The following is a 53,335-nucleotide window of genomic DNA, read 5'->3' on the forward strand; positions in this document are numbered from 1 at the left end:
GATCGTTACATAAACATTCCAACTGATATACATATAAAATTAATTAATTCATCTGGTGGTGAGCGCAAATTTCCAAACATGTTTTTCCGTAGTATAAGCTTTAAAATAGCTTAACAGACAATTTACATCCAAAGTCTTGCACTTCGTGCTGAAAGAGTGACACACATAACATGTATGAACTTGACGAGCTTTTTTTAAAATGTATCCACAAACGTAAATGAATGAATTCTGAGTACATACATCTTCATATTTACAATCATAATCCGGAAGGGCAAGGGCTGGAGAAAAGTGATTCTCGTCTGATATAAATATATAATTTACGTTTGTGGATTGTATACTGATTAATAAATCATCTAAATCATTCTCACATTCTTACAATTCATATGATTCGAATGAAAATAATTTTGGCAAAACAACTTCCGAAATGCCCTTTGAAATTGTATGGGGGTCGGATTAACATTATTTCCGCATTGTTGTCTTACAGCACCAAAAAAATTTTCAAGACAATCTGAATTGAGTCGTCTCGTTTTCAAATATTTATAATTTAATTTGGAAAGCTTATCCCATATTTTAATTACACTATTCATGGAAATAATCCAACATTTTCTAAATCTGACTCGATTTGTGACATTTTTGTCCTCTGAATTGAAAATTTCAAGATTTTTCAAAAACGTTAGAACCTCTTCAAAAAAATCTAATTGGAATTTCGAACCTTCAAAACCGTTTTTGTATTTATAGGGATGTCGTAAAGAACACGAATTCAACAAATCAAAAAGGTTATTGAATGTCTATATTACTTGTATTGTACCAAAAGAAGAAGCAGGAAGTAAGTTCATTGCCTCAAATGCATTCATTCCACTGGCAACTGTCCGGCTCAGAACTTGTGTTGCTAGACTCACTTTCATTTTTTCAAAATTGTTTGCATTGATTTGTGATTTGGTGCGAATCTATAAAATTGCCCTATGTCCTGCTCATAAAAAAAAGACATATGACATTATATATTGACGTTAGCTGTCAAGTTGACAAGTCATTAATTTTTCGCTGCTCAAATTTCGAAGAAATTTTCCACAAAAACGATTATTTCTGGTTGATGATCAGCCAAAAAACCAATGATTATCTCTCGTGATAGTGTAGTGCGTTTGGTTATTGTGAGCAAGTACCCTCCGGACTTCTGGTGAGTACATTCCAATTTATCATTTTGTGAGACTGTTCATCATATCGATCGCCCTTGGAATTATACAGGGAGTGAGTTTTTAGTAGCAGTATGGAGGAACTGCTTGACAGCCTGATGGCCAGGGACAGGGGTGAAGTAATTACCCTTATGGGTTTATTACTTGATCGCCTGGGCCTGAGCCCATCAGAGTTGTTAAAGAGCAGACCGGGGCGGTAGTTCTGACGCCCTCTGACCCCCCAACAGGGGTCAAAGAGCTTCTTGAGCCCCCGCCACGGAGAGTATCCCTCACAGATACTTCTGACTGTGCCATTCTCTCTGCACAGCCTGTTTCAATACTTGTAGAGGAAAATAAGCCGCAAGAACCGGCAAACAAAAAGAGGCGACTTCCAGAAGAGTTTCCTCCCCTCCCGACTAAACCAGCCGTCCCGGCTAATAAAAACACCGGCACGAAACCCAAAAGGGTAGTGAGAAAATCAAAGCTTCGAGATGGAGCCACAAACAGTACTTCAGAGTCGGAACTTTCCACAACTGAATCCTATGTAGACGGAGAAGGTGAAATGTTTGTCGATGAAATCGAGAGTAAATCAGACATTACAGTGACGACTATACAGGGTGGCTCCAGACAGCAACACCATAGTTCAAATCAGGTTGAAAATCTAAACACACAGGAAAATGTTTCTCTCATCCCTCCGCGATCTGAGGCGCCACGAAACGCCAAAAAATCACGCGTCCCCCCGATTGTCGTTCGTCAGAAGGACAAGTGGGTCAAATTCACGAAATTAGCTACATTACATAAAAATAGCTACACAAAAGCGGTGAACCTGGCTGACGGTATTAAGGTCCAGCCTTCCACTATCGAGGACTTCAGGAACATGTCCAAACTCCTGGTGGGGGAAAAATCCCCCACCACACGTACACCCTCCCTGAGGACAGACAAATTAGAGCTGTCTTCAGAGGAATACCCGAACATTTGGAAACCGCTGACATCGAGGATGCCTTGATGGAAAAGGGTTTTCAGCCAACATCTGTCTCCAGGATGATGCGCGGGAATCGCCCACTTCCTCTGGTTTTGGTTCAAGTGAGCCAAAACCAGAAACACATATACGACGAACGTGAGCTACTTAACGTCAAAGTTAAGGTTGAGCCCAAACATCAGAGGACACTGGTCGGGCAGTGTCACCGATGTCAGCGGTTTGGACATTGTCAGAGGAACTGCTTAGCCATCCCCATTTGTGTTAAGTGCGCCGGCAGACACCTTTCAGGTGAATGCAAAAAACCAAGAGCCGAACCTCCGAAATGCAATAATTGCAACAGCGTGCATACTGCGAACTACCGAGGTTGTCCTGAGTTCCCCAAGGTTCGCAGGAGGACCAAGGTGGCCGCAAATGCCCCCAAAAATGCACCCACACCTGGGAGACGCCCTGCTGGGGCATCTAACACGCGCCCAGGGATGAGCTATGCAGGAGCGGCAAAGAGCGGCAACACCTCCGCCAAGCCGACTGCAACACCCAACAGTCCTAGTTCGTCGAAAGTTAATGACATCTGCTCCGCTCTGGACCAGATGAAGAAACTCTTCATTCAATTCCCCGTACTCGAGAAAATGTTTACGGTGAACACCAGCGTGATAACTGAAACCTGTTAATGGCTAGACAACCAACATTGCCTAGCTCTCTTAAGGTTGTATTTTGGAATGCCAATAACATCACAACTAAAAAGCTTGATTTTATAAACTTCTTAACAGAACAGAACATCGATGTTGCACTTGTGCAGGAAACCCACCTGCGCAATGAGCACTTTGGTATACCAAACTACCGTTTCTACCATAGAGAACGAGTTGGACGTGCTGGAGGAGGAGTTGGCATTTTTGTCAAACGTAATCTTCCTCACGTACAATTCGGCATTGACTCGGATCGGTTACACGGCACGGAAGCCGTGGGCGTTGAACTCCAACTGAGAAGAGGTCGTCATAGACTAATCTCAGTTTAAAACCCACCGCGGAATCGTCTACTCCCAGAATCACTGGATGAACTGCTGTTGTCGACAGATACCCCCACAATTGCTGCTGGTGACTTCAACGCCAAGCACAATCTGTGGAGCAGAATCACCAACACGAACGGCCGAGCGCTCCATGCGCATGCTGACAGGCATGAGTATCGAGTGATGGGTCCAGATGAGCCTACGTTCTACCGTGGGGATAACAGACCTGACGTGCTTGATATCGCACTACTCAGGAACGTCTCCATGTCCTGCGAAGTGTACACTTTGTCGGAATTAGACTCAGATCATAATCCAGTCATCCTGATGCTGGGTGATGATCCCCCTCCTCAGGAATATCGCATGAGATCATCCACGGATTGGGAAGCCTTCAAGGCTCATCTAGTGGAGACACCTACAGACCGCGAGGCACTTCAAACTCGCAATGGTCTCGACGCGGCAGTGGCAGATTTCGAACTGTCTGTGAACAACGCTTTCAGCGCAGCCACAACTAGGACGAAGTGTCCTCTGCGAAACTATAATGAGTTTCCTCCTAGGATAAAAAACCTTATCAGGGAGAGGAATCGACTCAGACGAGTTTATCAGCGGACCCTCTATCCTGGGGACAAGACTTCTGCTAACAGGATGGCCAACGAAGTCAAAAGGGCCATCATTGACTACAGAAACGAGAGGTGGAGTGAGTGTTTGGAATCTCTTGAACCTGGGGATGATGAGCTATGGCGAGTCACCCGCAGGCCCGAGAAGAGGAAAACTGCTCCCTCCCCTCTTCACGGACAGCGCGGTATCTGCTACTCCCCCGCCGAGAAGGCGTTGGCCTTTGCAGATACAATGGAAAACCAGTTCCAACTTAACGTTGATCCGGACGATGATATTGATATTGATATCCGGCTGGAACAACGAGTTCAGCATATCCTCAGGGAAAATGACGACGATGTGATCCGTCCAGCTTCGGAGGAAGAACTGAAGGGATACATCAGAGCCTCCAAGCCCAAAAAGGCTCCGGGAATTGATTCAATCAACAATAGGTTGTTGAAGCAGCTCCCGGAGAACTTTATCAGATACTTGCTGGATATCATAAACAGCTCAATCGCCCTCAGATACTTCCCTCGAAGATGGAAGCACGCCGTAGTCGTCATGATTCCGAAACAGGGCCAGAACCCGTTGTTTCCCCAGAATCACCGTCCAATTAGTCTGCTTTGCTCAGCGGCTAAGCTGGCTGAACGTGTTGTGCTGCAATGGCTAACTGAAGAAGTTGAAGACCGAAATGTTCTGCCTGACGAACAAGTCGGTTTCAGGAGGGCACACTCCACCGAGTTGCAGGCCCTGAGACTGGTCGAAAACTCCATCTCAGAGCTAAATAACAGAAAGACAGTCCATCTTGTCCTCCTGGATATTTCAAAAGCCTTCGACCGAGTATGGCACGAAGGCTTACTTCATAAAATGCTCGATTTCGACCTGCTTCGGGGCCTGATCCGGTGGATTAGGTCCTTTCTGAAAGACAGATCATTTCAGGTCCAAGTTGAAGGAGCCCTGTCTCCGGTCAGGGAAATCCAAGCTGGAGTGCCTCAAGGAGCTGTGCTGTCTCCACTATTATACAGCCTTTACGTGAGCGACCTTCCGAGGTTCGATCACGTGAAGACTTCCCTATACGCCGATAATACGGCTCTCCTCGCTTCTTCCATGGGTCGAGGGTTGGCGGTCGTCTACATGCAACGTTCATTGGACGACCTCGAACGCTGGTACCTACAGTGGAAGATTCGGGTGAACCCAGATAAAACTCAGGCGATAGATTTGGGGAGGCGCAACGTTTCTCCAGACACAAGAGTCACGATCTCAGGCAGGGAGATCGAATGGCAAACGCGAGTCAAATATCTAGGTCTTTGGGTAGACCGCCGACTCACCTGGGCAAATCACATTGAGTACATCAAAGACAAGATACAGATGAGGATAGCTAAACTCTATCCTCTGATAAACCGCAAGTCAAAATGAAATCTTAAGAACAAGATTTTAATATACAATACGATGTTCAAGCCTGTCATTATGTATGCTTCAGGCGCTTGGGGACAAACCGCTCCGACAAATCTCTCCATTCTGGAGAGATTGCAAAACAAACTCATTAGGATGCTGGTGAATGCTCCATGGTTCGTCCGGAATGAAGCCATCCGCAGAGATTTGAAGCTGTTAACAATACAGCAATCCATTCAGTTGAGGAATCAGAGAGTTTTCGAGTCAGCGGAAACTCATGATAACCCACTAATTAGGGAAGCTGTAGATTACACTATAGACGACCCCACTCGATTCAGAAGGCCCCGTCGCTCAGTTGAGTGAAGGCTCCACGACGTCTGTTAAAATGAACAGTTTGTTCATCAATAACCCAGTCAGGAAGGGGTACACAAGGCCAGAGCGGCATAGATGTCATTGACCTCTATGCCGTTAACAAATAACACCGCTTAGTTATGAACCACTCGTCCTCATGGCGAGAGACAGTTAAAAGGGTACGGGAAGAGATTTTCAACCTGATCAAAATCAAGATGGATTACATCATAAAAAGAGCGCACAAAAGTCCAAGATGTATTTTTGCCTTCAAAATGAAATAATGTTTTAAAAAATTGTTTCTAGTGGCTTTTATCAAATGACTTAGATCAAAAATATAAACAAGTTTTTTACCACCGAGTTCAAATTCAGATTCTTGTAAAGTGACCCCTAATAACTTTGACAATTCTTAAAAGTTAGAGCCCATGTCACTCACAATGCCATCAACATGCAGACCTATATTGGAAAACACAATAGTAACGAGGCATTTCGATTTTCACTTCTTATACATACACACAAAATCTAGTTTTATGTTGATATTAGTTTAACTTGTAGAATTTCACTCGAAGATTTTCAGTAGTGTCAATTCAAAAACACACAACTACTGTTTCTCTCACGATGGATTCTTCAAAGCTAATTATCTCCTGAAAACTCTTGTCTAAATAGCATTATTTTAATGCATACCGAGTTAGGTAGGTACCTTTTGTAACTACCTACCTACCTCATTATGTTTGCTCAATGCTCACAGATTAATGGAGACAACTAAGCCCGAGAATGACGTGGAGACAACTAAGCCCGAGAATGACGTGGAGACAACCAAGTCGACGCATGCGTCTACGAAAAAGGGACACAAAATGGTCGTCTTTGTCGCTTCTCTGTGGTAGGTATTCTCGGGTCCTGCACCTGTTGTCACAGATTAAAACACATCACGCAACTACGGTAGACTGAGGTGTTGGAGCATTCAATGATGAATACCTCATTTTTCGACTTCAGCTCACTCGATCAGAGAAAAGCTAAGGTCAGGTGCTAAGTCGAGATGATAAGCCGAGGTCTTTAATATTGTTAAAGAAGCTCCCATACATTCACTTATTTTTGTTTAGCCGCAGCAGTGAAGTGATTTCAGTGCTGTGATATGAGGCCTTTGCTGAACGGGTTCCAACTTGGTCACAGTGTTGTTATCGAAAACTAAACTGAAATTAGTTTGCATTCTGTCATCCTGAAGACTTTTGAATCCGTTTTATTTCATTCAACTCTCAAAATTAGTTATCTAGAATAATCTAGATAAATAACTTATCCACTGATTGGACAAATGCGGCAAGAATACTTAGAGAGAAATTTCACAAACTACACCTAACGATGTGATCTTCACAAACTGCTCTAGGTAGTTATGATCGAGTAAGTATCTGAGTAGGTAGTTCTCATTGGTAATTACGTTGGGTATATATAAATTAGATTGAAGAATGAACTTTCAGTATGTTATTTACTACGATAGGGCATCATGTGATATCTTTGAAAATGAAGTTTGTGAAGATTGAATCGTTAGATGTAGTTCGTGAAATTGCTATGGAGTTTCATCAAGTAACAGCCGAGTCAATCAGAAAACTAGAGAGAGAGAAAACTTCTCCATGCACTTGAGGTAATCTATTTGAGATGATATGCGAATCGATTACCTTCAATATATAAATCCACAATCTTTTCAATCATTCTAATAAAATTGTTTGAAACAAAAAGAGATATACCACAACTTCAATATGAGCAATTTTTTAACATTAGTTTTTCCAATTCTGTGTATAGTCGTTCATCTTACGATTGGATCAGAAGATTTACCAGAAGTGAGTAGTCTTCAAATATATTTAATTTTTGGTTGTTCAATAACGTCAATTGAAAATATTATAAAACTAAGGATAGATCGCGGATATACCAATGCTTCTGCTGAGAAAAAATCATGGAAATGTATAATATGATTATGTTTTGGACCATTTTATTCATTTTATTTTTGAAATATAAGGGTCTTGGAGAAATAAAATAGGATAAATCATTAAATTTTGTTTCAATGCCCATGTTCAATGACAATTACTACAATTCTAAAAACGTTATACATTTCAGAAAAACGTGAATCGAATTTCATTTAGTTGATTATGGAAATAGTAAAGATGTAACCATTTCCGAATTCTAATACATTGAGCAGTGAATAGTGTAATGAGTAGATTATTACGAATCTGAAGTGTTCACTCGTTACTAAAACTCTAGAATGATTTATTTTATTCAGGACTGTGAACGAACCCAATTATTTCTCATAAAAAAATCACAATAAATATTAATAAAACATAAACCATATTTACTGTAGTCCGAGTCTCCAATTCGAAACCAAAAAAAACTGGGGAGTAGTCATTAATTTTTATCAGGGCAGTAAAGTATTTGAAATGGGAGACAAATTCTACTGTAAAATATTTTTCAGTTACCAAAACTATCAGCTGCAATTCGAATTATATTCCCGAACATATTGGCAATAATTTTAATTGGATTTTGAAGTAGACGATGTTGTGTTCTATAAAACCTTATTGATAATTCAATTGTAGGTAATATTGAAAAGTAAATTATATTTCAGTCAGGTATGTTTTAAAACATACTCAATTATTCATCATGGTGAACTACAAAAAGCATATTTTTTGGAAATATAGCACAATGGAAGTATACTATAAAAATAATAGAAATACAATCATATTGGGCTGGCGTATTCTGTGCTTGGTCCACTAACCCACTTTGCGATACACAAATATGTTTGTATTACTAGAGTATTACTCTCATAAGGTTAGCATGTTGCATAGAACAAACGAATTATTGTCATTGCCTACTACTATTACGAGGTCTGTTCAAAAAATAAGGTGAATGGTCAAATTTCGCAGCTTACATATATTCGATTAGTGATTATCTTTTATGTTAGTACACTCATTTCGAACATAATTTCACTGTTTCATCTGTTTAGCATGTTCAGTATGTTGGTGAGAGGCATGAAAGTTAGAAGTGTTTTGCGTGTTCGGCGATTTTCTGCTATCAAAAAAAATGGATAAAAGAATTTGCATCAAATTTCGTGTAAAAATGGAATTGAGTGCTCAAAAACACTCGAAATGTTGACAGTGGCATATGGTGATTATACTTTGAGTCAGAAAAATGTTTACAAATGGTACAAGCTCTTCACAGAAGTTCGAGAAGATATATCAGTAATATCAATACTACTACCGAAGGTTCCAAACAGTGCATCACAAGTACATAATTACTTCCAGATATTATCCTTATGGTCAATTGTATCTGTTCACCCTGAGTTTAGAGTTATTCTATCTTGGTTTTTGGTAAATGATGGGCCAGCTGCACGTGTTTCTAAATATATCAGTAAATTTACCCTAGATTAGGATGATCAAATCATTTGCAGATTACAATCCATTGATTCTGAAGACTGACAATCCAAGAACAGTGGTAAAAATATTTTCATTTTTTGAGGGTTCAATCTGCATATCACCAAATCATACTTTTTCGTTTTTTTTTAGGTTTCTGAATGGAGTTGGCTTTATGTTTGCGATCTGGATATATCGTGACCTAAAGACTGACAAAAAAACACGTTTTTTGTTCGGCGGCGTGCATGTTTGACGGTGAATTTGATGGTTGATTGATGAATTAATTGGGTGGTTTATGGTATCATGTTCGACTTGAGCTACATTGATTATTGATCTGGACGATATGTTTGCTGATGGTGGGGCACTGGCCTTGGTTTGGGATATAATGGTTTTCCATGCAGCTGAGAGGTAGTGTGTGTACCCCTCCTATCATTCTGGGTTTCTGGTGGTATATACTGACGATATGTTTGCAGCTTTCGAAATTAATGTATCAAGGTGGTGTTTGTGGCAAAGTGAGAGTTTGTTTCCCTCTACGCCCACGTATTCGGCTGACTTATTCTCTGCTGCAAACTCCACAACGTACCAATAAATGAAGCTCTAGACCAGATAGCTATAGGACCTACCAGCTCATAATATCGAACTTGCAGACGACTGCTTGAAAAATACAAATTTCAGCTTAAATAACAATATGTATAATATATGCTTTAAAGCGGTCCGTTTTATCACCTGTCATCTCCAAGCTTTTTATGGGCTATTTCGAAACCAAGCCTTTAAACAACGACCTGGTGAAATCCAAATTATTTCTGAGATATGTTGAGGTCATCTTAATCATTTGGCCTCATGGAGATCAGGAGCTTGGCTGTTTCGTAGCATACGTAAAGTTAGTCCACAAGAAAATCCAGTTCCATACAGAGATAGACATTAAGAACGAGTTACATTTTTTCTCTACCAGTTAGAAGAATACCCAACGAAGGAATTCAGCACACAGTATACAGAATACCAACGCATACTAACAGATACCTGAACGTGAAGTCACATCATCATCCAGCACAAATAAAAGCTGTAGCTAACACCCTCATTTCCAGATCTGAACGCCTAGCAAATTAAGACACTAAGAAACAAGAAATGAAAGACATGAAAAAAGCTATGTAGCAGAGTAGATATGAAAATGATAAGATTTACAAAGAAGAACACCAAAGTGAGAAGCAAAACAAAAAAGAAGCAAAAATAAAAGAAATTAAATCCATCCAGCCCTACATCAGAGGAGTTACTGATGAAGTAGAAAGAATTCTAGAACAACAGAATATGAAAACAACAAATACACCAACGTGAACCATCAGAAATTTCTTAAACAATTGAGAAAAAAATGTAAACCTAGAAAACCAAGGCATATATAAGATAGCATGTGGAAATTGCAGCAGAGAATATGTCGGCGCCATACAAATAGGTCAATATCAATCAGATCAGAGAAATAAAAACTCCCACTTCACATAAACAAATAACCTCAGCCCTATGCAAACGCCGACATGATACAGGGCATCACATTGACCAGATTTATGAGGAAGGCAATCGAAATTGAGTTGAAACAAAAGAGATGACGTACACTACCTATCAGCTACGTGGAAAACCATCATATCTATAACCATGGCAAGTGCACCACTAACAGCAAACACATCATCCAGAACAATAATCAATGTGTCTAAAGTCGAGTGTGATACATCACACTAACCAATTACCCCACCAATCAACCAGACCGCTTTCCGTCAAGCATGAGTATGGCAAGTGTGATATTACCGAAATGTGATAATGTCAAAGATGAACGCATGTACGCCCGGGATATAGCATGTGACATTTTCCATGATTCCGGTGTTAGATTTGTGATTTCCAACACGGAGAAGTTCTCTTGAAGTTTCGTCTACTTCTTACTGTTTGTTTTTAGGTTCCTTCGACTATGTCTTGTAGAGTTTAGTATATCGGGTCTGTTCAATTTTCTTGCAATATATCTTCTCTTCGATTACCACCAGGCTTCGTTATATCTAGGTAGGATCATTTTTCGTTGGTCAGTATTTTTCAAAAGATTTTCTAGTTGGTAAATATTCCTTTCTGATGACTAACTATAATTTCTGATGGCCGTATTTCAAACACATCCACCCAGTTAACCTCCAAGCTTATCTGGCATTTTTCACATTTGGTATTGTACATATGAGTGATATTGTATTATTTTTCAGGTTACAGTCATCAATAGTAATGTCCCAAATGAAAATTACAAAGTCGATGCAAAAGAAGCATATTTGAAATCTTGGAATCTTTATGCCAATGAAACCAATAAACGCATTGAAACTTTTTCAAGTCTTTATCAGCTGAAATATCCTGTTAATGGAGGATGGAGTGTCGCAGAGGGATGTATTACTAGGTACACACCTGGGGACACATACAGTTTTGTAACGTTGAGCTCAGTTTACAATAACGTTACAACTGTTGTCGATATATTCTGTTTTTTTATTCAGATATAGTATATATTGAATAAATAAATAGTGAACTATTATATTTTTTATTTTTTCTATAACTTAGACACATATATCGAAAGATTTTCAAAAGCATATGAGGAGGCAAAAGAGATTCTGACGAAATTATTTAAGGTCAACTTTAACCAAATACCTCCACGATTTTTGCAACTGTGACATATTTATCACCATTTTCTTTCTGTTGCTAGTAGCGACATCAAATTGAGCACATCAAATTGGGACGAAAATTTCAAATATTGATTTGATCCAAAGAATTGTTTTGAATAGAACTTTTAACGCTCGAATCGAAAATATTATTGTTAGAATAATTTCCAATAAAATCACATTCACCCGCACAATGGCCGCTAAAATGATATGAGATCTGAAAACTACTCATGAAATGAACATAATTTCAAAGATTGTTCGTAACTTTAGATGAATTCCAAAAATATTGTGCAGAACAACTTTGATAAAGTCCGAGTAAATCCTAAAGTACTTTATTTTTTATTCGATGTCAAAGGTGACTCTTATGTTACAATATCTCAGGCATTATCCAGTATATAGTCTGGATGATGGAACTTTTATCTGTAATGAACGACAGATATCCAAAAAAGTGCTTTTTAAAACTATTCGAATTTGGTCAAGGTGACACTCGATATGATTTGGTGAATAAAATGAAACAATGGTTCGACTATATCGATTGTCCTGAAATGTTAACCCGACAAAATCACCACCTGCTATCTGCTATATTAAAACAGACATAAACATAAACAAGAATTTTCACACGAATGGTCACAGCTGAGATCTAGCCAAATTCCCTACCGCCATGTAGTTTTCCAGTTAAAGCACCTCCTTAATTCTACCCAACGTTTAGGACAGCTATTCATGATATTCAGTTACTATCCCAGATTAATATGAGATACAAAAATATCCTGAAGATATCAATCACTGTTTCATTCCTGCTCTGCTCACGCATGTTCTCTTTATTACATACATATGTGTCATTTTCTATTTATTTTCATCTCATAAAGATGTAACAAAAATACTTTGACAATATAATTGTCTGATATCAAATATTTCATTTTAGTTTACCAGCAGTTTATCTTATATTCCTGCATTCTTTTCTATTTTTTATACCTCTGTTGATTTTTCTTTATTTCTTTCCAAAAATGTTATAATCAAATCTTATCATTTGTATTGAATGAGGAGGTATTTTTTTAGCAGAATAATATTTGAGAAAGAAGCTTTTCAACTTTCTATTTCTCCATATTTATATAAAAAAGCGGAAAACTTCCGCTGAAAGAATGCAATTAAGTTCGAAATACCTTTTTACATTGATGTGTAGGTCTCACATAAAAGTTACTTTCATACACAAAGTGGAAGAAGAAACCATCCCGTACCAACTGTTTTCACACAAGCAATAAATTACATTAAAAAAAAAGGACTTTTGAAATGACTACTTTCATACGAACATTGAATTATACGAAAATCACTTTTTCATATTCAGTTTGTACTTTGAATATTCGTCATGGAATGGAATCAGATATCATTCATAGAAATGCTACACGTTACGATAGTTACGATATAAAATATCATTTACATCAGTCTATATACGAAGTTCTTGAAAAGCCATAACTGCTTCCACATTAACATTGAATTATACGAAAATTACTTCTTTCTATTCAGTTTATACTGAAAGTAACTTCTATCTTTGAAACTGCATAAAGAATTTATTTCGAGCTAAATCACTTTCTTTCTTCCTTTTATCACTTTTCTCTTTTATCATTTATATTCCAGATACGAGTAGAAATGAATAAAAATAATTCAAATATACAAATTCTCTTTCAACTACCTGCATCGTAGGTTCTGGTAAATGCCTGCAGGAAAACAACTACTTCCTCGGCTAATACCACGATGGATATTTGATTATATCCGACAGACATTTATGCAAGATACCTCACAGAGGTTAGTCTCGCAGATGTTTCTCGTTCACTCATAACAGGACCATGCTGAAATTGAGAACGTCACCTGCAGACCGGTTTCGAGGTATTACCTCTCATCAGTGCAGAAAAAATCCGAGCCAAACAGCAAAGTGCCCTGGACTCGAATAATTTCAACGCGGTTTGCCGGCTCCCGAAATATTGTCAACTAGTTATTACTAGCTCCATCTTGTGCACAAAGAGCCAAGCGGGTAAAAAACATCCCATGTACCAATACTCTAACAGATATTAAAACGTATCTGAAGACTTTATCAAGGAGAGATACATATGTGTAAGAAAATATTTCGAAACAAAATCTCTTTCAACTACCAACACAGTAGGTTCTGGTAAATGTCTGCCAGATAACAACTACTTCCCGGCTAATACCACGTTGAATATTGAATTACATCCGACAGATATTTATGCAAGATACCTCATAGAGGTAAGTTTCGCACATGTTCCTCGAATGTTTGTCAACTATAATACAATATCTAGCGTGTTATTAGCCGTGAAACTAAAAATTCAACAGAACCTACTGTGTAGGTAGTTGGTAGAAATGAATATTTCGAGATTCTATTTCGAAATATTTATTTTCTTATACGTGTACGTATGTATCCCTCCTCGTTACAGTCTTCAGATACAAAATATGTTAAGAAGAGCTACATTTCCAACTTGAAAGAGATATACTCAGATGAGATATACTCATCTAGGACTCTAGCTTCACACATATACTTTATCAGATATGTATTTTTATGTGTCAAGTAAATGATGAATTTAAATAATAGAAACAATCAGATTTTGATGGAATTTATTTTACAATGTAATAATTATATCTATTTCATTGGAAACGGTTTTATATTTTACTCTTAATCAGTTTACATTCGCTTTGAAGTATTGTACAAATAATGATGTTATCATTATCAATTAAGTAGTGTTTCTTTTGAGTCTGTCAGCCCAAGCTATTGATAATGCAATCAATACCATTCAATTTAAATTCTGTTAAAAATACTCCTTAGAACTTGACAAACTCAAAACTGACGTTGATTCAAATCTCAATTTTTATCGTTGTGATAAGATTTGATCAAATTTTTCTCCTAATAAAATACAACGTGATAGTTAGCAATTTATTTATTCCATGAGCCGCTCATTTATTAGCAAAATTTCTTTCATTTCAACTCCGCCCAACGATTTATTATACAATTTGAAGGAATAGATACATTTAGGACTGAACCAGTTATTCTAGAATTTGTTTCACTCAAAAATTCATAGCCATTATCGCCCCTTTACGCAGCCCAATTCTGATTTCACCTGTAAATAGGAACCATCACACATCCCCACTGTCTCAAAAGCCATTCGTTGTGATTTCGTGCCCATTGTAAGCGGATAGCTCTGTGTTGTGGAAATAGAGTAGATGCCCCTAAAGGCCTTCTTGCTCGAAGATGTGCCCAATTCAGTCTTCTTCTAACTGTAGATGTAAATATAACACGGCGAAATGTACGTTGAATTCTACGTACGTTGATTCCTAAGGGCTGGAGCTGGGATTCTTTTCAAAGCAGGAATTTCACGCACTTGTAATATTTTGGAAGAAAAGTGTCAATTTACAGTGCTAAATATTCGGTGCCAATATTACAAAAAAATTGTAACAAATCAGTAATATGTTATCCATTAATATCATTGGTCCTGATTGTTTAACAGATAGTAGATTAATGGGGGTCCAAGACTTTTGATGTGTGTATAATTGTATCATCAATGAGTTTCATACCCTCCACAATGGAATCTGCATTACCTAATTAATTATCTATATAGTAATGTTCAATAATTTCTTCCGTCGCTGCTAGAAATTTCTTGATAATTCTGGAGTATTTCGATTCTTTGCTTCCTGCGTTAGGCATGGGCCATTTGATAATCCAAAGAAAACTAAATTGATTTCATATTCTTCGGGTTCTCTATTTCTGTCAAGTCCACGCCATATAAACCTTCGAGCTGGACAATCTTCGTGGCGAACTTTCACTTGTAAAAACATTTCCTCAATATTACTGGTGAAAGTCTGTCTCTCAATCCTTAAATTCATCAAAATTGTATGAAACGATGTATATAAATCGGAACCTGTCATTAAGCAATCATTTGCCATTTGATTAAGCATCGAATACAATTCTGAATTTATTCGGTTTATTTGGGTTAATAATACCAAAATGTGAAAGATATCAAATCTTTGAAGATTGAATTTGATACCATACTCGAGACTTTTGTTTATTTTCCTTTTCATACATGCTAACCTACCTATTCAACGCATTATTTCTGCTTTCTGGGAGAACTAAATTCTCATTTCTTCACACATCTACAAGAGTCCAATTTCCCATCTGTCTCCAATATTCCTCATAGTCTTCTCAATGGTTTGTACCCACTTGTCCTCTTTTGACATGGATTTCTCAATTTTATCTGTTCCAGAAATGTCAATATTCCAATATTCCATCTCTTCATTTTCCATGAGTATAACAAGCAAATTCATTTTTTTAAATTGTATTTGGTCTAGAACAAACATTTTCAAGTTTGACTCAACCCAGTAATGTCTCACTTACTGCTGAACCAGTAATAATTTTTATGTTAACCAATAACGGCCAATTGTCTTGACCACTTATGATTCTAGGTTTGGTATTGATCATTGGTGCAATTTTCTTATTTATACAAGGATATTTCATGATAATCCCCCCTGTTTCCACAGTTTGTTTAGGTATTGATAAGCCTTTCATTGTTTTTGCATGTCTTACTTGAAATTCCGCACTACTTTCTTCTGACTGTATTGTGACTTGACTTGACTTGATTGTTAAGGTCCTTTGAGAGTGCATAGGTTTCGACATTTATGATGGTAACAGGTAGAATTTTGAGTAAAACATGTTTTTGTACTGTCAGTAAAAGTGACGTTTTTAGTGGTTATCAGGACTATTAAAAGATGATGTTTACAAAGTAGTGTGTTAAAAATATTTTTAACAATTCTGTTAAAAGTATTTTTAACACGATTTTTTTCTACCAAATAGCAATAAAAAAAACATAATTATTCAATTTTTGAGAAAATTTAATTATGAACAATAGATATAGATACAATTAGACTCTGTTACAAATGTAATATATACATTAATTACATCATTATTATTATTTATGAAAAGTAAAACTAGAACAACTGCTGATATTAATACTTTGCGATGTTGAAGAGTCTGGTAATATATTTAAACTATCTGAGTTGACAATTTCATGGGCATTAACATTTAATTCTTGTGGATGATGCTGTAACGCTGGAGCTAGCTGTTGGGATTACTCTTTCAGTAATTTCAGAAATATTGAATTTATATGAAAACATGACAGTTGTACAAAAGGCTTTTTTGATATTTATGTTAAAAGTGAGTTTTATTTTGTTCGTGAAATTGTTCAACTTGCTACGCTCGTTTCGCAAACAATTTCGGTCACTAAATAAACCCTTATTTTCAACACTCATAATAAATAACTATTGTTTGTAGAGATATGACAATTGCCTCAAACATCATTGACATTTTCACTGGAAATCGAGGTGGCTTCCAAAATTGTAATTTAATTTTTCATTATCTGATGGGTGTAAAATATGATATTTTTTGCAGTTATTAATATTGCAAATATTATTTTTTACAGACAAGACAGCACAAGACAGAAAAAATTAAATTTTATCTTTCTTGAACTGAGAGGGATTCGAATGTACAACACAAGCTCAAACGATGTAAGTCGTTTTTAGAACATATACACTTCTTTTTATCATCTGTAGTCAAAGTATTATTTTTTCTACCAGAACTACGCCCTCTATACCTCTGGGTTTCTGTCAAAAGACGTTTGGTGATATTTTGGCATTTCGATCTGTCAAGCTGCCAACGACTTTTGATTGAGCCAGTGACAGAATTCAACCAATTTGAATTCATACGAATTTTCTTTCGAAATATATTCAATTCATATTATTTTGTATGAATTGGGAAGTTTATTAATTTATTTATTCATTCGGAGAATTGTATCAATAGGTCGTATCTTTTCTCTTTCACGATAGGAAAACATTAGACTTTTTTTAGAAGCATAAAGATTTGTTGAGGTTGTCCAAATCTACTTTCTAGAATGTTTATTATTTTGTCTACAATGTTAGGCATAATTAGTAGACTGAACGCTTTTCAATGCATTGCGTTTTAGGAACTTTTGTAATCTACAGTAATAATTTTGATGCTAACTCAATATCAAGCATTTCTTCTTTCTTCAGAAGCAGCTTCTATTCAATCTTTTTCTTTTCAAAGGCAAATTGAAGTTCCGCTTGCTGACGTTTTGATTCACTGTTCTTTGTTTTTGACATATTATGACTTCTGCTACGTTTGGAACTTCGAGAATTCGAAGGTACCGGATTAGACATTTCAAAAGGTTTGCTCACATTCGTCGTCGGCAATCTGGTTTCACTTCTTTCAGTTATGGATCTATGAGATTTCAGAAGCACCTGAAAAGACTCAACTCGAGAAGCTAGTTTCTTACTTTCAGACTTTTCCTTGAGCCTTTGTCTTCGACATAACGGAAATTGGTAAATATTCGTTATGAGGGCACCCGGCGATTTCGAGTGTACTTACGTATTTTGATGTCTAGATTACGAATCCGAAAGAAAAAAGCGGCGCTCTCCATCATCTTCAAAGTTACGGCTCTTCAAAGTTCAGAAAAGGGCAATTTTTCAGCCTTTTTTTCACAAGATAACTATTTAAAAATACAATAATTTATTCACTTAGTCACCTTTTTACACCGTATTCCTCCTTCCTTGACGCTTTTCACTTCAACAATCAACATTTTTCCAATAAAAATATTAAAAAATGTACGGAGCTGCTTTTTGGTTATATATCTCTGTATTTTACGTTTTTAAGGTTAATGACATAGTTGGTACGACTGATGCTGTCAATATTCCTAGAGTAATTCAAATGTTTTTTGCCTTCATTTATTGTGTTTTTCTAATCACTCACGTCAAACTAATAAATCCAAATCTACGAATTTGAAATATCTAGTAGGCGGCGGCAAATACCAACCACTTTTTTCTGAATTGTCACTAGTAACTAACCTAGAAATAGAAGAATGTCACCAGAAGAAGCATTAGTTTTTAAATTTAGTTTTTTATAAGAAAAATGTTGATTGGGAAATTGAAAAGTGTCAATTAAGGAGGAATAAGGTGTAAAGGTGACCAAATGAATAATGCTTGTGTTTTTAAATAGTTTACCTTCCGGAAACGAAGGCTGAAAAGTTGCCCTTTTCTGAATTTTGAAAGGCCGTTACTTTGTAAATAAGGGAGAGCGCCGCTTTATTCTTTCGGAATCGTAGTCTACGCATCAAAATACGTAAGTACACTCAAACATTTTTTCAAAATAGCCAGGTGTCCTCAAAACGAATATTTACCCGGAAAATTTTCGGACATATAACCACAGATTCGTTCTGTTAGCAGCGAAGGACCATTTGTTGACTGATAATCTTACCTGAATTGTATAAGATTTCTTTATATTAGGCCGAATGTCATTTGTTAATCATTAATCTCCCCTAAAATGTATGAGATTTTTTTTAAATCAGGCCAAATGATCAATTTATGACAATTTTTGAAATTCGGCTTTCAGAACGTCAAAACAAAACTTTATTCTTTATTTTATCTCAGAAACTAATTCAAATCAACGTCAATATGAATTAGTTCATTGATTGAAAGAGTAACAAAAATATCAAAACGAGACGCAAAAAATGTATGGAAACTATAGCTCGTTTTCATTTTCCAAGTCCATCTATTTATTCTGGTTTTTCGTAAAAATCATATATTCCAGAAAGAACTGTCAGTTTAGTGATTAATTAAATAAATTCTGAAGAGTTTAAAACCTTGATTGAAAATAATTCAAACAAAACCGGATAACTGTTATCCTCCGAAGACGATTGTGAATACTAACAATCGAAACGTCGTGAGTAGCTTGACTTAAAATTTCTTCATTTTTATATTTTATTTCATTTTAATTGTTCAGTGCTGTATATACCTTTTCAAGTTTCTGAAACATTCAAAGGAAACTTCCGCGCAAGCAAAATATACATTAATCGAAAGAGGCAAAGAGAGACGGAGATTATTAACTTTTTCCAATATGACTCAACCGAATTCAGTGTCAAGAGCAACATGATTATCCACTCTACTAGCCATAACATTTGCTCTCAGAGTGGAAACGAATATGTCAGCTCACAAACTCATATCCACGGGCTGTGAAATATTGAACAGAGAATCTGCCAACCCTAAACTTTTCAATTTCTTGAATTTATTTTTCGAAATAACGACAACGGATATATTTGAACAAATGTTTGGTAGGCGAACAGAGTCCAAGGTAAAACTGGGGTGTGGTGTATTTATTAGCTTCATAGTACAGGACATTTTTTCACAAGATTGAGAATTGATATTTCTATGAATTGAAAGATTCAAAGGTGAAGATTCAAGACCTGAACGATTTGCATCATCGAGAATGGCTTTAGCAATTAGATATTGGCCACTTTCAGCCAATACCTCGACAAGGGTAGTGTAGAGCAAAACTGTAGTACTTGCATGAGTAAGGAAATTAATGGAAGATTGTTCCAATGAGAAATAGGGTAAACAGACATCGTTTGCAGAAATTTGATTCTGTTGGGTCTATCAAAGTCCCATGTTCAATTTCAAATTGAGTAGTAGTAGCATTATCCAACCTGTCAACTAACATGTTAAATAATATGAAATCCCGGGCTTTTACATCAAATCCGGGGTTTTCCAAAAATGATAAATTCAAAGAAAATGTATCGAGTAGATTACGTAATGCAATTGGATTATCTGAAAAATTAAACCTTTTTGTTTGTTCTATTGAATGTCAATAAGAACTGGCTTCACGGTTTAGAGATAGAAATGGGGATAGATGAAAGCGCTCGAATGACTTATAAATAGTCACCACTCGGAGAAATAGTCCATTCATCACCCGAAGACGATTGTGGATACTAAAAATCGAAATGTTAAGTAACTTGGTTCGAAATCTTTTTTAATTTTTGATTTTTTGCTGAGACTCATTTTTTCATTTTTATTTCTTTTTATTCTGGTGTCATTTTCATTTTGTAGGTATCTTGATTATTTCATTCTTCTTTACCTATTCATTTATTCTTTCATAGATTTCGAATCATAGTAGAATCATATTAGACAATGGAAGTCCGAACTAACGAAATTCACCATGAATCATTGTCAACCACTTTCAAACAAATGAATCTATATCATGTAATAATGAAATACACATATGCGTATATGTGTTTATATCTCCTCCAAATTTAGGGTAGCATTATTATTTTTTCAAACAGAACCTGCCATGGTACTATTTATAGTACCATGCCAGGTACTGTATAGAAGTACAGGTACTGTATAGTAGTAAAGTTTCATATAAATTGCCTGCATATGAAACAGATCCGTTTGAAAATCGGTAAAAATCTTATCATGGGTATCCAAATCAGCATTCTCTTGAGTGAAAACCAGATTCATCACAATATTATGAAACCTTTCAAATGATTCCTGTACCCTTTTAATATTTTGCCTAGATTTATCAGTGAAAGCTCTGTCAGCTACTTTCTTTAACTCATTGATTTCAATCCTTTCAGTTCCACGATAGTAATATTTTGATTCAATTTTTCGAAACTTTCAGCCATCATGTCGACATAATGGCCATTATGGCTGATAGTTTCAAAACAAATCAAATGTATAGATAATATCTATACAGTTTTAGCCAAAATTAACTATTTAGTACAGCAATTTACGAGTAGAGAGTATTTACTTCATAAAATTATTCAGTATCAAAGAGAAAAGAAATTTATGAGAGAGAGTATCACATATAATATTTGGAAAAAAACTAATCAATACAGTGTATTGTATGATTTTCACTATAAAAGGGTTTTACAAAAACCACGACACGTGTTTCGCTATACAATAGCTTCATTAAACTATTATGTTTATGCTTGAGAAAGCTATTATACAGTGTGTCTCACTTCTCATGGAAACACCCCCGTATCTTCCGTAATATTCGAGGTAGAACGATGAAACTCTCAGGACTGATGGAAATGCTCAAAATGCACCTACCACCTGAATGGGGTTGACCAAAGTGATATACACTGTCCGCCACTCGCGATGGAACACCCCATTTTACGGTAAAACATATAAGGGGGCAAAATGGGCTCAAAATTCCTTCAGATTCGTAATCAGGACTATGAACTTACTACGATTACACTTTTTTCCTGAAAAAAGTTCAGTCCTGAAAAATACGAATTTGTCTCACTTCTTATGGAAACACCCCGGTACTTTCGTAATATTCGAAGTGGAACGATGAAACTCTCAGGACTGATGGAAATGCTCGAATTGCACCACTGAATGGGGTTGGCCAAAGTGATGTACACTGTCCGCCACTCGCGATGGAACACCCCATTTTTAGGTAAAACATATTACGGCGCAAAATAGTTCGCTTCCAATACCTGAACCCCTTCATTCTATCTGAAGATTATTGTCAGGTATGAAAGATACAGATGCTGTGAGATGCTATCATCCATTTTGGGCCTATCTGAGGAAAATGTCACAGCACCACATTCTCAGATTATCGAGATAGTGTGAATCAGTGTATGAAAAATTATCGATGGCGGCATCTATTATAACTGAAGAAGATTATTCGTAAAACTAATTCTGGTTGCTGAACATCCAAATTCTATCCCAACCAGAAGTGAGAGCTCTCGATTGACGAGCAAAAACTGCAAAAAATGGAAAAAATCTATATTCAAAGGTTCACATCTCGAAAACTGTACAATTCTGAGCTTTGGCTGTGGACACTTTCAATCAGCACATCAAGAACTACAACATATCAAAATTTCGGCAAAATTCAAGGCAAGCCATTTCTCATAAGAAATGTGCGGGGTCCTTTATCAAAATATTGAGGAAACATTTTACCATCCGAAACAAAATTATTCTTCATACTCATTGCAACACCGAAACAATTGTTAATTTTTAAAGAAAAAATCGCACTCGGTGAACAGGTAGAATTTAGATCATTTTACCTACTTGCTGAATTGTTGTCTGAAATCATTTGAAGGGATTGAATTACATCAGTTTCATTGAATCATGCGGTGCCCTGAAATCACCATGGAAAACAGTTGCTCAGTGATATTTACTGTCAACCTGACAATATTGTTGAAAGATCTTGTTGTATTAACCCCCAGACCAGTTTTCATTGCATTTGTTGTTTCTAGTATTGTTGTTCTTTGAATCACCGTTGTTCCTGTTGTTTCTGTCGTGTTTTTATTCCCATTGTGTTTATTGTTCCTGTATTTGTGTTGGATATTGTTCCTGTGTTCCAGTTGTTTTCTGTTCGTGAGTTCCTGTTCATATTTTAATATTTCTGAAGTTCCCATTTTAACTGATATCAGCTCACTTTGATTGACAAAGTTCAACATGGCACGTCTGTTACTTGAAGTAAAAATTGAAATTGTTTTAATTGTTGGTGAAGGGGTGAGGTCTTATCGTGAAGCGGCCGCTGAATTTAATAGAAAACACCCGCTAGAGGTAGCTGTACACCCTGGAACTGTACATAAAATATATAATCTATTCGTGAGCACCGGCCAAGTAACAAAGGACAGAAAAGTTGTAAAACATCATATTGATAATGATACGATATTGGCGGCTCATCAAGCTGATCCTAGAATTAGTTTGAGAAACTTATCGCTTCAACTCAATATGAGACGCAGTAAAATATGAAGGTGTTTAAAGAGGCTAAAATGAATGCGTTCAAACCCAAATTTTTACATACTTTGCACGAAGGAGATGAAATCCGCCGTATGGAGTATTGTTTATGGATGCAGGGAAATTATCTCAATGACAGGAATTTTTTAAAGTATATCTTATGCAGTGATGAGGCTACCTTTACCACGAATGGTGTTGTATCTTCCCAAAACCTCATTTTGGGCTGAACAAAATCCAATTTGAGTGGTGAATTGTAGAGACCAAATATCTCAGAAAGTTAATATGTGGTGTAGTATCCTGAACGAAAATATTATCGGGCCATTTTTTTTCGACCAAAATTTAAACGGACGACTATTCGATGATTTCCTCGAAAATGCATTTTCCGATGTGTTGGAAGAACTACCTTCGGATGTGAGACACAGCATGATTTTTCAGTTAGATGGTTCACCAGTTCACAATAGTGGTATAACAAGGGTTTGGTTGAATAGGAATCTACCTATGAAATGGATAGGACCCAATAGCCCCCTCGTAGTATGGCCACCACGATCCCCAGATTTAGCTCCACTGGATTTTTATTTATGAGGAAATTCGAAAAATTAAGTTTATAAGGATACGCCAACAAATAAGGAAGATCTCCGTGCAAGAATTATACAAGTGTGTAGAGAAATCACATCCCGAGAACTGAGAAGAGTTGGAGAAGATAATAGAAGGCGCATAGAAAAATGTGTTCGATTGGAGGGAAATTTCATAGAAGGCACGATGATATAAACTTTACAGTTAAATCATTTGAAATTGATTGTTTTTTAATTGAAAATGTGATTTTGAAAGTAGTATTTCGAAAGAATTTTGAAGTACATAACATTTTCCGCCACAAAATATCCCTGTTTTTTTTAAATAATGGGAAAATGAGAATATGAACTAACATTAACCATCCTAAAACCTCATTGATCACATGTTTCCGTTCATCTTACAAAATTACCATTTTCTCTCATTGAGAAGGAATAACTTTCCTGACAACAAAATAAAAAATAAATTATTTATGTGAAAACAAAAGTCGAGTTTCTCTTAAACAATTTCGTTCATGTTTTGATGTCAAAACCAAAAAATATCTACTTCAATTATTACGGAAGATACGGAGGTATCCTAATCAGGATTATGAAGGAATTTTGAGCCTATTTTGCCCCCTAATATGTTTTACCGTATAAATGGGGTGTTCCATCGCGAGTGGCGAACAGTGTATATCACTTTGGCCAACCCCATTCAGGTTGTAGGTGCATTTTGAGCATTTCCATCCGTCCAGAGAGTTTCATCGTTCTACCTCGAATATTACGGAATATACGGGGGTGTTTTCATGAGAAGTGAGACACGCTGTATAGCGAAACACGTGTCACGGTTTTTGTGAAACCCTTTTATAGTGAAAATTTTACAATAAACTGTATTGATTAGTTCTAATATGGATGTTCATCAAGTATCAGCCAGTTCTATTCAATTATAATATTAGGCATAAGAAATAATTATGTTTTGACCAGTTAATTAGCAAGACTGTTTCATGACTCCTTGATGGTTCCTCTACGAATCTGTCTATAATTCACACGAAAACATTCAAATAACCTGAAAAATACATGATAACTCTGCATTAACAAAATTAGGACTTCTTATTCATGACTACAGTGCTACCTACCAAATGTTTCGTGAGGCCTGTCGATCTGGATAGAATTAAAATAATTCAGAACACCCTTTAATGACGCAGTGTTGTATAATTCAACTCATATACAATCTATCAAATTATGCACAAAGTTGGGTAAATCTTCAAAATCGAATTGATACATAAACCATAGTTTCTATGCATCTTAGTTTATATACTTTTTATTGAAAAGTGTCTACGTTTCAATTACCTTATATTACACAAATAGTAAACTGTTGAGATTTCATATTTCACAGTTAGTAAATTAGTAAATCATAATTACAAATTGGGAATGTCCAATGTCCACTGTCCAATGTTCCGCATTTTGGAATTTTCAAATTATCAGATATCAGAGTTGGAAAACAGAATATAAAATGTTTTTACCGAATAAGTACCTGCGAATTTTATGGAATTGACCCAAAATTCTTCATTGAAAAGTTAAGTACCTAGTTCGGAATATTGTTTCGTTTTCATTAAAACAGATTGACTGCCGACCATATTTTTGAGGTACTCTCGGATGCCGTTATGTTTTATTTGTTTTTTTTGCCTTCCTTTATGTCATTTATCATCTAAATAATAGTGTTATTATGTTTGTCATTCTGTTTCTATTTTTAAAATTAAGATAAAAAGACTCCGATCGGAGTGGTTAGCGTCAAACATTAATATTTTCATCGGATACCGAACACTCCAATCGGAAAGGTTTGGCATACACAACACTCCGATCGGAGTGGGTGGCATCGTCGATTGGTGCCTGTATACTCCGATCGGAGTAGTTGGCAGTCAACCTGTTAATTAGTCGCCTTATATCGGATACACAAATTGCTGAAGCATGTGTATTCTTTCGTCGATCCAACTACAAATTTTATGTGTTTGTCGTTTCGTTGATGAAACCATCGTTTTCATCCTTTTTGTATTGATTTTCATGTTTATCTTTTTGGTGCTGTATTTATTATATTCAAATTGTAAGTTTTTTCAGAACCTGCTACAATGGCCATTCCATCGGCAAACAATAGTTTCGATGATTCAACTTTTTCATTCTCCAATTTCCTATTGTATATTTCTCATCAATATAGTGAATAAGGCTGTTAAAGTAGCTAAACCAATTATGAAAATTTCAAAATATAATCTTCAAATTGAAAATATTATCGGTCGAAATGTATACAAATTTTACTCTTGATAGTCGTTACAGTTTCTATTAAAGTTTCATGAACCTCAATAATACACTTAAATACAACAATAAATCAAAATAAAAAATATTCATCTTCTTTAACGAATTAAATGGGGCAAGTTTTTGAATAGATGGGAGGCGGCTTCAAATTGAAATGACGCATAAAATACCAGACCGATACTGATATTATTCATATTAATCTTAATCATTTCGTGATTCGATTGGGCTAATCATAGTAGAGTATAATGTGTACTTGAAACTCGAATGTATTTCAGTGGAGGTACATATCATGATAAAATTCAAGATATAAGTATAAATTGATCTACATGAACCTATCAACTTCTCAAAATATTTCCCGTTGTTGAAACGGTGATTCTCTACTGCTTCAATATGAAAAACCTATTTGTTTTTACTTTTTCAATAATTTGTGCAGTACTAGGATTCACAAGTGCGGTCCATATCGAATTACCAGATGTAAGTATTTGTATTTTGTTGTATTTTGTGATTTTAATGGAGAAATATTTTTCACAATGTATGTACTATTTGGTGTAGTAGATGTATAAGGTTATCTAACTATTTACTAGAGATGTCTAGGTAATTCTAACTGGTATGTTGAGAATTAGATTCCACAAAAAGGCTTGGGCCCAGTAAGCTACCAGAGGAGCGATTTGATTATCCTTGAGATTAGAAACTACTCTGATCAACATATTAAAAAAATTTGGAAATTCCTTTCGACTCGAAACACACTGTTGAATTAAGTGAAATTGAAATATTGTTCAAATATTTTTTTTTTTACAAAGGCCGACTCACACTCAAATTACTGTTATGATCGTATGTTTTGTAGGTAAAAATCAAAGACAGCCATGTGCCGAACAGTAATTACGAACTTCATGCAGTAATAAACTATTTGGAGGCTTGGGCCCTTTATCCTGATCCTGAAGCAACCTTACGCCGTGTCGAAACTTTTTCCAATCTTTATCAATTGAGGCATCCTGTTAATGGTGGATGGAGTGTTGCTGAAGGTTGTTCTAATATCTACACACCGGGTGGTGCCTATAATTATGTAACTTTGGACGTAGATTACAGAGATATAAATGGTACTGTTGTTATATTTTGTATTGCTGAATAACAATGAATGTTTTAATAAACGAGTCTAATTGAATATCTCAAAAGGGTCTTAATATTTTAATGAAAAAGGCACCAGAAGTTGTGAATGCTTCGTTGAAAGACAGAAAGGGTAACTAACATATGAGACAAAATTTATATAAGGTCTTATTGTATAATGTCCTGTGCCCCTCTCAACTAGCAAATTGTCTGGTTCACAAGTTGAAATTTGTGTTCAACAGAGATGAAGCTATCTATATCTAAATGAGCAATACCTCATTGAATTCAGAATGAGGTATAGAAAAATGTATTTCAATGATTCCAAAGCATATAAACTGCAATTGTAATTAACAAATTGGGAAGAACAAAAGAAGGCACTTGGTTTTTGTTAATATTCCAAGAAATAGCAATAATTGGAAAAGCAAATAAAATATTCTGAAAGAAGAGGAAATTCAAAATAAAAAAGTCTCACCTCGCGGAACTTTATCTGCACTATATATATTTTAAATTTAATGCCGTATATATATATATATATATATATATATATATATATATATATATATATATATATATATATATATATATATATATATATATATAAATAGATAAGTACTCTTTGATCATTCCGATATTGATTTCAATTTAAGAGCCACCGGTATACAGCTGTTTCAGCCTATTGGGCATCGTCAGTACCGGGCAGGCGGTCCTCGATTGAAGACAAAATGAGAAAAAACCAAGAAAGTACTTGATAAAAATAGCTGCGTAAACGTAAGCGAAACATAAGTGGAACCACCTATTGGTGTGACACCCAAGTCAACTTGCCAAGTTTTTTATGTCAGTGTTGGTGGTTTGACCAATCAACCGACAACTGCGGTAGCAGAAATTTGGGAAGCTAACCTGAAATGCCATATATATGGCATGTATGGGAATGTATAGATGGGGTCAAAATATCACCAGTACTTCATATAACTTTTTTTCCTAAAATCCTTCGTTACCAAGTAACGGGCCCTCGAAGTTACAAAATGAAAAATGTTTTTCTTTGATAACTTTTCAAGTGAATATTCAAAATCATCCAAATTTTGGTAATTGACTAAAAAAATGAATTCCTTCGATGAGCTTTCATGCAGGAGTCAGTTGTTTTGCTACAAAGTCAGGAACGGACTACCCCCGATGGTCCACACCCCAAAACTTTGAAATGACAGATATTTTCCAACAAATTAAGGTTACTTGGACAATTTTATGAATAAAAGTACTCGTGTGGAAAGTCGATCGGAGCAACGAGTCTTGATAAAAATGTAGTTTCACTCGACGACATCAAACCCGCTCGTCCACCATTATTTGAAATGAATAATTATCAAAGCAGAAATAATAATGATAACGTTAATTCAACAACATTTATCCTGAGATGTCTACCATTATTCGAAAATATTAGTTTTTAAGGAAAATGGAAATGATAGGTAAAATGTTCATAACGAATTTTTATAATGCAAACACGTTTAACTAACGAAACTCAAGAGCCTCAAGAGCAAACAGAAATGAAAAATCCGCTACAGAAACTGCTCGATATGACCACCTTCTCTCTCTATACATTTTCTTAGTCTGCGAAGACACTCTCTCTGTACTTGAAATAGCATTCCAGGGTCGTTTCGTATGGCTTCACAATGTAATGTTATTCTATTCAACAATGCATCTCTTGTGTGAATAGGTGTAGCGTAAACAAGGCTTTTTAGATGCCTCCACAGAAAGAAATCCAATGGATTTAAATCCGGAGACCGCGATGGCCATGAATATGGCCCACCTCTACCAATCCATCTATTGTGGAAAATATGGTTCAGATGGTCACGCACAATCAAACTAAAATGAGGAGGGGCGCCATCATGCATAAACCACATATCTCTTCGGGTTTGCAATGGAACATGTTCCAAAAGTCCATTCAAATCGTTCTGAATGAACTCCAAATGACGTTCTCCATTCAATCGGTCCTGTAGAACGTATGGTCCTATAAGATGGTTTCCTATGATACCAGCCCAAACATTCACCTTGAATTTCCGTTGGTGTTTGGTTCGCAATATCCCATGGGGATTTTCTTCGGCCCATATATGGAGATTATGAGAGTTGATAAATCCATCTCTACTGAAACCTGCTTCATCAGTGAATAAAACTCGATTAATAAAAGTCATATCCTCTCTTTGCCTATCCATGAACCAATTGGCATATTCCAGTCGTGCTGGAAAATCTTGAGGTGTCATGGCATGTACCTTCTGGATGTGAAATGGGTGGAGCAGTTGTTCCCTAATTATTCTATGAATAGTGGACTTGTATGTATGGAACTGTTCTGATAGATTTCTGATGCTCATTGAAGGATCATCAGCGACGGCTTCCAAAATATTTTCCTCCAATACAACGGTACGTACAGTCCTAGGAGCGCCCTCACCACCTCGTTTTGGCAAAACTGTACCTACAATAATATCGAAATAAAACAACGTGCTCAAATTAATTATCAATTATTACATACCTGTCTCCCTCAAGCTGCGATCGACACGCTCGAATGTTTCTCTTGACGGTACCGTTCGATTGGGAAAATGCTCGGAATACAGACGACGAGCTTCTGCAGCATTACAAAATGCTCGTCCATAAAATACATGCATATCTGCATATTCATTGAATGTAAACTGTTCGGCCATATCAAAAAAATTCAAAATATCCTATAGAATATTGACAATACAATGATAGTCATATGACAACGCACCACTCAACAAAACAAAATCGCATTCCAGTTTCTCATTTTTTATCAAAACTTTCTGAAAGGTTTTTTTGTCAACATCTGTGAAAGAAATGGAACATAATTATTCCCTGGATATTTTTCACCTGATCATGTGCAGCCGTTTTTGTAGTTCATTCGTTTGCTTTTTATTAGTATAGTAAATATTTTTTCCGATGTGCGTTTTTTCAGCTAAATTTAGATTCGTGTTAAAGAATTTCTCCCATAAAATTATAATTATCAGTGAAACTCCTCAACAGTTTAGCTGTGAAGAAGAATTTGAAACATTCGAATGTTGAGTTTCATGAGAATCAGATAACTGATCAACACGAAACGTGATTATTCCACACGTATTATGTACATACAAAATATGGAATGAATTCGATATTTCATAGTAGAGTAGCTTGTTAGTTTAAAAACACCACGAATCTACAGAACTTGATATTTCTTTTGAAAAAGTATCTGCTATCACAATTGTGACTTAAACTTCCATATAGGTACTGTACTTTTTGTTTACGACTTCATTTTAGCATACTTTGTATTATTCCTGTTATAAATGTTGTTGAATTAACGTTATCATTATTATTTCTGCTTTGATAATTATTCATTTCAAATAATGGTGGACGAGCGGGTTTGATGTCGTCGAGTAGAACTACATTTTTATCAAGACTCGTTGCTCCGATCGACTTTCCACACGAGTACTTTTATTCATAAAATTGTCCAAGTAACCTTATTTTGTTGAAAAATATTGAAAAATATCTGTCATTTCAAAGTTTTGGGGTGTGGACCATCGGGGGTAGTCCGTTCCTGACTTTGTAGCAAAACAACTGACTCCTGCATGAAAGCTCATCGACGGAATTCATTTGTTTAGTCAATTACCAAAATTTGGATGATTTTGAATATTCACTTGAAAAGTTATCAAAGAAAAACATTTTTCATTTTGTAACTTCGAGGGCCCGTAACTTGGTTACGAAGACTTTTAGGAAAAAAAGTTATATGAAGTACTGGTGATATTTTGACCCTATCTATACATTCCCGAGAGGAAAAGAGGAAGTCCAGGGACACCCTGTATATCACCTTATTTTTATTAACAAAGATCAACAAGGCACGTCGGTCATTTCAAGAAAAAATTGAAATTGTTTCAATTATGATGTATGTTCGTAAAGCGGCCGCTGAATTCAATCTAGAGGTATTAGCTGTACACGTACACCCTGGAACTTATCGAGTTCCAGGGTGTACGTGTACTTTCTGATCATTCCTATTTTAGGAATGTTCCTATTTTAGGAACAGCTGTCTACCTACCGGTAGACAGCTGTTCAGCCTATTGAACATCGTCAGTACCGGGCAGGCGCTCCTCGTTTGAAGACAAAATGTGAAAAAACCAAGAAAAGTACTCGTAAAAATAACTGCCTAACTGATGTCGAATGCTCATTTGTCAATTCAGTTGTCCAAAGAAAATATGACCACATACCATCGTAACTACGCCACTGGTTTACAAAAATTGAAAATTATAACTTCAAATTATCACGTTGATAAACCTTGATTAGTGCCTAGATTAGATTAGTTCGAATTTTTTTCTCCGGGAGTTTTAGAGAAAAAATAAATCTGCATGCATTTTAGGACATACCTTGATAGAAACTATTCATCTCAAAATGAGATAAGGAATATGTAGTCGGAGTTTGTCGCTCTCATTCTGACTCACGCTGTATAATCTTTTTGTGAGTATCCCCCAAGTAACAAAGGCCAGAGAATCAGTTTGAGCCGCAGTAAAATATGAAGTTGTTTGAAAATGTATAAAATGCATGTTTTCAAACTCAGATTTCCACATACATTGCACGAAGGAGATGAAATACGCCATATGGAGTATTGTTTATAAATGAAGGGAAATGGCAGGGAAATGGCAGGAAGTTTTCAAATAATATCTCATACAGGGCGAGTCAACAAGATTCCCTCGGTCCATTGCTATCAGGAAAAACAATTTTTCGAATTACTCATTTTTTTTCGCAGTCATATCGATAAATACTATCCAAAGTTTCCAACCAAAGTTTTTCTTTTTTAAATGGAACATCCATACGTCATTCGATTCCATATTTTTTCAGCTCTCTGAGAAATGCTTGAGGATTTTTTCAGGAAAAATTATTAGTCAACATCAATATGATAATTTCAGAAATCTCAACTTTCGGGAATAATATATAGGATGCTCGGTAAAACCGAGCATCCTACATATTTCATTCAGAAGTATACTATAGAAAAAACAAATATTTCACAAATTATACCCAATTTTATTAATTGTTGTAACTACAAAAAATTCATTTATTTACTCAAAATTCTTTCAATATGAACAATAACGCCTAAATTTTTTATTGAATAGAGGAGTCCAAAATATGATCAAAATGGCGACCATTTTCTGCAACACATAATGTCAGTCTTTTCTTAAACGAATTCTCTAAACGTTCCAGCATATCCTCTGGGATTTCTCTAAAAATCCTAATTCCCTGCTCAGGTCTCGGGTACTCGCATGGGGATTTTCAACAAGGTGAAGAGCAATTTGAAATGTATTCTCTTCGTTTGTTACAGGGCAGACACGTTCGAACCTCTCGTGATTGACATTACCAGTTCTTTCAAATCTTATTTTTAGAGCCTGAAAAACCCTTCCTTATGTTTTTTTTTCTGGGAACTTCTTTCGATAAATCCTAGAAGCAAGGAGGCAGTTTCCGTCACTTTCTCACAAAGCATAGACCATATACACCATATCTTCCAATACATAATTCATAATGAAAATGATTCAATCTACACGCGAAAGAAACTTCAACACATGGCGTTATTGACAAATTCCGAGAATCATTTTTTTATGTCAGTCATTGATAACTGGGTTTTCAAAGAAAAAAGTAGTATAAATATTCTTGATGTTTTTACACATTTCTTACCGTTGAACTGGCTGATAACTATCACTAGGTGGTATGAAAAATGCTAATGTACTAGCGATAAGTTTGAATATTCGAATAACTTTGAGTAAATAAACGTAAGAAAATACATTTTTTTGTGGTGACAACAATTACTAAAACTTGGTATAATTTGTGAAATATCAGTTGAAATGTTGAAATGTTGAAATATTTCATACAAATGAAAAATACAGGGCGTTCTATTCGAAAAAGTTGAATTATATCTGTTTGAAAATGAATGAAACTTGACCAGTTTTACCAGAAATTATCATAGTGATGGTGACTTCCTATTCCAAAAAAAAAAATCTACCGAATTACTGTAACATGTTGGTGGTGAATAAAAAAAAAATTGTCTGCGAAATGGTTTTTCTGGGATAACTTGGCAATGCCGCAATGGAAATTCGAAATTACAAATTCCTTAGAGATCTAAAACTGAATGTTCTATTTGAAAAAATACAACTTTGGTTGACATCACTCGGCTGAATCACCCAGTATGAGAGAAAATAATTTTGAAAGATAGTATTTATCGATATGACTTCAGAAAAAATTGAGCAGTTTGGAAATGTTTTTTCCTTTGATAGCAATGAACCGAGGGAATATTGTTGACTTATCCTGTACAGTAATTATACTACCTTTACCAAGAATAGTGTTTGAAGGTGGTTGACAATGTTTCATGATGCATTTCATGTACCAAGAATAGTGTTGTATTTTCCTAGAACATGAGATTTTGTAGTGAACAAAATCCAAATTGGGTGGTGAATTTTAGAAACCAAATATCTCAGAAAGTTAATATGTGGTGTAATATTCTCAACAATAATCATAGAACATTTTTTTCTTTTTCGAAAAAAATATAAACTGACCACTTTTCGTATGGTTTCTTCGAAAGTTAATTTTCCGATGTTTTGGAAGAACTATCTATAGATGTGAGAAATAACCTGAGTTTTCAGTTGGATGATTCACTATAGGTGATAGTTGCATATCAAGGGTTTGGTTGAATAGGAACCTACGTATGAAATGGAGAGGATGCAATATTTCTCTAGTAGTATGACCACCACGGCCAAATCTATGGCCAGATCTTACTCCACTAGATTTTTGTTCATGGGGGACGTTGGAAAATAAGGTTCATAAATATAGGTTAACCAATGGGATATCAGATCTCCGTACAAGAATTATACAAGCGTGCCGAGAAATCACACCTAGAGAACTAAGAAGGGTTGAAGGAAATAATAAAAAAAAAATTAAAATTTTCTCGCTTGGAGGAGAATTCGATGGAAAGCACAAAAATTCAAAATCATTAACATTGAAATCATTTGAAATTGATTGTTTTTTTTTTTCATTGAAAACGTGATTTTGAAAGTAATATTTGGAAATAGTTTTAAACTACAAGAATTTTTTGACACGAAAAACACTTGGCTCTTTGAAAATAATGGGAAGATGAGAATCTGAATGAACAGTAACTGAAACTTCAATGATATCACGTTTCCATTCCACTTACAAAATAAACATTTCTTCTCTCATTGACTTTGAGAAAAGGTATAACTTTCCTGATACCAAAATAACATAATTAATTATTTATGTAGAACTGAAAGCCAAATCACTCATAAACAATTTATTTTTCGTGCAAAATTTTGATCGAGTTCATACTATGATGGTGCCAAAAGCGGAAAGATATCTACTCAAGCTTATGTTGTCCCATAGTACGATTTTTCGCAAAACTGTTTGACTTCCTACGCCTCTGGTGAGCAGTGTATGTCACTCATATCAACCATAGACGAGATTTAGACTCGTCGCCAATATATCTAGGTACCGATCCTAAAATTTAGCAAAGCATGATATTTCTGAAAAGTCCACCTCTCACATTTCCTGACCTGTTCTTTCGATCTATATATTCTATATATATTATATATATATTCTATATTTTCAGCATTGCGGCTTTGCCACTTCTATCAAAAAGTCCTAGCAATTATATTTTTTAAATGGAACACCCCGTATATTAATACATTTTTGGAATCGCTCTAGTATTTCAATACTTTTTTGTCAATAATGTCCTATACCTATCTCTATCTGTTTTCGAAAAAATGTAAAAAATACATTATGCTAAATATGGTCCAAAACATAGCCTTAATTGAAATTAAGTACATTAGTACTCTCAATTCATGAAAAGTTGATATTTTGATGATAGTTTGGACAAACTCGAAATATTCAAATAACATCAAGAAATCGACTCCATGTCATACAGGGCGTGCTAAAATTACTATTATTTCCATTGTGCATAAAAGTAGTCGAAAGTTCATTTTTTCAAATGAAACCCCCTGTATATTACTCGAAAAATTGAAAGATGGTGAAAAATGCTTCAAGATGATATACATGTCCCTATACCTAAATCGTCAAGTTTTCTTAACAAAGCCGTTTTTGTGGAAAAATAGTTATTCACGTTTTACCTACAAGTGTTGAAAGTGGCATTTTATTTTGTGAGTGGGGATTATTGCAAAACGAGCGTCAGCAAGTGGAGCAAACTCACGAGCAAAATCAAATCACTTTTAACAATTGTATCATACAAATTTTTTTGTATAACTTTACTGCTGATAATAAAAAAATTATAGGTTCCATGGGATTTGAACACACGATCTTTGGATTACAAGGCATATGTTACAACTACATACGCCAAATCACGTTATTTCAAGGAGGATATAATATTACCATTAGCACGAACTGCATGTGTGAACTTTTATAAATGATTTTTTGGTAGGTGTTCTGATTGAAGTGTTTCTATCAAAGAGATTTTCAATAACAGTTGTACAAAAAAAAATTTGAAGAATTTGATTTCTAGGTAGCCGTGGAAATATCAAGCTTATGACAGGTTGGTGGCGTTTATAAGTAATTGATAAATGGTTATTGACGGTGTTTCAAAATATCGGTAAAAATGAATGCAAATATTGATTATTCAAACGAAGTTCTTATGAAATTATTTATTATACACGGACAGTGTGATCAAATCATTGCCAGAACTTGTAGAAAATTCAACCAAATGTATCCTGAATGAACACCAATGAACGAGAGGTAGTTTGTAAGATTAAAAAATAATTTCCTTAACTATGGCTCCATGTTAAAAGCGCCTTCAACATTACCAAAACCTGTTACTTCAAATGAGGACAATACTGTTAACGTTTTGTCATATTTTTATGCATATCCAGAAGCTTCCATTCGCAGTGCAGAAAAAGATTTAGATGTATCACATGCTTCAGTACAACGAATTTTGAAAAATCACGGAATGCATCCGTATAAATTTACCAAAGTTCAAGCTCTAAAAGCAAAAGACTTCGAACGTAAAATGCATTTTTGTGAATCCCTTTTGATTCATACACAGGAAGATCAGGAATTTTTGTCAAAAATAATTTGGAGCGACGAATCAAAATTTACGAGAGATTTTATTTTCAATAGAAGGAATAAACATTTTTGGACTGATCATAATCCTCATGTTACTGAAGGAATGGCTTTTCAAGAAAAATTTGACCTGAATGTTTTCTGTATTCTGAAGAACAATAAAATTAGCTTTTTTATTTATGAAGACACACTGAATGCAGAGAGATATCTCCAAATATTAAGGACGACTGTAACCGATTTTCTTGAAAATTTGCCTTTAGAGGAATATAGGAATTCGTGGTTTCAACTGGATGGAGCGTCAGCTCATTCCACCCAGGAAGTTTCCAGGAAACTCGACGAACTCTTCGACGATCGTTGGTTTAGGCGTTTAGGGCCGTGGGAATGGCCACCGAGATCACCCGATCTCACGCCACTTGACTTTTTATATGAGGTGTTTCAAAAGAAAGGGTATACAGTACTTCAGTGCCTACCAAATAAGAATTGCGACGGCGAATAGTGCGGAGTATTGAAGATCTGGATCCCCAAGAAATCGAAAAAGCAACCACAAGTCGCGTACAAAAAAACATTTTAAAGTGTTTAAAATGTAATGGACAACATTTTCAGCATTTATTGTGAAAATGTGATATTTTGTTTATAGTTTTGTTATTTTGAATCATCCTATTCTGTTATTGTCTGTACTTTCACATGTTTTAGCCCACAAAATCTTACTTTTTACCTAGAAATGACTGATTTTTGGTACAGTTGTTCCCTGGAAACTTTGAACCATAGTTAAGGAAATTATTTTGTAAACTTACAAAGTTCCTCTCGTTCATTGGTGTTAATTCAGGATACATTTGGTTGAATTTTTTACACGGTCTGACAATGATTTGATCACTTTGTTCATGTGTATAATAAATAAATTCATAAGAACTTCGTTTGAATAATCGATATTTGCATTCATTTTCGAAGATGATTTGAAACACCGTCGATAACTCTTTGTAAATTACTTACTTATAAAAGTAACCGCACTGCTATAAGATTGATAATTCCACTGATACCTAAATCCAATTTCTAAAAAAAAAATAATGTTTCTGGAAGAAGCGACTTTATTGAGAAAACTTGACGATTTAGGTATAGGGACATGATATATCATCTTGAAGCATTTTTCACCATCTTTCAATTTGTCGAGTAATATACAGGGGGTTTCATTTGAAAAAATGAACTTTCGACTACTTTTATGCACAATGGAAATAATAGTAATTTTAGCACGCCCTGTATGATATTGAGTCGATTTCTTGGTGTTATTTATATATTTTGAGTTTGTCCAAACTATCATCAAAATATCAACTTTTCGTGAATTGAGAGTACTGATGTACTTAATTTCAATTAAGGCTGTGTTTTGGACCATATTTAGCACAATTTATTTTTTATCTCGAAAACAGATAGAGATAGGTATAGGACATCATTAACAAAAAAGTATTAAAATACCAGAGCGATTCCAAAAATGTGAGTCACGTTGTATATAGTAAAAATTCATGTGTTACTGACAGGTTGGATAAATCCTCATCTGAATTTTCATTTACACACAGTAACAATTCTGTGAAAACCCATGAATGCCAGGGATGATCGTTTATTCAGTTTGATTATATCATACTTCTGTCTTGAACCAGAAACTAAAAATCAGCCATTGAATCGGTCAAAAAATCATAAAAATACCAACTATTTTGAAGTTCATTGAAGTTTAGTGACAGATTGTCACAAAGGCAGGAATTGGTGCTTATCTAAAAAGGGTTCTGAAATCTTATTCGAGTACCCTAAAGAAATTCTTACATCAGGAAGATGTGGATACCGAAGGATTTCCAAAATAAAAAAAATATCAAAAGATTGACTATGTAAGCAGGCAAAGTTAGTAAGGGTAGCTAAGAACACTGTGGAAGTTTTGATACTCTAATTAAAATGTTACCTCATAATAGACAAAGCATTTTCTAAACTATTACATTTCCTCGGACTTGTGTTAGAGGTGGAAACCAATAAGTTTAATAGTTTAATAGCAATTGAAAATAATCTATTTAAAAAAATTCGATACAATTGACTACTTGTCTACTTCTCGATCATCATGTCCATATGCATTTATGAAAACTTTTCATGCAAATAAGTTTGTTTTCTTTTTCTGATTGATTCGGCCGTTAATTGATGAAGATCCAAAGTAATTTCGAAAACTACACCTCACGATTTGATCTCCACAAACTTTATTTGAAAAATATATCGCAACATGTTTCGCTAGAACAGTAGCTTTTCAAATGAATAATAAATCACAAACTTTATTTAAAAAATATATCACATGTTTCGCTAGAACAGTAGCTTTTTCAAATGATTAATAAATCACTTGAAATGATTAATAAATCATGTGATATTTTTTCCAAATAAAGTTTGTGGAGATCAAATCGTGAGGTGTTGTTTTTAAAAAAAAAAGTTTGTGTCAGATACAGATTGCTATGAGAAATCGATCCAATACAACTACTTTGAAATGTGAACACCTGATTACATGGGTGTGTACCCAAATCATTCGTAATAGATTTGAAACAGATATCATAACCAGGAACGCTATAAACTAAGTAATATATGAAAGAGTGTTACTATAAAATTTCTCTCCGAAGTCAAACTTTTACAATGGACAAATGATTCACCCAATTTAAGCCATAGGAATTTGGTCTATACTTGGGTCCATGCAATTCATCATAATGTACTCCATCATAACATCAAAGGAGAGAAATCGCAATGCATCATAACGCTACAATATTATAATCGTAAGCCGTCATAATCGCAATTCATCATAACGTAAAACATCAGAACGTACTTTGTCATAAAGTACAAAATCACAACGTACTTATAGAAACGTCAACCGATCATAATCGCAATGCATCATATCCACATTGTATCATAAACTCAATGTATCATATCGCTAAAGCGTAGAAACCGCATTGCACAGAATCCGTATTCCATCATAACCGTAATGTATAGAATCCGTAAAGTATCATAACGTAATCCATCATAATTTGGTTCCGCGCGCATCAAGTCTGTCTCACAATAGCTTACTGGTATCATATAGACTACAGGCCCATGTTGAAAAAGTTATGGGTCATTTGAACCACCAGGTGACCTATCTAGAACGATATAAGAGCATAAAATAATAAGATTCAGCACTATGCCGTCACTTGTAAGCTGTCCAACTGAGTGCAGGTGAGAATTCGAAAGTACAGGTAGAGTGAGTACATTTTGGTCACATATTTTTGTACGGCATTCTTACCACCGATAGATCCATTAAAAATAATAAGAAAACGCGCAGTGCCGTAAAAAAATGGTGCGCCACAAAGTAAGAATTTTTTTCTATTTTCCGACAATTACCGGGGTGAATTTGGTCTTTTGATTTTGTACGGCATCTGTGCCATACTATTTCAATACTGCTTCTAATCCATTATTCCGCAACGCCGTACAAAAATCATGCGACAAGGGGAAAAATCGAGGGTTGCAATCCCCTCTCTTTCCGTAGTCCAGGGGGTGATTTGAAAAAGTACGGCTTCGGTTCCAAAACATTATCTAGCACTCAAAAGTACTATTAAAAGTGATGCCGTCAAAAAATGATTGTTCCTTTGAATATATATCAATAGTCATCTTAATTTCATCGTATCCTTGATTTATAGAGCTGTAAAGTCATTTGATCCTGTAAGGGAACTTTCTTTTTAACATGATATTGTAAAATACAATTGTTATATAGTATTGCCGTTCAAAAGGAATCGTTCTAAAATAAATTATAGAGAAATGCAAAAACTGAAATTTTAAAAATTATTGTAAAAGTTTAAATATCATAGATTAATGAAATATAGCAGTTTTCTACATTTTATCCCTTGTTTTAAATAGTATTAACATAGATAAATTTGGAAAAAATGATGCCGTACATTTTTATGCAGACCATATCTTTTAGGCTGATGAAAGTGATGCTACAATTTTAAGGGTACTTTATGGCCATCTGATACAGTACGGTATTAACATATTTTTGAAGAAAACAATTGATAATATGATAAAATCACTATGACGTCTAACTGAACTGAAACGGTGTGTATATTATGTCCAAGAATTGAAACTGTCAATCCCAGTATCAACAGTTTTACATACTTTTTTGTTTAATATATACTTCAAACATTATTGATACATACATATAATTGATTTGTTTCATTGTAATGATGTGAATAAATGAAACAATCAGAAAAGTTCGATAAATTTAATGATGATAATAAAAAATATGGTTTTTCTTTCAATTATTCAGTATCGGAATCAGTTGCCGAGTTGTTATCGGAATCAACGTCTTCATCGACGTCCGAATTATCTTCTCTATTATTTTCTGAAACATAAATATGTCTTTGTCAAAATCAAAGTCTTACGTACAAATTGAAGATGTAAAGATTTATTTATTTATTTATTTACCAATGACGTCATCATCTTCTTCGCCTGATTTCTCATCCGGTTCCGTTATGTCACAGGCTTTTTGGGGGCATTCCTCGCCGTGAAACCAATCGAAATCGTACCGACCGTCATTAACAACCCATCCATAGTTTATTGGAAACAAGGTCGACGGTACTTGTTTGTAGGCATTACACCAAATCTGTGCTATGTAGGTACTTCTCTTCAGATGTTGCTCCAACTCCCGGAAACAAGGGGGAAACGACGTTGCTTCCAATTTCATAGCTGTCTTTTTGAAAGCTTCATTACTACTTTTCGGCGTATAAATCCTTTCAAATATGATACACCTTGCTTCGTTGACTGTTTTTCTTGCTTTTACGTTGTATAAAACGCATACATATTCTTGCAGAACATTGAAAGTTTGTTCCATGAGTAGTGGATTTGCAACAAGCATATTATGACCCATTTTAATGAATGCGTCTTGGAACTTCCCTGATTTCTCCAATACTTTGAATGGTCTGTTTTTACCCTTCCTATTTCCTTGAAATTTGGCATGCAGGTACGTTAGTAAACTTAAAGCTTACTTGCAACGCGATATTGCAAAATTCCCACGGGAACGGGAGTTATTGGGAAAAAACTCTTGTATGTAAAATCCTGTAGTCCACGCGAACGAAGTCGCGGGCACAGCTAGTTTTGGTATAGGTCGATAGTATACAAACCCATATTTAACATAGTTTCTAACTAGGAACCTAGAATCACGAGAAGTCTATGAAAATTAGTACAAATAAACTATTTAAATGCCGTATAAAAAAATCACCTTACATTTCGTTATATGGATTTTTTCTTTTTGATTTTTTTTTCAGTTTTTTTTTCCCTTTGAACCCACGAAAATGTACGGCACATGAAAAAATATTATCTATGCATAAAATACTTTCAAAATAAATGTATTTCATGTTGTGTCAAATTACCCCCTGGACTACGGAAAGAGAGGGGATTGCAACCCTCGATTTTTTTCCCTTGTCGCATGATTTTTGTACGGCGTTGCGGAATAATGGATTAGAAGCAGTATTGAAATAGTATGACACAGATGCCGTACAAAATCAAATGACCAAATTTACCCCGGTAATTGTCGAAAAATAGAAAAAAATTCCGACTTTGTGGCGCACCATTTTTTTACGGCACTGCGCGTTTTCTTATTATTTTTAATGGATCTATCGGTGGTAAGAATGCCGTATAAAAATATGTGACCAAAATGTACTCACTCTACCTGTACTTTCGAATTCTCACCTGCACTCAGTTGGACAGCTTACAAGTGACGGCATAGCGCTGAATCATATTATTTTATGCTCTTATATCGTTCTAGATAGGTCACCTGGTGGTTCAAATGACCCATAACTTTTTCAACATGGGCCTGTAGTCTAATAGTCAGTGGGCCGAACACAAATATTCTAAAAGCAGAATAACCATCATATTCTTAGCGGAAATTGGCTATACTACGAAAGGTAGAATTTATTTTACTTCGAGTTTCATCAAAGGTAAACAAAATTATGTCGATCGTCGATTTAATTGATGCTTCAAACTAATATTTGACGTTTTCTAATTTTTCATTGATAGTGGAACTGTTATTGAAAGATTCAGTATAATTACTAGAGAGATGATTGATAATTATTATCATAATAATTATTTTTTTTCATTTTCATTAAACATATGTAATAACAATATTTTGTAAGTAGATATCAGGTACTTCAAAATGGCCGATCAGATACAAAATTCATCCGTGTTAACGTGTGATTCCGTGTTAGGAATCACACGTTAAAAGGTAAGACCTCATTAATCCTTAGCTCGCACAAGTTTCGACTTCTGAGGGTTGTTGTTCGTAGGGGTGCGACAGCTGGTTAACGGAAAAACAGATTTTTTTTTTAAACAGATCTGTTTTGGTGTATATTGATTATAATAGACTTCTTCATATATTAATTTATTTCCTGTATTTCATCGTTTGGCATATTAGGCATATTAGATACTTTTCGTAGCGGTTCAGTCTCAAAGCATTGTTGATTTACGTAACTCAATAGAATCCATAACGTTAATATTTTCTACTATTTCATTGAAGCTTGTGCCAATTAAATGATTGGAACGAGAAAATAACTTTTTAAAAAGAATTTATTTTACAAACTAGAGACGACTGTCTCTTACGAGAGCTACAAACAGAATGATAATTAATATAATGTTAACTGGATGGTAACTGCATGTCGAGATAAGGGATTCCTGGAATATCTCTTACTCAGCTGAATCTCCGTGTGAATGGCCGTGTCGTGGGAACTATGACCACGTAACTCCTCCCTCCTTAGGCCGAAAAAATAATGGAATTATTTTGGCGGCTTGGAACCATATCTTCGTCATTGGAATTTTCTTCTTTTTGGGGTGTTTTGAAGCAACAACATCCCAGTATACGGGTTTTAATCCAATTTTTCTTAAAAGCTGCCAATATCAGGACAATTATTGTGATAGTAACTCCTGCAAAAACGCCAAAAATGGTAGTGTTATTTTCGGAGTTGTTAAATTTGTGGATTGGTTTCAATCGGTCCACTATATTGTTGATTTCGTAGAGTTCTTCAAAATTGATTCTCGAGAAATTTTGTGTTTCATATATTGTTGACTTCTCGATATTTTTCATTTCAATTTTAGGTAAGATCAGTGGCTTGCCTGTTCCTATTTTCACGTTGTTGGTGAAAATCTTGTTTCTCACTTCAATTTGGCAATTTTTCGGGATCTTGACTAGGGTGGGTGCTTTTATTTCCAAATATTGATCGGTTTTTCACTTGGAAAATATTCTTTCGCTCTGTATCGGAATTACCAGGATTTCTTCTTGAGTGATTTGTTCGATAATCGACTCTGCCACATTGATTAGAAGAGGCTGACAATTATCGGCGACTTTGCCTTCGATCAGGTGGGATGTGCATTGGTCTTCGGAAAAGTAATCTTCTGGACAATAATACGTTTTCTCTAATACTGGGCATGGACTGTCTTCGAACTGGATATTGTGGTTTGCTCGTGCCAAATATGGGTATTTTGGGATAAAAATACTGTGATTTTGGATGATAGGATAAAGGTGGAAAAATGTAAGAACTTCGTTTCCGACAATAGGAACGTGTATTGCGAAAATTATTCTGTCATTCGAAAAAGTTACTTGTGCACCGAAAAATTGATAATATGTCAACATACTTTCAAATTTCGGGATTTTTGAATCAGAGTAGATGTTGCTTAAATAATTTATTATTTCTTTCAGTTCAGAACTAGGTATTATTGAATTGTGTAAGGTATTTAACTTTGCAAATGTGATAGCATCTTCTAGATTATCGATAAAAGTAATCATATTTTGGCAGTCAAGGGTTATTTGTGAAACAATTCCTTGAAAACTAATGTAATTCGTCAGGTCGCCAATGGTTTTTTGAACTGCAACTTGAAATGTTTTTAGACTGTTTTCTAATTTTTCTTGATTTGAATTCAAAATTTGGATAGTTTTATTATAGTGATTGATTAATTTTTTGGACAGAGAGATTTGCATGTTTACCTCATTAATCATATTTTCTTGGTTACGTTCTAATATAGCGATACTTTGGTCGTATCGTTTACCATCATCAGCATCAAGAGTACCGAATAACCAATTTTCGATTTTTCCAATAACATTTATCATACCTCTTTTAATACGGATATGGGGTTGGAGGTTTTCTAATTTCTTTTTTGTTATTTCAATAAGATACTCGGTTCTGACTAGCAGGCTGTATGCTAATCCATGATAGGAAATTGGGTTATTAATTGTTCCCTTATCAAAATTATTTTTGATTATTTGGAAGTAGTCGTCTAGTTTGTTTAATTGTTTTATTATAGAGCTAAGTTCTATGTAATATAAAAATGTATGTTTGCTGTATATAATTCTTGCATTTCCCAGCTGTATGGGAAGGATGGGGTTGGTTATAGGGGTTATTTGAATATCGTCACTTTGGACTCGGAGCACGTGAAGTAGAAGGTATAGCGTTATCAACACGTGTATCTTCATGTTCTTTTACTCCCTGTAACAAAAGTATTTTTGAAATTTTTGGTTTTCTGGCTATTGTTTTGTGGTAGGTGCCTTTATTTGTTTTGAGTTTTATATCGGTCTCTTCAATAATTTCGGTTTTCTTAAATTTCGGTATATCTTTATTTCGCGCCTTTCTTCTAATATACGCAACTTGTTGATTTGCAAATTCTGGGGGTTCATTTCGTTGGATATTTCTGTTTTCAATGACTTTTTCTTTAGTAATTTGGTTGGAATTTTGAATAGATTGATACAGTTTTTTGACATCTTCTTTGTGTTTTTGAACGTATACGGAAACAATTATACGATCATTTAAATCAAATGGGTCTGTGTTATTAATATGACCTTTAATTACTTCGAAAGGTGTAAATTTGGTAACACTATGTATTGAATTATTATAGCCAAGGACAGCTCTTTTCATCAGCTGTTCAGGTGTGAACGATTTTCCTTCTTCCTTTAAGCATCGATAATGCTCAATCAGTGTTGAATGAAATCTTTCAACTGGTGAATTAGAATTACTGTTTTTTGAAGTTGTGTAATGCAGCTCAATGTTATAAATTTTACAAAAATTTTCTAGATCTTCATTTTTGAATTCGGTGCCTGAATCAGCGGTTATTTTGAGTGGTAAACCGTGATGGGTAATAAAATTGAGTAGATTTTCGACTACTAAAACTCCGGTTAAGGATTTTAATGGATATGCCTGACCGTATCGTGAAAATGTGTCGATAATTGTTGAAAAAGTTTCGTTTGAAATTTTGAATGTATCTATGTGAACATGCTCAAAAGGCTTAGAAGTTGTAGGTGTTAGGTTGAATTTAATTACAGGAGGATTCCGATCGTATTTATTTTTCTGACATGTTTCGCAATTATTAATATAATTTTGTATGTCTTCTGCCATTTTTGGCCAATAAAATCGTGAACTGAGGGATGTCCTCATTTCATTTATGCCTCTATGGCATGTTTTCTTAACGTGATAGCATTTAAGTTTCTCTTTCTGTTCTTTCGATGTTTCTACATCCTCTAAGAATGTTGGACAATGAACAATTTTGAATGAAGAATTCTTGAGTAAATTTTGGATTGTTGTATTGAACATTTGTGAGACTGTTGGATTTTTAAAATGGAAGGCAAATGTTTGTTTTGGATCGATATATTCTTTAATGAGTTTAACAATATTCTCGCTCAGATTTTTAGAGGGTATGGTAATATAAGATCGCAAATTCTCGAATACCTTTTCTATTCTACATTTAAGTTTTTCTATGTCACCAATAGCTACAATTATTTGATTTTTATATGTATTAACTGGTCTTTCTGAAATGGGAATTTGAAAGACAGGGTCTTCGAGAGAAGTGTGAACGGTTTGTGAATCCGATGTTTTTTCGATTTCATTTAATTTTGGGGAGACAATTTGAATATCAGATAATATATTAATTTGTTTTTTCGGTTCTTGCGGTTCCAGGACTTCATTGAGAACGTCGTTGTTTAAGACTGGAATATTATCGTTATTCAAATAGATGTCGATAAGTTCGTTTATGTCTCCAGGATTATTTTGAACTGAAAGTGTTTCGATAGCATTGAAGTCATTTGTATGAGGATTTCTGGAAAGAGCATCCGCTGCTTGGTTGCATTTTCCTTTCTTATATTTCACAACATAGTCGAATTCCTCTAATTTCAAACGCCATCGCACAAGTCTTGAATTAGGTTCCTTTAGTGAGAAAAGCCACTGAAAGGGTTTGTGGTCTGAATAAATTGTAAACTTCCTGCCGAAAAGGTATGGTCTGAAATATTTGCAGCTCCATACAATCGAAAGAAGTTCTTTTTCGATAGTTGAGTAATTAATTTCAGGTGGGTCAAGTGTTCGAGAAGCGTAACAAATTGGGTGTCCATTTTGTGACAAAATGGCGCCAAGGGCGTAATTTGAAGCATCAGTTGTGACTTCAAAGGGTTTTTCAAAATCGGGGTATGCGAGAACCGGTTCTGAAGTCAATACCGATTTACAAGTATTGAAACATTCGATAAATTCTTTAGTGTGTTCAACTTTTACGTTCTTTTTAAGACAACTTGTGAGAGGTTTTGTTAGTTTTGCGAAGTTGTTTATAAATTTTCGATAGTATCCCAATAGTCCTAGGAATGACTTTATTTCTCGTTGTGTTTTTGGGATTGGAAAATTTTGAACAGCTCTGATTTTCTTTGGGTTTGGTTTTATGCCTTCGAGCGTAATAACATGACCCAAAAATTCTACCTCTTTTCTGAGAAACTCCGATTTATCTAGTTGGATCTTAAATTGTGCCTCTCGTAATTTAGAGAAGACCAATTTTAAGTTTTGGATATGTTCTTGGAGTCCAGTGCTGAAAATAATTATGTCGTCCATGTAAATCATGCATACCTTATTTTGTAGGTCTTTCAGAACCTCGTCTAATACGCGCTGAAGACTTGATGGACCGTTCTTAAGGCCATACGGAAGTCTCAAATACTCGTAGTGTCCGTGCTCTACATTAAAAGCCGTTTTTTGGATTGAATTTTCGGCCATCTCGATTTGATGAAAACTGCTTGCCAAATCGAGGGTGCTAAAGTACTGAGCTCGTCCCAGTTTATCTAAAATGTCGTTTATGTTTGGGAGTGGATAACGATCACTAATGTTTTTATCATTAAGTTTTCGATAGTCGACTACCACTCTCCATTTTGGCTTCCCGGAAGCGTCCATCTTTTTTGGAACTATCCAGACCGGGGAAGACCAGGAACTACAGCTTGGTCGTATTATATTTTTTTCAAGCATGTCTTTTATTTGACGCTGAACTTCGCTCTTATGAACGTATGGATACCTGTATGGTCTGGTATGTATGGGTATTTCGTCTGTGGTCTTGATTTCGTGTTTGACCTTGGAGGTGAATGTTAATTTATCTCCAGGTTTCAAAAATATGTCTGAAAATTCTTTACAGAGTTTCAGTATAGCATTTGTTTCTTCCTTGTTCATGTGGTCTGTACGTATCAAATCAGCGATATTAATTTCGGTTGCCAGTTTAGATGAGTCCGTTCTTGTATTTTCGAAAGTTTCGTAAGAATACATTTCGAAAGTAGAGGATTGAAAGTTCTCTACAGGAAGTGGTTGTATCAATTTCACTGATACTGTTCTATCGGTGGGGTTTTGTACTTCCATAAGGGCGTAACCATTTTTTGAAGTTGTCAATATTTGCGGAATGAAAAGATCATTGAGTGTTCCCTCAAGGGTAAGAATTTCACCTTCAGGAACTGTGACAGGCAGATATTTAAGTACTCTTTCTTGTGGGTTGACAGAGAAAGAAAAACTCGTATCTGTAGACTGTCTGAACTTGAAAGGAATTTCAACATGATTTCCTATCAGTCTCTTATTCACAAGGTCTATATTCAGATGCATATTTATCAAGTCTGATAATCCTAAAACTCCGTCAAAGTAATCGTGGAAATCAAATAAAATAAAAGTAATTTCATAGTTTGTGTTGAACTCTGGAAAAGCAGGTATCGAGGCTTGGTACCTTACTTTCTGACTTCCTAAAGCCGTTTTGATAATAGTATTTGAATGATAAATTTTGTTTGGAAATAATTTTTCAATGATAGATGGTTTAATAATCGATCTTGAACTTCCAGTATCGATTAGTAGTTTAATAATTTTATTTTTGTGACTAACTTCGACATAAGGTAATGCATTGTTACAAAATGCATTGATTTCGGCTAAGTATGATTTTCGAATTGGGTTATTAAATGAAAATTTCCAGTTTCATCACAATCTATGTCGCTTGAGTATTCGTTCTGAAAATTTGGTTCGTTTTCTAAATAAACAGCATTTTCTGAAGAGTATGCTTCTTCACTAAGGTTGGGATTATCATAAAATTGTTGATCAGTGTCATTATATTGGGGAAATTCATCGTATTCGTTAGAAAATAATTCCTCAGATATAAAATTCGTTTTTTGACTTGCGGTAAACATTTTTTGAGGGTTTCGGTAATTATTAGGGTTCCTAAAAGTGTTGTTTTGTTGAGAAAAAGGTCTTTGAGACATTTTTGTTGGGTTTCTTGATGTAGTGGACATGGGTTCCGGTTTCGGTAATTGATTAGGTGGAATATTTTTTGGTTTAAAAACATTCTGAGGAGGTCCGAAAACTTCTCGGTTTGTAGGGTATCTTTGCGGTGGTAATTGTCTAGGTTGGATATTAATTGGTTGGCTAGGCCAATTAGGTCTAGTTGAAAATTGTGGATTGAAAAAATGTTCATTTTTTGAAAAATAATTTGGATTAGAGAAATTTTCGTTTTGAAAATTTTGTCTTTGAGGTTGTATAAATCTAGGGCCATTTTGGTTGATGTTTGGTATGATGGATTGTCTACCGAAAGTATTGAACTTTGATTTATAATCGTTTAACGTACCATACATTTTTTCAAAATTTTCGAACTCGTTTACGTATGCTATGGCATCTTCCAGTGAGGCTGGCTTTTTAAGATGCATATTATTTCTTAAAATACCAGGACAACCAGCAATGAAAGTACTGAGGGCTACTTTATCGTAGTGAGTTGTTTGGTAAAGTTTTTCTTCTGGAGTTAAGTCTGGGTTGTTACTGACTCTTTGAACTACATTACTTTTGATTAATTGAATTCTACTACCGAAAGTCATTAGGTCTTCTCCTCTATGGGGTCGACTTCTAGTTAATTCTTGAACTAAACAGTCCAAATCTCTCCTATCCGAAAAACATTGTTTCAGAGCAGATTTTAAGGCGTCCCAAGTATTAAGTTCGGTTCTGTTACCAACCATATACTCGGCTTTACCTGTCAATTTTTCTTGAATACATTCAAGAACGTGTTCATTAAGTGAAGCATCATTAAACACATTGTACGCGTTAACTATAGCATCGCATCTACTGATAAATTTGTTCAATGTATTGCTATCACCATCAAAAGTTTTAAATTGTTTATTCTAGATTTGAAAAGGTTCCAATTTATTTGAGTTGGTTGGGGTGGAACTGGTGGAACCATTGTGGGTTGAAAAATATTATCAAAATTTTCAGTATTATTTGCTGAACTTTCTTGAAATGATAAACTATTCAATCGTGATAAAATATCTTCAATTTCACTCATAAATAAATAATTGTTTTTCTCAATAAATAGTTTCTTAAAATTACTCGTCTCGAATAGACAACAATTTGTTCGCAATGAACGATACTATATATCTTCGCCGAAGTCCTTATACAGAGGGTTCGTGAAGGCAAGAAGGAAATATTTGGCACTTACTTGTAAGTTCCAGTTCCTTCTCCGTTGATTCCTTGCAGCTTCCCTGGGGCTCTGTCGTCTCCTTGTCCGCTCGTTCTGGGTGGTCCTCGAAGGATTCTTGTTGAATTTGTGCAGAAGGGGTTGAAACTCCACGACGCAAAAAGTTCGTTTTCACGCTGCACAAATCCTACCGACTGCGCCAATTAAATGATTCGAACGAGAAAATAACTTTTTAAAAAGAATTTATTTTACAAACTAGAGACGACTGTCTCTTACGAGAGCTACAAACAGAATGATAATTAATATAATGTTAACTGGATGGTAACTGCATGTCGAGATAAGGGATTCCTGGAATATCTCTTACTCAGCTGAATCTCCGTGTGAATGGCCGTGTCGTGGGAACTATGACCACGTAACTTGCCTCACCGTCCTACTGTTGAATACTATTGCTTTGAAGTGACGTCATTTCTATCGGTTTCTTGTAATTGTTTGAAGAGCAGCTTCGAGATTTCGAGAGCTGAAAAGAGTTTTTCAGATATTTTGAACTACGCTGACATTGCCAATTGGAAAATACGTATTCATGTAGATATTAGTATTCTGAGCTGATAATTTTTTTAAAGATGATAAAGTTTATGACTCCTACCTACATTTCAAGTTAACCTCATTCCGAAACTATAAATAATAAAATATATCACATATATTTTCAATTTTTATACACAATTATATGAAAATTAGGACAATTGAAGCGATAGATGTATTTTCATGATAAATGAAGGTTGACAACTTAGACGAAACTCTCCCAGAATGTGAATAAGTTTTGCTGGCGAGTATTTTTTTACTACCATGAGACCTGATGTGGATATGATCTGTGAACTATTTAAATTATCGGCTACTAGTGGACCAATTTATTGTAAAATTCGAAATGAGATTGAGCATTTCCGACAGGAGTGCTACTTGACGCCCGACATAATGTGGATGGCACAAATAACCGATGGCAGAATGATTTTTATTTTGAATCTGATACTGATACTAGCTTTCGAGTTCAAAGATATAGCGAATAGTAGCGGGAGGCATTTTGAATATGAAAAATATTTGCCGAGCAATCACGTAAAAAAATAGAAATGAAGAAAAAGAATCGAATGTGGATTAAATGAATATGGTTTAAAAAAACTAAAAAACACGCTTTTAAAGAACATCGAACTAAAAAGTTAATTTGTTTGGAAGTAAAGGAAAAATTTGTAGTAATACTTTCAAAAAACAATTCAGTCTTGATGTTTTGATTCCAAGTTTCATTCAAAATATTAATGGACTAAAAAAATTTTTTTAAGTGAATAATTTTATTTTACAAACCAATTTCTTGATTTGATCTGTATGTCAAGCACCTAAATTCTAATTTTTCGATTTTTTGAAATATTTAAGTAACTGAATTTTCTAGGTATAGGTACAATTTACGATAAAGTTTTCATTATTGAAATCCATATTCTGGTTTGCTTTCAAATAATCGAATTAGATTTCAAAATCTATCTTCCGTTTCGTTCAGAACTTTTTTTTGTAGTGAATCACGGGTAATTGAAAATATTTAAATATTTCATCTGTAGTACAAAATTTCGCTAACACTTATAATTCTTGAAATATGTTTTTATTTTGATTTTCTTTTGAACAACCTATCAAGGAGGTTACGTATAGCGCCATCTGCCCGCGAATAGCTCAAGCAATAATTGATAGTTACATATCTGCCCGCGAATAGATCAAGAAATATCAATCTTTAGACAATGCAATGAGGTTACGTACAGTGCCATCTGCCCGCGAATAGATCAAGCAATAATGCCGATAATTCTGTCATTACAGATCCCGAGCTTGAGCGTTACAAACAAACATAGGTACATACAAACATACATATCAGCTAGTATAAAGCGTGTAATAATAATAATAATAAAAAACAAAGATAAATATTGTTCATTATCCGACAAACTTTTCATAAGATCACTTTGCATATTTGAAATAGGAATGTATTCCAATTCTGAATAGTTGTAGTTAACCTGTCGAAATCAGAGTTAGCAAATTTAACGTTTTAAAAATTTATTGTTGTTCAGGAGTCTCATGATTGCCGGGATAGAAAAATGATATTTTCAGATCATTCAGATCATTCAGATCAAATTAAACAGTAAAGGTAAGCAATAAACATCCCGTGTGACTCCTCATGAAACCAATATCATTATTCCTCTCAAGGTACACCTCCTTCCCCACCTCATCAGTTTCAGTTTGTGGTAACGGTCCGTCTTGAGATCTTGATTGAACCCAACACAGATTATGTGCTGCAACATATGCAGTAGAGAAATAGCAAAATGTTATGATGTGAAAATCTCAAAATAAAGTGTTTTTTAAATCCGTTATGCATAAATATAATGAAAAATAACAACTACACTAAATAATACTGAAAATCAAATAAATTCTAGTGAAATCGTTGTCCTTGGATGAATAACACTTGTGTGGAATAATGATATTGTCTAGCTTCAAGACGGCAGAAATCTTAGCCTGACTAATGCAGAAAGTCGCTGTATTTGGCTCACTTCGTCTTTTCAGAATCCACAATTTCCGAGACCAAATACCATTTACAAGAATGGCACCACCGCGCCCTTCGTATGTGTCGGAGCTTCAAGGGGAAGGCTTGACTGGAACTTGTCTAAGGGAAAACAATAATGAGCACAGTTAATAGCAAAGTAAATAATAATTTAGTAAACACTGGTATGATTTTTACTAGAAGCATCACAGGTATATATGCATGTGTAAGTGTAAGGAATGTGTAAGTACAAAAAACTGTAGTGTAAAATAAAACACACATATTTTTTCTAGCTAGCATCTAAAAATGTCATAACATTTGTTATAAAATATTCCCTTTGGAAATTACACGGCCATACTTGTACATACTATACAAATTGAGTGCCATTGTCAAAGAATATATCGTTGCCAGATTTATTTTTATTTATGTATTCAGATAGAACCCAAGTTTAAATGCAATTGTCTAAATCTAAAACTATGAGTTGGGCAAAACTATATGTTGAATTTCAAAAAAAAGTGCTCCTATGACCTAAAACAGTTATAAAAATTCTTCAAATAACATACGTATTATTAAAAATATCTTATAGGTGGGAGAGTGATATTTGTTCTGCAGACTGGGCAACGACCCAAATCCAGACGGCTTGGATTAGAACTCCTCTCCGAGCAGTACCCACAGAGCCTATGTCCACACATCAGAACAAACCGCATCTTTCTGCTGAAGCATCTGCATCTGCATCTGAAAATTAAATCGATGAAAGAGCAGATTAAACAATAATGTTTTGACAGGTGATGGATGCAGGGTCCCTAAAACTTGACTCAGAGCATGTCGTGTTGTGAAGAATGAGTTACCTAATT

General features: G+C 35.0%; 2 long non-coding RNA genes across 2 annotated transcripts; one reads left to right on the forward strand and one right to left on the reverse strand.

Moving 5' to 3' along the window:
- Nucleotides 1-14,148: 14,148 nt before the first annotated feature.
- Nucleotides 14,149-24,319, reverse strand: LOC111512292 (uncharacterized). Its single transcript, XR_002723060.2, has 2 exons — nucleotides 15,937-24,319; nucleotides 14,149-15,886 (listed from the first exon to the last, which is right to left on the reverse strand). It is a non-coding gene; the product is annotated as an uncharacterized lncRNA (long non-coding RNA).
- Nucleotides 24,320-25,182: 863 nt separating this feature from the next.
- Nucleotides 25,183-27,149, forward strand: LOC111512293 (uncharacterized). Its single transcript, XR_002723061.2, has 2 exons — nucleotides 25,183-26,461; nucleotides 26,832-27,149. It is a non-coding gene; the product is annotated as an uncharacterized lncRNA (long non-coding RNA).
- The last annotated feature ends 26,186 nt before the right edge of the window (nucleotides 27,150-53,335 follow it).

This window comes from Leptinotarsa decemlineata, unplaced genomic scaffold, assembly GCF_025532065.1.
Source record: "Leptinotarsa decemlineata unplaced genomic scaffold, Ldec_3_MD MMD2_P_RNA_scaffold_9, whole genome shotgun sequence".
Classification (NCBI taxonomy): Eukaryota; Metazoa; Arthropoda; class Insecta; order Coleoptera; family Chrysomelidae; genus Leptinotarsa; species Leptinotarsa decemlineata.